Genomic DNA, 72,089 nt, shown 5'->3' with positions numbered 1-72,089 from the left:
ATCCCCTTTTGAATGAAGCTCCAAGAGTGCTTGCTCTAAGTTGGAGAAGGAAATAGAAAGAGGAAGAGGGAGAGAGAGAGAGCTCAAGAGAAACTCTAAGTCTTTAAGTGAGAATATACTAGAGTTTCTCCTAAGGACCTATCTTGCCCAAGAGGGAGGATATGGGGGGGTATTTATAGAGAATTTTGGAGCCAAAACCCAAAATTTGAATTTTTTGACCTAAAAAGACTAAATCACCCTCCAAAAGGAGATTTTTTTGGCCAAAGGAAGGGCAAATGAGTCGTGTCCATCCAAAAAGACTAAAATTACCATCTAAAAGGATGTTTTTTTGGTCAAAAGGAGGGGTAAATTGGTATTGTTTACCAAAAGACTAAAATCACCTTTTAAAAGGAGGTTTTTTGGTCAAAATGAGGGGCAAATCGGTCTTGTTTGAAAAAGACTAAAATTACCCTCTAAAAGGAGGTTTTTTGGTTAAAAGGAGGGACACATCGGTCTTGTTTAAAAAAACTAAAACCACCCTCTAAAAAGAGGTTTTTTTGTCAAAAGGAAGGGCAAATCGGTCTTGTTTAAAAAAGACTAAAATCACCAGGAGGTTTTTGGTCAAAAGGATGGGCAAATCGGTCTTGTTTGCCTAAAAGACTAAAATCACTCTCTAAAAGGAGGTTTTTGGTCAAAAGGATGGGCAAATCGGTCTTGTTTGCCCAAAAAGACTAAAATCACCCTCTAAAAGGAGGTTTTTGGTCAAAAGAAATGGTAAATAGTCTTAATGATTGATTTGGATCTGAACTTGGGTTTTGGATCTAAAAGTAGTATTTTGGATTTAATTTGGATCTGAAAGTTCTATTTTGGATTTAATTTGGATCTGAGAGTAGTATTTTGGATTTAATTTGGATCCGAAAGTACTATTTTGAATTTAATTTGGATCTAAGAGTAGTATTTTGGATTTAATTTGGATCTGAAGTTGTATTTTGGAAATCTTGTGCCTAAATTTGAATTTCGCACTTGGATAAAACATCATAGTCCTTTAGAAAATTTGGGGTGATTACAGATGCCCTCTTTGTTAATAAGCCGGTGTTAGCCGTGCTAGTGACAAAGATAAACGCCACAAATTTTCAAACAAGACATTTTCATAGAAATGTTTGCTTTACCCCTTACCTGAATGGGTTGTTTGAGCTTAAATTGCAGGTTTAACCCCTTACCTGCATGGGTTTGCCCAATTTCAAATTCAGGTTTAACCCCCTGAATGGGTTGCCTTGACTTGCATCACAAGTTGAACCCTTTAACTGTGTGGGTTGCTTTGGCTTGTAGCACATGTTTAACCCCTTTGCCTGCATGGGTTGATTTGGCTAGCATTGCAGGTTTAATCCCTTGCCTGCATGGGTTGCCATCATATTGCAGGTTTAACCCTTCACCTGCACAGGTTGCTCTCAAGCCCTGAGCGATAAAAAAAATAAAAAATAAAAATGCCCCAGTGTAATTGTCATGTTTTACAACTGGGAAGAATCTAGATTGAATAGTCGATGTGGAAACACAAATGTTTTGACATTGATTGAAAAATGAATACAAGAGAACTAGGCATAAAATTTCTTGAGGTGAAGGGCATTAACAGGATCGGCAAATTCCACCCCATCAGCATCAATTAGTCGGTATAAATTGTGGGGCAAAACTTCCTTAATGACATATGGGCCTTCCCAATTTGGTGCCCACCTGCCTCGTGGTCGTCCTCTCAGGTACACTGCAGATCGTAGGACTGAATCATTCACTTTGAACTGTCTCTCGATAACTGACTTGGCAAATTGTCTGGCTACCCTTTGGCGATAAGCTTCAGCATGTTCAGCCGCTTTTTGCCTCTTTTCATCTAGCAAATCGAGTTGCATTAGCATTTTTGTTGATATTGAGTAAGAGGGAGCTCTATGAGAGAAGCGAACTTCAAAGCAGGTTTCAACACATGTAATGGTAGAACCACTTCTGTTCCATAGACTAGCTCTGCTGGAGTGGCATTTGTTGGAGTTCTCATAGTGGTGCGATATACCCATAGAGCGTTGTGCATCTTTTCATGCCAATCTCTTCCAGTTTCTACTGTCCGTTCCAAGATGCGGATCAGGATCTTGTTGGTAGCCTTTGCTTGCCCATTGCCTTGGGGTAATAAGGAGCTGAAAATGGTGCGTGATGTGGTACTTGCTGCACAATTGCCTCATCTTTTCATTCTTGAAATGAGTTCCGTTGTCTGATACTATATCATGAGGGACTCCAAATCAGCAAAGAAGATTTTGTGAATGAAGGACACTACATGACGTCATTCCATTGTTCTGAGTGTAACGACTTCTACCCACTTGGTAAAATAATCTGTTGCAGCAAGAAAATACATATGACCGTTAGAAGCTGCAGGGGATATCGGTCCGACTACGTCAAAGGCCCACATTGAAAATGGCCAAAGAGATGTCACAGAATGCAAATGAGAGGCTGGGGCATGAATTACTGGAGCATGCAGTTGGCATTCTTTGCATCTTTTGACAAATTGGTGACAATCTTTTTGCATGGTAGGCCAATAATACCATGCTCGAATTATTTGTTTGGTGAGGGTTTGGTAACCAACATGGCCTCCACAATCTCCTCGATGTGATTCTTCGATTACTTTCTTTGCCTCATCTTCATCAAGGCACCGAGAGTATTCAGTGCTAAATCCACGTCTGTATAATACCCCTGCTAGGATAAAGTACCTCGCTGACATACGTTGTATTGCTTTTTGTTCATTTTTAGACATTTTAGTCGGGAATTCTCCGCTTTCAATGTACCTTTTGATGTCATGGTACCAAGGCGTATTCCCCCTTGGATATGATGAACATGCGTCATCGTTTCAAAAGCAGGGTGTTCTAATCTTCCAATCTCAAAAAAACGGATTGCTTCATTGGTTCGAAAAGTGATGGTCGATCCTAAGCTCGCGAGGCCATCCGCAATAGGGTTACCTTCTCTCTTTACGTGAGCCAATTGTACTTCTTCGAATTGACAGATTAAGGAGGTAGCAATTTCTTGATATGACATCAACTTTTCATCTTTGATTTGCCATTCTCCATTCACTTGATTTATAATAAGCTGAGAGTCGCCGAAGGCATTCACTCTTTTCACTTGAAAACTCAATAAAGAACGAAGTCCTTGTATGAGGGCTTCATATTCAGCCATGTTATGGGTACATGAAAAATCAAGTTTCAAAGAGTACGTGATCATTTCGCTTTCTGGAGTGATGAGTAAGATGCCTATGCCTGCTCCCATCACATTTCTGGACCCGTCAAAGTACATCTTCCAAGTCGGACGCGTTTTCAATCTTAGTACATGTTCATCTGAAAACTCATCATTTGTTCTGATTTCTTCGTACTGAGGGAAGTCTGCTAATTGATCCGCAATTGCTTGTCCTTTCATTGACTTTTGAGACACATATTCAAGATCATATTGCATCAACAGAACTTGCCATTTTGCGATACGCCCATTAAGGAATGGTTGTTCCAAGATGTACTTGAAAGGATTTAGTTTGGAGAGTATGTTGACCTCACAAGCTAATAAATAATGTCTCAACTTCTGACACATCCAAACCAATGCCAGACAAGTTTTCTCTATTGGAGAGTACTTCTTTTCGTACTGAACAAAAGTCTTGCTAATGTAATAGATTGCATGTTCGATGCGACTTCCTTCCTCATATTGTGCCAAAAAGCCGCCACATGCTGACTCATTCACTGTGATGTAAAGCAGTAATGGTCTGCCCAACGTTGGTGGTTTTAGAATTGGTGGATTTAGAAGGTATTTCTTGATCCTTTTGAATGACTGTTGGCATTCAAAACCCCATTCAAACTTGACACCTTTCCTCAGTAGCTGGTTGAATGGCTCGCATCTCATGGTCAGATTGGAAATGAATCGTCTGATGGATTGGATTCGTCCTTGCAAGCTTCGCAACTCCTTGATATTGGTAGGTGGTGGCATATCAATTATTGCCTTAGCTTTTGTAAGATCCATTTCAATTCCCTTCTTACTGACCATGAAACCCAACAGTTTGCCTGACTCAACCCCAAACACACATTTTGAGGATTCAGGCGAAGCTTGTACTGTAAAAGCCTCTCGAATACTTGGGCAAGAGTTTCAATGTGATCTTCTCTTGACTTGGATTTGATCAATATGTCATTGATATATGCATCCATGATTTTATGCATCTGGTCATGGAAGATGGCGGCCATGGCTCTTTGATAGGTTGCTCCAGCATTCTTCAACCCAAATGGCATTACTGTGTAACAAAAAGTACCCCAGGGTGTAGTAAAAGCGGTCTTAAGTTGATCTTTGACTGCTAATTTGATTTGATTATATCCCGAATATCCATCCATGAAAGAAAACATTGCATCGCCTGCAGTACTGTCTACCAATAGATCAATGTTTGGAAGAGGATAATCATCCTTCGGTGTGGCTTTGTTCAAGTCTCGAAAGTCGATGCACAACCTAACTTTGCCATTTTTCTTGGGGACCACCACGATGTTCGCCAACCATTCGGGGTAATCGATGGCACGATTGAATTTTGCCTTTAGCAAGTCCTTTAGTCCTTCTTTTACAGGGCCTTCTAGTCGAGGGTCAAGCTTACGCAATTTTTGCTTAATCGGCTTGCAATTAGGATTTAATGGCAAACGATGTTCGACCAATTGGGGGTCTAAGCCTGGCATATCTTCATAAGTCCAAGCAAAAGCTTCTTGGTTACTTATAAGAAAGTCCACCAATCTTTTCTTCTCATCCACTGACAAACTGGTGCCAATTTGAAGAATTTTAGGATCTTCACTGGTTCCAATATTAATTTCTTCAATTGGATCATTCACCAAAGATGAGGGATGTTCTTGTTTCTGAATCTAAGTGAATTCTGGTAATTCCGACTCGGGTATTGCCATAGGTTCCATTTCACCGACTGCTTGTTCGATAAATGCTTTCTGGGGGAACTTTCGTGGAAAAAGAATAAACTGAGACATATTGAGTTCCAACATCCTGTAAAGAGGATAAAGGAAAGAGTTGAACGAAATTGACAACAAAAAATTACTTACATTTGCATATATAAAAAAAAGGTTCTTAGTTCATAGAATGAGTTCTCTCATGAGACGAGACAAAAAGATGTTCAAAATTACAAAATTCATGCGAGGATTTTGAAACAAAAGTGAATACTATTAGCCCCCAAGATCTTCTTCAAATTCCTTCATGATATCCAGTCCTCTCATGTTCATCTGAAAAGAGATGCTAATCGGTTGCAAGATGCCATCTTCATTTTTCCCAAGGCCAGTGAATGGAGGGTAGCCACCTTTCAGAAGCAACTGAAAACCCTTCGGGTTTTTCATGAAATGAACATACAATAGGTGTTCTTGGTAACTTGCACGATTGCTTGAAATAGTATAAGCATTCCCAGATGATTCCCTTATCTCCATGTTCTTCCATTCTTCCAAAGGTCTGTCCTTTGTTGTTCTTATGCTCGGTACATCTATCGGATCAATTGGCCTAGGGAGCATAGGTTGCATCAACCTCTTGACCGGATCCTCAGCACGGACAGTGATGACTGATAGACTAAAATTCCATTTCAGGCATTGATGAAGAGTGGATGAGATCCCTCGTACTTGATAGATCCAAGGTCGTCCCAAAAGCAGGTTGTATGATGGTGGTACATCTACCACATGAAATACAATGCAATGGTTAGTATTTTCAATGATCACATTCATGTCGAGGGTACCTTTGCTGTTCATGCCTCGGCCATCGTATCTGTAGATCTTGGTATTATCAGAACGATATTTGTTTTCACGAAACCTCAATGTTTTAGCCGTGAGATCAGGACAAATATTCAAACCACTTCCTCCATCAATCAAAACATGTGGCACCGTCATCCCATTGACCTGAACAACGATGTAAAGAGCATCTTCATGGAAATATCCCCATTTTGAGAGGTCTTTTTCTGAGAAGGTAATTGACTGATTTTTAGAAGCTTGAATCGAGTCTCCCTCATCCATACGCTCTTCCAAGGGGAGAACGTCCAAATAGCATGGATCTTCATCTGAGGAGTCATTTGATGATTCATCGCCTTGTAAGATAAAAGTCTTTGGAATCATAAGAAGTTTCTTGGGCAAACTTTCTATCCTGCCATTCATCATAGCAATGAAATCTAGAGGTTCCTTACCTTGGTCTACCACCATGACTTTGTGTGAGCTGCTCCCAATATAAGGTCGAATGTGCTCTTGTGGATGGTACGGAAGTGGAGTGCCTGTAGTGATCATGGCTACTGCCGCCTTCCCGTGGTCAGGGAATGGATTCCTTAGTATCTTAGGGGTACTATCATCACAAATCTTGAGATCTTTGTTGATGAAGTCTTGAATAATATTTTTGAGGACAAAACAATCCTCAGTGTCATGACCAGAGGTACGATGAAACTTGCACAGTTTTTCTTTATTTCCTCCCATCATTTTCGGAGGCTCTGATATTTTTGGCGAGACGATAGTTCCTTTGGCGAGAAGGTATTCCAGGATCTTCTCCCGAGACTGGCTCAAAGGAGTGAATTTCCGGTCGTAGCTCCAACCTGGGTGTTTTTTTTCCTTTCATCGTCGCCTTTAAGAAACTGTGTGTTCTTCTTGAAACTAACTCCCTTGTCATGCTTGTAGTTATTATCATGGTCATTTCTAATGCCAGTATTGGCTATGAATTGTGCAGGCAGTTGTGTCCTTCCTTCTTTCTTTCCATCTTCTTTGTACTTAGGAACAATAATTCTATCAAAATCTCCTTCCTCAATTCCTTCTTCTATCGAGTTTGCTTGTTCAATTAACTCAGCAAAGGTTTTGATTGGGGCATTGCGGATGAGACTTTTCAAAGGTTGGACAAGATTTTTCCTAATGAGTGACAAGGCTTGTGTTTCAGAAATGGGCTCCTTCATCTTATTGCATTGAATTCTCCATTTTTGATGAATTCTCGAGCCTTTTCTCACTGTTTCTGACGAAGACTGCAAATGGTACTGAGGGTTGGAGCCATGGGAGCATTTTATTCAAATCTTTCAACAAACATGTTAATCAACTTGTCAAACTCATTCAGCTCGATCGGATTGATATTTTCTTTATACCATTGTGCGGCAATGCCTTCAAGGCTTCTTGGAAAATATCAGAACAAAGCTCTGTTATTTGTCAGAATTTTGTAGCAATCATTGAAAAATGTTTAAAGATGAATGTGTAGACAAGTGGTTCCATCATATCTGATGAATTCTCTGGGCAAGCCTTTCACGTCTTCGTCCCCTTCAATGCCAAGGTAGTAGTCATCACATGAGTATGAACGTTCCTCCTTCCCCCTAAGCTCAAGATTGTTCATTCTTTTCTCCATTTCATAGAATCTGCGCTTAATCGGACTTTCATCATCACTTGATTCGATCAATTCTGGCTTGGTCTTTTCTTGTTGCCCTTGATCTCCTTTTCTTTTTCTTCAGAACTCTCACTGTCTGAGCTGTTGCTAGTGATGTATTTCTTTGTCTTTTTGACTTTCTTGGTAGGTTTTGTCTTCCTTTTGGGCTTCTCTTCCGAACTTTCAGTGGTGATAGGACTGGGTGAGCTGTTTTCTATCATAACATCTTTTTCCTTTTTATTTTTCTTTGTTGTCTTTTTCTTTTTGAGAGAAAACAGTTCGGGTTTTTCTTCTTTACTAATTGCCGAATCTGAACCCAAATAGCTTTCATCCTGATTTTCAACAAAAGACTTGTTTTTCTTTTTTCTTTTTTGCTTGGCAGTCTTTTCATTATCCGGTTCTGGAGTAACCATCAAGGCCTTTTGCACTTCTTGATCTTTCATGAATCGCTCCATGAACAAACGGAACATATAGTAAGCTTCTGGCTCGATTGCTGGGAGGCCAAGTGTTTCTGGACGGAGTTCAGAGGATGAAGCCTCGTTTTGAGGAGTCTGCTTAGCTTGCGATCTAGTTTCAACCATCTTGTTGGCTTTCAAGTATTCACCTTATGACATAAGAAAATAGAGTTATTGGACGGAAATGATGACAAAATGAAGGTTCATATTGCATTACAAGTTTTTAAAAGTTACATCCAAAGGTACTAATAAAGATGACAACGACAGAAGGAATACAAAGTTGACAACATAAAACTTTTTAGGGAAGGATGGATGGTGGTCGGTTGGCATCCCACCACTCAGCATATTCCTTCTTCACCACTGGACCTATGAACCAAGTGTATGATATTTGTGTCTTCCATTCTTGTCGAGTTACTGCAAACAATGTTGTCCATTGAGGAGAACTAAGGTCAAATTCGGGAATAGCTCCAATTGGTGCATGCACAGAGACCATCTTCTGCCTTTGAGAGAACTGTCTCATACATCTATCAGCACAATAATCAACTATGAAGTAGGGGCCCAAGAGTGTGGTACGCCCATGATGATGGTGAGTGTATCGGGGTAGGCTCTGCCGACGATCACAATAATCCCAAATGATCTCTCCTTCATTCAATTGCTTGATCAAACGACGATATTGCTCCAACGTTGTCAATGATCCATCAGTGTTTCTGAATAGACTGGCTTGGGGTCCCGCATGCTTGAGGAACCACAATTGTAAAGCATATGTGCATCATTCTACGAAGTCGATATCTCCAATGGTAAAGCGGGTGAGTCCTCGGTAAAGGAAGGCTAAGGTTGTCATTGCTACTGACAAGTGTCGGGTCCCTCTATGCCCCCATACTCGAAAAAGTTGGGCAATACGGACATCTAAAATGTCACTTCCATCGGTAAAAAGGGTCACTCCTACTGTGCAGAGCATCATACAATGTTTAATTCTCCCTATGGCTTTTCGAGGTAGGGTAGAAGGTTCAACATAGGTTCCAAAATTCTTCATACAAATTTTTCATGTTGATGCTTTGATTTTCATGGTTTTCTACTAAAGGCCAAGTTTTCCGTCCAGTAAAGTGAGCAATGAGGTCATTTGCATTGACATTGGTTGGGTTCATAAGGAATTGTTTTTCCAATAGATCATTTGGGTCACAAGTTGGGGTTGGGAGGTCTAGTATTTCGGCAAATTCATCTAGTAATATTGTCATTTCTCCCCATGGAAACCAAAAAGAGGAGGTCCTTGGGTTCCAACGCTCGGCGATTGCATGTACCAAATTTCCATCAACTGACTGCATTCCTCCAGCTGCCACTATCTCTAGCCCACATTCTTCAAAGTAAGAAGGAAACATCCGAGAGAAGGTGGGATGCCAAGTCCGATACCATTCGGGAGCCAAAGGTTGAGACTCAAGAGAAATGTAGGTGGACCGTTCGGGACCTTCCCCAAAGAGGATGTGATCATAAGGGAATGTGACACCATGTTGGAAAGAATACATCTTGAATGATGACTCTAAAAGATAAAAATTGAATTAGTGGAAAACATTGACTAGGTTGACAAAGACAATATGAGGTAGATGTGTGGAATGAGGTTGCAAATCATCACATAAGGTTTCACGCACATCAACATCTATCATGAAATAATTTTCTTTTTTTTTAGAAAATTGGGTATAGGAACCTAATTGAGATAATTTTGTGTCGCGATAATCCGATATCAAGTTATGCTTATATACCTTAGCCAAATGGCTTAGTACAAGCATAGATTCTTCCTTAGGCAACTAAGGGTAGAGTTCATCAACTTCTTCTTGATCACTCGTCGATATACCATAAATTACTACTCATGGTACTAACGAGGGGGCGTTCCCGCCCAAGGTGTGGTCTAGTTGTAAGGCTTAGTCTTGTGCTACCGCCAAAGACCAAGCCCGGCAACATGATGACCGGGACAAATAGGTATGAGGAATTTTGAAATATGAGAAATCATATAAATTGACTTGTCTCTAATGCAATGTTGCATAAGTTTGAAGATTAAAATAGAAGAGCAAACATGGCTTTCAAACAACTCCTAAATTGAGAAGGGTGGTATGTGATCATAAATATGTGTGAACATGATTGATCCTTCTCAATTAGTCCTATGTGCAAGAAAACATTCACAATCATCAAACAATGCAATGAAATGCCAATGGGGTCGAGGCCAAAATAGGGGACATACTAACAAGAGCTCCTTACTAAAAATTAGATGGCATGCTTTATTTTGTTTGCTCGAAGGGAACTATTGAAGAATTCACAGCCCCATATTTTTGTTTGCTTTTTCTTATTAAAATAAATTAGAACATCTTGCAAAGTTTGATAAATGCCATGAGAAAAAATAATCCCAAAGTTCAATGTTAAGGTACTTCGATGATCGGGTGCCCTTCTTAAAGAAAAGAAGAGGAAAATCCTTTCACAGGTAGTGATAAGTTGCGCTGTGATGAAGAATATATAGCATGAAACCATGATCATTAGTACAAGTCAATGCAAGAGAGCTAGCGAGCCAAATATAATTGTCCATTCTCACACCTTCACTCAATATATATTCCCAAATGAGAGGACACAAATCATGTTTGCAATATTAATTTATAATCCTTTATTAGATCCTGAACAAAAACAACCATGTGTGTTCCCAGGTGAGAGAACATAAATCACATTTGCAATATTTTAAAATCTTTATTAGAGTCTGATTAGAAGAAATCATGTGTATGTGTGCGCTCACACATGCAACTATACATGTACCTTAAGCTTGTAAGTTCTACTGAAGCAAAAGCTAACCTCTATTTAACGTTGAAACCCTTTCTTTTATCACTAAAGTTCTTGAAAGAAAAATCTTAATATAATCGTAATATACATTTATTCAGCTTGTGTCTAATTACAAACAAGATCATCCTCAGCTTTCACTTTGAAGATTTGATTATGAACAACATTCGAGGAGCTGAACCATTAGCTATGTTCATCAATTAGTTCTACTGGCTTCAATAGTTTCTTCAGTTATGAAGCACTGTGAGGGTGTGCATAAATAGGTAGGTAGGTAGTTTCTTCGATTAAGAAACATTATGAAGGTGTGCATAAATAGACAGGTAGTTTCTTCGATTAGTTTGTAAAGAAAAACTACTTCTTCATAAATATAAAAGAGAGAGAGAGACAAAACTTGGCGTGTGTTGCAACCTATGAAGATAATAGAAAAACATTATCGTATAAAAAGATTAAACCTGTAATATAGAAAAAAGAACTACAAATTCATACCATGCCTAGAACACAGGCTGCTAGTTGATTTCCTGTCTCTACACAATCCAATACCAACGACCATGAGCTCGGTCGTTACAACCACCAGCCCAACCTTCGAGATCCATCCATAATGGTGGCTCGTCTGAGCACCCATCTATCCACTGCAGCTTCACGCAACATCTTGCACATGCCCATCCCATTTGAATGAAATCCTTTAGAGAATCCATGAAGAGTGCTTGAAAGTTGAATTTGTTGTAGAAGACAGAAAACTTACGTGAGCTTCATGTTGGCAAGATCAGGAACTGACAACATGGCCGACGATGAAGAAACAATGCATGCTATGATCTCTGCAACGACTTCTCCTGAAAGAACATGAAGAGTCATTGGTCCCTTCGTGGCAGTCTTCTTTTGCCCATGGTGCTCCTCATCTCCTATCCCACAAAATTCCTCAAATTCGTAAGAACCAGTTTCTCTCTCTACCTCTTCTATATTTATGAAGAGGTACTTTCTTCATAGTGCTTCCTAACCAAAGAAAGTATCTGCCCATCTATGCACACATTCACAATGTTTCATAACCGAAGAAATTACTGCCTATTTATGCACATCTTCACAATACTTCCTAACCAAAGAAACTAGTAAATATCATTTGAAAAACTTGTGAAAACATTTTGAAATCTCTTTAGTGTTCTCTTAAGACTTTAAGTAGGTTTGAGATTTTGCTCTAATTCGGTTACCACCTAGCTAGAGCTCCATCCCTTCTTACTTAAGTTCCTTTGGAGAGGTGCTTGTGATCATAAGTGAAATAAAGTGGGTGAGAATGCGTGAATGCATTTACCCTATATGATTGAAAAAATGTAAAACATTCCTACCACAACATTCATCTAATGTCATTCCTACCACAACATACATCTAAGATTTCGTTGTAATAATTATTGTATATAAGAAGAAAAGTTTTTGAAAATGGATAGAGATTGTAGACCATCAAGCATGATTCTAATATTGGGTCATTACTTGGTTTGTGGTCTTATTGAAGTTGGTATATAGAAAGTTCATGAGATGAGAGTGTTAAAAAGAATATAAAAGATAAAACACTCTTATGAAAGGAAAGAGAGAGATTTAGAGAAAGACATGCATACATGTGTACATACCATCACATATACACATATATGAAAGCTTAAGAGAAAAAGATGTATTGATTCGAAGAGAAAGAGAGATTTTAGAGGAAAAGAAAAATATCATACGCATATATGGGTATGAGAAATTTTATAAGAGAAGATATTTGTCTTGAAAAGAGGAATAAATATTTGAAAGAGAGGAAATGGAGCACATGTACATACGTATTCATGCACATATGAAAATTTATAAAATAGAAAATGAAAGCATAGAGAGAGAAAGATGAGGGTCATCATGTTGGCATAAATGTATATAACATGTGTATATATCCATACCTTCACAAGATTAGAAAAATCAAGGAACAACTTAAAATTACCAACTTCAAATTTAATGTGGGCCGGAGGGGAGCTTGGACTCATGCAAGAGTCTAAGCTAAGTCCCTAAGGAAATGTTAGAATGTTCTTTTTGAAAATGTTTTGGAAAATATGATTTATATAAGCATAGAATGATATTATTTGGTTTGTTGTAAGGGATATACTTCTTCCACCGTTGGGTATGGAAGAAAACAAGCAACATAACGAGGCACTCGTTAGGGTTCCTAATGTGATGATTAAGAAGGAAACTAGCGCAAAATGATGTGAAAATGCATATTAACATGTACATTTTCGTGAGGGTTTATCTCGGGTTGGACAAGTCCCAACCTCAAAGATTAATATAAAAATAAAGAGTCCCCAAACCACACTCTCATTCTCGACATGCATTCACATGTAAGTAAAGAACCAAGCAACTATGCATGCATAATATATAGATAACTTTCAAGGAAGGAAAGAAAGAAAGAGGATGATGAAAAAAGTAAAGTTCAATTAGGAGGGAAGACATGATGTAACTATGAATTGATATACCACCTCATCTTCTCATGTTCCCGGTGCACTTGAGTATAGCCTCTTGACTCTAAAATAGAGATTGAGAGCTATCTCTTTTGGCCATGGAGAAATGAGGAAGAGAGGAAAATAAGAGGAAACAAAAGAACAATAAGAATGTATTCATGAAAAGAAAAAACATGATTAAAATGAAAGATCATCTCATCTTTCCATGCTCCCGGTGCACTTTGAGTATAGCCTCTTGTCTCTAAAAAGAGATTCAGAGCTACCTTCTTTAGCCGTGGGGAGATGAAGATGAGGAGAAAATGTAGAAAGAGAAACAATGTTATATTTAATAAAAGAGAAAACATGATTCAATTATGAAATGAAAGATCCTCTCATCTTTTCACGCTCCCAATGTACTTGAGCATAGCCTCTTGTCTCTAAAAAGAGATTGAGGGCTATCTCCTTTGATCATGGGAAGATGAAGAAGAGAAAAAAAGAAAATAACAAGAACAAGACTATATTGAAGAAATGAAATAACAATAACAACAAAAATATATTCATTAAGGAAAAGAATAACAACAACAAGAATATATTGAAGAGAAGAAAGAGCAAGAAGATATTGATAAAGAGAAAGAACAAGAACAACAAGAATACTTGAAAGAACATGATTTAATCATAAAATAAAATATCATCTCATCTTCTCATACTCCCGGTGTATTTGAGCATAGCCTCTTGTCTCTAAAAAGAGGTTGAGTGCTATATCCTTTGTCCATGGGGAGATGAAGATGTGAAGAGAAAATGAAAACAACAACAAGACTATATTTAAGAAAAAGAAATAACATAATAATAAGAATATTAATGAAAAGAAAGAAGAGAGAAATGAGAGGGATGAAGATTACATACCTCTAATGGGAAATGACCTAAGAAAGATGAACACCTTCACTTGAAGATCCCCTTTTGAATGAAGCTCCAAGAGTGCTTGCTCTAAGTTGGAGAAGGAAATGGAAAGAGGAAGAGGGAGAGAGAGAGAGAGCTCAAGAGAAACTCTAAGTTTTCAAGTGAGAATACACTAGAGTTTCTCTCAAGGACCAATCTTGCCCAAGAGGGAGGATATGGGGGGGGTATCTATAGAGGATTTTGGAGCCAAAACTCAAAATTTGAATTTTTTGACCTAAAAAGACTAAAATCACACTCTAAAAGGAGATTTTTTTGGCCAAAAGGAAGAGCAAATGAGTCTTGTCTACCCAAAAAGACTAAAATTACACTCTAAAAGGATGTTTTTTGGTCAAAAGAGGAGTAAATTGGTCTTGTTTACCAAAAAGACTAAAATCACCCTCTAAAAGGAGGTTTTTTGATTAAAAGGAGGGGCAAATCGGTCTTGTTTAAAAAAGACTAAAATCACCCTCTAAAAGGAGGTTTTTTGGTCAAAAGGAGGGGCAAATCGGTCTTGTTTAAAAAAAACTAAAATCACCCTCTAAAAGGAGGTTTTTGGTCAAAAGGAGGGGCAAATCGGTATTGTTTACCCAAAAAGACTAAAATCACCATCTAAAAGGAGGTTTTGATCAAAAGGATGGGTAAATCGGTCTTGTCTTAAATGATTGATTTGAATCTGAACTTGGGTTTTGGATCTAAAAGTAGTATTTTGGATTTAATTTGGATCTGAAAGTTCTATTTTGGATTTAATTTGGATCTGAGAGTAGTATTTTGGATTTAATTTGGATCTGAAAGTAGTATTTTGGATTTAATTTGGATCTAAGAGTAGTTTTTTGGATTTAATTTGGATCTGAAAGTTGTATTTTGAAAATCTTGTGCCTAAATTTGAATTTCGCACTTGGATAAAACATCATAGTCCTTTAGAAAAATTTGGGGTGATTACAATATGTAAGTCAAAAGAAAGCTTCATAATATGCTGACGTATGTAAATTTAAAAGTAATATGAAATATATATTATGCATGCATTTTCCTATAATCCCAGTGACTTTGATGTGCTTTACCACCTAATCTTTTGCAAGGGAATGTGAGTTATTCTTGGGTTAAGACCAGATTTTGCTCCAGAATTGGAAAAAATGGCAAGGATGAAGTTGGTTTTAGAATTTTTTTTTTCAACATCTTGATAAAACATCAATTTGAACCATCCATCCTAGTGGGTTTTAGCTATAATTTTGATATTCTTTTTTCGTTGTTAATTTTGGTAGGAACCAATTGAGTATATATGACAATAAATGAACCATTATAAACAATTTGAAATCTAAACTGTTAAACATGTTCATGGAACAATGTAAAAGAAGGTGCCCCTCATAATGATATTTAGCCTGGTTGGTCATGTGCCCTTCACGTTGTCTTGTGAAGGGCATAATATGCAAGTCTTGCCTTCAAGTACACCTTATCAAAAATATAAACAGTCTCAAAGAGGCATAGTGTAGCTGGTCCAACTGACACACTTGTGAATGTCTAATCATTAGCTCAATTTTTGTGCAACATTCTAATTGATGGGTGTACTGCTCTCTACCCAGGTTTCTAAGCAGCCCTGGGCTTTAACTTCTTTTGGTATATCCCCCCACCCCACAAAAAAGATATGAATAAACCCTTATATTGAGAAGAGATAAAATAAACCACTCTTGGTTGAGGGCAACTTGTATGTTAAGGCATTGCACCTGCGGTAGTGAAATTCCCTAACAAATAACCTGCTTCACTCTTGATTTTGCAATATTTTGCCAACTTCATTTGGAAAAGGTGAATGAAGTGGGGTTTATACTATTATTTTCATTTCATATTTAAAATGCACACTATCTTTAGTCTGGCATAGTTCTTTAGTCACACCAAATTGGTCAAACCATACACAAACATGAAAGAAAACACAATTATTTATATATATTTTTCCTACCGCGAGGAAATCATGGCAATAATTGTGACCCTACTTTTTTCAATAAATTTCACCAATGTTTCTTCTCTTGACAAATCCTTAGTAGCTGCCTTGAAGAATTCTACGGCAAATCTCACCAATAAAGTCAAGAGTTCACAATATACAACAAATATGAGTGGTCTTTTTTTCTAGAATTTCGTAGTAAAAGGGCGAAATTGTTCCAAAAAGTTAGGCACAAATTTAAAATTTAATATGAGGTGAAGAAATTTGTTGTTCAAGCAAGGCCATAGGGACTTTGATCGATCATCTTCAAATTGGCATCTTTAACAATTTTCTTTTATTTTTCACCTGCGCTACAAACTTGTGATGGTATCATAGATAGGGCTGAACACGAGCCGAGTCGAGCCAGAGCTCGGTCAGCTCGAACTCGGCTCGACTAAGAATGACACGAGCTCGACTCGGCTCGAGCTCGAATAAAGCTCGACTATCCTGGCTCGAACTCGACTCGATAGTCAATTGTCGAGCTCGAGCTCAACTCGATTAAGCTCGATAAGTTCGTTTACAGTCATCCATACTTGTCGAGCTCGAGCTCAGCTCGATTAAGCTCGATAAGCTCGTTTACAGTCATCCATACTTGTTGAGCTCGACTAAGGCTCGAATACGTGAGCTTGACTAAGGCTCGAATAAGTGAGCTCGACTAATATTACTCATCCTTATCGAGCTCATTTAAAGCTCGATTAAAAGCATGATAAATAATGATTAACATAAGAAACAGAAGTAGCACAAATGAAATTCATTTATCTGATAATTACACTTATCAAATGTTAAAGCTAAAAAATTGAGGAAGTGTTCCAAATCTCCAATGGACGGTGGAATAGAGCCAATGATCTTGTTATCAGAAATATCCCTGAATGCAAACACCCTGAAGATTGTTTGATGATAAATTCCTACAGATGTAATACAGATACATAATTAATCACCAACTCAAGGACATGCTCGGGACCAAACATTCATGAATCAAAACACTAAACTCCTAAAACCCCATTGATAAATTTTTTTCCCAGATAATTACACGAAATAGTGACATTTAGAATCAAGAAAATCCAAGGATATAGATTGACCAGAGACAGGATAATTGAAAATCACAGGATAGATGAAATGAAAAGGGACTATGCAACGTACTCCTGTTAAATCAGGACAAAGGAATAATGGTAGCAAAAACATCAAGAATGCAAGAATCGGTATGCCAACATCTCAATCCACATAATGTGCAGAAAGCAACATCAACCCGCAAGAGAGGGCAATTTTACAAGTATGACATAGTTTCAAGCCGTTGAAATGCAGCTGGTATGGTTCCATTCAATCGGTTGTTATGCACATTGCTGCATTCAAACAAGACTTAGAAGGGGAAGAAAACAGAAAAAGCATTGTGGACAAATGGAAGTAACAGCAATAAACAACAGAAGTATACTTAATAACGTACAAGCTATTCAGGTTCACACAGAAACTAATATTACATGGAATGGGCCCTTCAAGATTGTTGTTAGCCAGGTTTCTGGAAACCCACACAGGATTAGATTGTGCAGAAACGAGAACCCATCAACTTGTTTCCATGCAAATACCTGTGTTCTCAACATGAACAGGGTAAGCTAGCTACATAAAGAGAAAAAGGAAATGAAAACAAATCAGGACATTGCTTTCAAAAAACACAGCAATATCAATAATCATCCAAAACTCCAAAGGGCTAAGTCAACCAATTTTGAACAAAATGAAAAAATGCTGTTTATCAACAAGGAAAAAGCACACGCTTCCAAAAATGCTGAAAAGTAAAGAAACAAAACTTCAGTTCATTTCTTGAAACTTTCAATTTTGATCACAATCAAACATCAAACATCACAACTTTCCTTCTATATAAACCTTTTTCCCAAGGGATCAACTAAGTGGACATGTTCTAGTCTTGAACATTTAAAATTGATAAGTTCTCCATTAAAATATCAACAAAAAATAGCATTGAAGAATGCAGAACGTGTCACAAAACAATGCAAGCAAAGCTCATGCTTAAAGCATTACAAACTTTGAACTGGTAGGTAACGAAGTAATTGATATAAAACTCCCAACTTTTAGACTTAATACATACTTACAGTTTCTCAGTGCAAGTCAAGTTTCCGAGTATTGGAGGAATAGGGCTAGTCAAAAGATTGCAGCTCAAGTCCCTGGTTCAATACCAAATTTGTTATCAGATGGATCTCGTCTATCACACAGGCACACAGCTTGATGCAGAAAGAAAGTAAATAAAATAAAAACTTTTGGCATGATAAATACACTTAAGGAATATTGCATCTCCATATTTGAGATGGCATTCCTAGCATGTCCAGAAGAATCTAATAATGTTGGTTACATTTAATAATGTATTACAATCTAATCTATGCTAAGAGGCTTTATCTTCTATATGATTTCAAAAAGTAAGTAAAAGAGGCTTGTGTTTGTTATTAAGATGCTCACAGAACAGCAAGAGCCTGCATCAAGCCAATTACTGATGGAATCTCCCCACTCAATCTGTTGCCCTGAAGTGACCTGGAACCAATGCAAAACTTCATTCCAATAAATAAGTCGTGGTATTTCCCCAATTAAGTTATTTTGTGCTAGATCCCTGACAGCACAAAAAGGAAAGTTCAGCAAACCAAAGAAAAATTTGATGAAATAAAATATAAAATGACAACTTACAATATTTTCAGATTAGGAATCTGTGACAGCGTTGAAGGTACAGATCCTGTAAGTAGATTGTTTTTGAGGATGAACAATAAAAATGGAACTGTAAACAATGAGTTGAATGCACCAAGAAGCAGATCACAATCTTTATCATTGTGCTCCCTTTTCTCAAGGACTTCAAGAGAACTTGTCCTAGCCCTAGATCTTGTCACTCTGTGCAAAAAAAGAGCTACAGATGATGCATCTTTCCAAAGCTAGGCAATTAGAAAGTTAGAACAAGAAAGAGAAACAAGATCGTAGACAAACATAGAACACAAACCGTAAACAAGCATGAACACGAGCATGGCTAACAAAAAAATGAAAGAATAAGGAAGAAAGGAGACTCCACCAAAAAAAACGTGAACATGATTCCAGACACTTTTTTCCAGAAGGCCATAAAACAAGTCGATCAAAAGTCTACAACATTTTCGTGCATTACCTTAGATGCATTTCTAGTACATATGAACTCATGAGATTCAGCCTAAATACCTTGGAAGAAAATCAAGAGGCAAGAATGAAATCACCTACAAAGTAATTTGGGTGATGCACGGCCTCTGGCGTCGATTCCTCAGGCACCGATGTTTCCACTGTCGATTTCTCCTCAACGATAGCTAGAATCTTGGACAGCCTCTTAATATTAATGACGGGAAACACAGTAAGGGAGTACTGAGAGTCTGCGAGCCGGAAGAAGCGGACTGCCGGGCTGAGGATGCGAAGATGGTGGGCGGAAGAGAGGGGCAAGAGGAAGATGACAACATAAGGAAACCACGAAATGACGGATTCAGGTAGAGGGAATGGCTTCTAGTTTAGGTTAGGAGCGCAGAGCACAGGCGCCAGGCGGAGGTATGTGAGCGAAGGAGAAGAGCACAAGCAAGGCGGGAGCCGGCAGGAGCGCAGAGCAGAGAACACAGGCGGAGAACGGGAGAAGAGAAGAAGAAGTCAGAGACGACGGAGAGACCGAGAGAGGGAGAGTCGGAGTCGGAGAGAGGGAGAATGAAAAAACAAAACCCTAAAAAGTGAAAAAACAAAACCCTAAAGTGAAAAAACTTTCCCGCCTGTGATAAGCTTCTGAACCGGTTTTTTTAATTGGTTCATTAACTAATCAAGCCGAGTCGAGTTTTAATGAGCCCACTTGAGTGAACACGAACTCGACTCGATTAGTTAAACGAGTCGACTCGTTAACTCGAGCTCGACTCGTTTAACGAAATAAGCAGCTCGTTTATTAAACGAGTCGAGCTCGAGTAGCTCGACTCGTTGTGCAGCCCTAATCATAGAGTTATTAGTTGTTTGTTTCACCAAGTTAACCTTTAGGTCAGCACATAACCAATTGTGTGAGGGATATTCGAAAGGGTGTTTTTACTGAGGTGAGAAAAACGTAAGTAAAATTAAGCTAAATGCCAGTAAAATCTTTACTGATATTTCCACATGAATGTCAGTAAAAGTGGGATCATTGATACTTTTACTGGTGTTTTCATCTTGTGTCAGTAAAACATGAACTTTTACTGACGTGAAAGATTACATGTCACTAAAAATCAGTTTTGAAGTTCCATGTTTGTTCCTTTTCCTAACGCCAATTGTGCCACTAAAATTTTGTGACTTTTATTGATGTGGTGTTTATGTCAATTTGGAATATCAACATGTTTTACTCAACAAGATTTTATTTTAAGAAGTTGTATTTGGGTTGCCCAAAGAGGCGTAGAGTTGGTGGCTGGGTTGGTAGGCTAGTGAAAACCTGATCGTCAGTTTGATTCTTGTGTACTCCTCTAGAGTATAAACGGTAGTAATGTGACACTCTAATTGACATGATCACTACAGGTCCACCCCAGTTTTGAAGAAGCCTGGACCCCAGCGGTGGGGAAGGGGGGAGGGTTTCAGCCCTTCTTTGGGTAGCTTAACCCAAATAAGTTGTACTTGGGACATGTGGCCATAGGTGGCCATTGGGAAGTGCCACATGCTAATACAATGTGCAATTGGTTCATGCTAAGACATTTATCTCTAGTTAGAGAAGGATTTTTCCCTCAAGATGCCCAATAACTCAATATCATCATTAAAAGAGCATTATAGACACAATGCATAGAATTTAATTAATAGATGTTCTCTATTTTATCTAAGTGATGTAGAGCCTTCAAAGAGCCTTTTAAGGGGTTTGACATAGCTACTCAGACTAGTGACTAGTAAAAGACAAGTTCTTGGTATGTTTTTTTGTGGGTGTTAAACCCCCTCCATAAGATTAGACAATTCAAGACCCTAGCAGGCCCTAGCTACTTGCTTCTTACTAGATTTAGTATATCCTTCAAAGTGAAAGATCAGTGAGTTAAAAAGGCTTCCTTGGTGCCCCAAAAGGCGTTGGGAGACCGGCTTGGGCCATGGGCTGGTAGGTGATTGGTTCCTGGTTCTGGTGGTATGGGTACCACACACCTCTTGTGCTAATGGCTGTAAAGTGATGCACTATGAACATAAGGTGCAGACTCCAACTTAAACACATATGCAGCCCTACATTCTCGAGGCAGGGAGGCTTCAACTCTCACTTGGGGAGCAGGTCTTTCTCTTGCTTATGCAAAGAAGGCCGACTTGGTGATTCAATGTGCATTTGTTATCGTTCTCCTTTATGGTGAGATTACCCTCAACATTGGCTAAGCATTTCATTAAAGGAACTTTATGTAGGTTACGAAAGTGGCTGGCATTGTTATATAATCTTTGAAGCATGCTAACAAGAGCTCCTTACTAAAAATTAGATGGCATGCTTTATTTTGTTTGCTCGAAGGGAACTATTGAAGAATTCACAGCCCCATATTTTTGTTTGCTTTTTCTTATTAAAATAAATTAGAACATCTTGCAAAGTTTGATAAATGCCATGAGAAAAAATAATCCCAAAGTTCAATGTTAAGGTACTTCGATGATCGGGTGCCCTTCTTAAAGAAAAGAAGAGGAAAATCCTTTCACAGGTAGTGATAAGTTGCGCTGTGATGAAGAATATATAGCATGAAACCATGATCATTAGTACAAGTCAATGCAAGAGAGCTAGCGAGCCAAATATAATTGTCCATTCTCACACCTTCACTCAATATATATTCCCAAATGAGAGGACACAAATCATGTTTGCAATATTAATTTATAATCCTTTATTAGATCCTGAACAAAAACAACCATGTGTGTTCCCAGGTGAGAGAACATAAATCACATTTGCAATATTTTAAAATCTTTATTAGAGTCTGATTAGAAGAAATCATGTGTATGTGTGCGCTCACACATGCAACTATACATGTACCTTAAGCTTGTAAGTTCTACTGAAGCAAAAGCTAACCTCTATTTAACGTTGAAACCCTTTCTTTTATCACTAAAGTTCTTGAAAGAAAAATCTTAATATAATCGTAATATACATTTATTCAGCTTGTGTCTAATTACAAACAAGATCATCCTCAGCTTTCACTTTGAAGATTTGATTATGAACAACATTCGAGGAGCTGAACCATTAGCTATGTTCATCAATTAGTTCTACTGGCTTCAATAGTTTCTTCAGTTATGAAGCACTGTGAGGGTGTGCATAAATAGGTAGGTAGGTAGTTTCTTCGATTAAGAAACATTATGAAGGTGTGCATAAATAGACAGGTAGTTTCTTCGATTAGTTTGTAAAGAAAAACTACTTCTTCATAAATATAAAAGAGAGAGAGAGACAAAACTTGGCGTGTGTTGCAACCTATGAAGATAATAGAAAAACATTATCGTATAAAAAGATTAAACCTGTAATATAGAAAAAAGAACTACAAATTCATACCATGCCTAGAACACAGGCTGCTAGTTGATTTCCTGTCTCTACACAATCCAATACCAACGACCATGAGCTCGGTCGTTACAACCACCAGCCCAACCTTCGAGATCCATCCATAATGGTGGCTCGTCTGAGCACCCATCTATCCACTGCAGCTTCACGCAACATCTTGCACATGCCCATCCCATTGAATGAAATCCTTTAGAGAATCCATGAAGAGTGCTTGAAAGTTGAATTTGTTGTAGAAGACAGAAAACTTACGTGAGCTTCATGTTGGCAAGATCAGGAACTGACAACATGGCCGACGATGAAGAAACAATGCATGCTATGATCTCTGCAACGACTTCTCCTGAAAGAACATGAAGAGTCATTGGTCCCTTCGTGGCAGTCTTCTTTTGCCCATGGTGCTCCTCATCTCCTATCCCACAAAATTCCTCAAATTCGTAAGAACCAGTTTCTCTCTCTACCTCTTCTATATTTATGAAGAGGTACTTTCTTCATAGTGCTTCCTAACCAAAGAAAGTATCTGCCCATCTATGCACACATTCACAATGTTTCATAACCGAAGAAATTACTGCCTATTTATGCACATCTTCACAATACTTCCTAACCAAAGAAACTACCTACATATTTACGCACACATTCAAAATGCTTCCTAACATAAGAAACTAACTCTTCATAAATATGGAAGAGCGAGAAAACCAGTTTCTTTGGTTAGGAATTTACATATAGTTTCTTCGGTTAAGAATTAACAAGTGTGCATAAATATGCAGATAGTTTTTTTGGTTAGGAAGCATTGAGAAGGTGTGCATAAATAGGCAGGTAGTTCCTTTGGTTAGGAAGCATTGTGAAGGAACTATCTCTTTATAAATGTAAAAGAAAGAGAGACAAAATTTGGCTTGTGTTGCAACCTATGAAGATGACAGAAGAACATTCTCGCAAGAAAAAATTAAACCTGTAATATGGAAAAAAGAACCACAAATTCAAACCATGCTAGAACACAGACTATTAGTTGATTTCCTGCCTCTACACAATCCAATACCAACGGTCATGAGCCCGGTCGGTACAACCACCAGCCCAGCCTTCGAGATACGTCCACAATGGTAGCTCGTCTGAGCACCCATCTATCCCTTGCAGCTTCACACAGCATCTTGCACCTGCTCACCCCATTTGAATGAAACCTTTTAGAAAATCCATGCAGAGTACTTGAAAGTTGAATCTGTTGAAGAAGACAGAAAACTTATGTGAGCATCATGTTGGCAAGATCATGAACCAACAACATTGTCGGTGATGAAGAAACAATGCATGCTACGATATTTGCATCGACTTCTCTTGGAAGAACATCAAGAGTCACTGGTCCCTTCGTGGTAGCCTTCTTCATGATCTTGCCCATGGTGCAACTCCTCCCATCTCCTACTAAATTTCTCAAACTCATTAGAACCATTTTTTGTCACTCTTTCTTCTATATTTATGAAGAGGTATTTTCTTCACAATACTTCATAATCGAAGAAACTACCTGCCTATTTATGCACACATTCATAATACTTTATAACCGAAGAAATTACTTGCTTATTTATGCATACTTTTACAATACTTCTTAACTGAAAAAACTACTTGTCTTTTTATTCAAACCTTCACAATGCTTCTTAACTTAAGAAACCATCTCCTCATAAATATAAATAGAGAAAAAACCAGTTTCTTCGGTTAGAAATTAACATGTAGTTTCTTCGGTTAGAAATTAACGAGTGTGAATAAATATATAAGTAGTTTCTTCAATTAAGAAGCATTGTGAAGAAACTACATCTTCATTAATATAAAATAAAGAGGTAGACAAAATTTGGTTTGTGTTGCAACAAAAAAAAAATAACATAACAATATTATTGCATAAAATGATTAAACCTGTAATATGAAAAAAAGAACCACAAATTCATACAATGCATAGAACACAGGCTGCTAACCGAATAAACTACGTGTCTATTTATGCATACCTTCACAATACTTTCTAACCGAAAAAATTTCTTACCTATTTATGCATACCTTTACAATTCTTTCTAACCAAAGAAACTATTTGCCTATTTATGCACACATTTACAAAGCTTCCTAACTTAATAAACTAATTTTTCATAAATATAGAAGAGGGAGAAAACCAGTTTCTTTGGTTAGGAATTAACATGTGTGCATAAATAGACAGGTAGTTTCTTTGGCTATGAAACATTATGAAGGTGTACATAAATAGGCAGGTAATTTCTTTGGTTAGGAAACATCGTGAAGAAACTACATTTTCATAGGTATATAAAATAGTGAAAGACAAAATTTGGCTTGTGTTGCAACCTACGAAGATAACAGAAGAACATTATCGCATGAAAAGATTAAATCTGCAATGAAAAAAGAAACACAAATTCATACAATGCCTAGAACACAGGCTGCTAGTTGATTTCCTGCAACTGCACAATCTAATACAAACGGCCATGAGCCCGCGGTACAACAACCAGCCCAGCCTTGGAGATCCATCTATAATGGTGATTCGTTTGAGCACTCATCTAACCCTTGCAGCTTTATGCAACATCTTGCACCTACGCACCCCATTTGAATGAAACTTTCTATAGAATCCATTCAGAGTGATTGAAAGTTGAATATGTTGGACAAGATAAAAAATTTACGTGAGCTTGATGCTGACAAGATAAAAAACCGTCAACATGGCCGGCAATGAAGAAACAATGCGTGCATACGATCTCTGCATCAACTTCTCCTGAAAGAACATCAAGAGCCACTGGTCCTTTTGTGGCAACCTTCTTCATGATCTTGCCCATGGTGTTCTTCCTCCCCTCCTACTAAATTCTTAAAATTCGTAACAAAACCAGTTTCTCTCTCTCTCTCTTCTATAATTATGAAGATGTAGTTTCTTCACAATGTTTTCTAACCAAAGAAACTACGTGTTTATTTATACACACCTTCACAATGTTTCATAATCGAACAAATTACCTGTCTATTTATGCATACCTTCATAATGCTTTCTAACCGAAAGAACTACATGCCTATTTACACACACCTTCAAAATGCTTCTTAACTGAAGAAACTACCTCTTCATAAATATAAAAGAGAGAAAAGACCAGTTTTTTTGGTTAAGAATGAAAATGTAGTTTCTTCAGTTAATAATTTACAGGTGTGAATAAATAGACATGTAGTTTCTTTGGTTATGAAGCATTGTAAAGAAACTAGCTCTTCATAAATATAAAAAAGAGAAAAAGACAAAATTTGGCTTGTGTTGTAACTTATGAAGATAACACAAGAACATTACCGTATGAAAAGATTAAACCTGTAATATAAAAAAAAGGAACACAAATTCATACCATGCTTAGAACACAGGATGCTAGTTGATTTCCTGCCTTTGCACAATCCAATACTAAAGACCATGAGCCCGACCATTACAACCACCAGCCCAACTTTCGAGATCCATCCACAATGGTGGCTTGACTGAGCACCCATTGTTCCCTTGCATCCTCACACAACATTTTGCACATGCACATTCTATTTGAATGAAACCCTTTATAGAATCCATGCAGATTGCTTGAAAGTTGAATATGTTGGACAAGACAAAAAACTTTTGTGAGCTAATGTTGGCAAAATCAAGAACAGACAACATGACCAGCGACAAAGAAACAATGCATGCTACGATCTCTGTAACGACTTTTCCTCAAAGAAGATCAAGAGTCATGGTCCTTTCGTGACAGCCTTCTTCATGATCATGGTGCTCCTCCTCCCCTCTCTTACTAAATTCCTCAAATTCGTAAGAACCAGTTTCTCTATATCTCTCTTCTATGGTTATGATGAGGCAGTTCATTCACAATGTTTTCCAATGGAAGAAACTATGTGCCTATTTATGCACACCTTTTACAATGCTTACTAACTGAATAAATTACCATACTATTTATACATACCTTCACAATACTTCCTAATCGAAAAAACTACCTACTTATTTATGCACACATTTACAATGCTTCTTAAATGAAAAAAACTACCTATTCATAAATATAAAAGAGAGAGAGAACTTTTTTTCTGATAGGAATTAACATGTAGTTTCATCCGTTAAAAATTAACAGGTGTGCATAAATAGAAAGGTATTTTTTTCGGTTAGGAAGTATTGTGAATGTGTGCATAAATAGGCAAACAGTTTCTTCGGTTAAAAAACATTATAAAGATGCTAACTCTTCATAAATGTCAAAGAGATAGAAAGAACATTTGGTTTGTGTTGCAACCTATGAAGATAATAGAAGAACATGCCTAGAACACAGACTACTAGTTGATTTTCTGCCTCTACACAATCCAGTACCAAGGCCATGAGTCCGGCCGGTACAACCACCAGCCCAGGCCTCAAGATCTGTCCACAATGGTGGCTCATCTGAGCACCCATCTATCCCTTGCAGCTTCACGCAGTATCTTGCACTTGCATACCCCATTCGAATGAAACCTTTTAGAAAGTCAATGCAGAGTGCTTGAAAGTTGAATATGTTGTAGAAGACAAAAAACTTACGTAAGCTTCATGTTTGCAAGTTCAAGAACCGACAACATGACCGGTGATGAAGAAGCAATGCGTGCTACGATCTCTACAATGACTTCTTCTACAAAAATACGAAGAGTCACTGGTCCCTTTGTGGTAGTTTTTTTTTTGATGATTTTGCCCAAGGTGCTCCTCCTCCCATTTCCTACTAAATTCCTCAAATTCGTAAGAACCAGTTTCTCGCTCTCTCTTATATATTTATGAATAGGTAGTTTCTTCGCAATGTTTTCTAACCAAAGAAACCACCTGCCTGTTTATGCACACCTTCGTAATGCTTTCTAATAGAAGAAATTACATACCTATTTATGCATACATTCACAATCCTTCCTAACCGAAGAAACTACCTATATATTTATGTACACCCTCACAATGTTTCTTAACTGAAGAAACTACTTCTTCATCAATATAGAATAGAGGGAGAACCAGTTCCTTTGGTTAGGAATTAACATATAGTTTCTTCGGTTCGAAATTAACAGGTCTGCATAAATAGACAGGTAGTCTCTTCGGTTATTAAGTATTGTGAAGATGTGCATAAATGAGCAGATAACAATTAGGAAGCATTGTGAATAAACTACCTCTTCATGAATATAGAAAAGAGAGAGAGAGAGATAAAATTTGGATTATGTTGCAACCTATGAAGATAATAGAATAAGATTATCACATGAAAAGATTAAACCTATAATATGGAAAAAGAACCACAAATTCATACCATTCCTAGAACACTGACCGCTAATTGATTTCTTGCCTCCGCACAATCCAGTACCAATGGCCATGAGCCCGGCCGGTACAGCCACCAGCCTAGCCTTCGAGATTCGTCCACAATGGTGGTTCATCTAAGCACCTAATTATCCCTTGCAGCTTCACGCAGTAACTTGCACATGCGTACCCTATTCAAATGAAACCCTTTAGAGAATCAATGCAGAGTGCTTGAAAGTTGAATATGTTGTATAAGACAGAAAACTTACGTGAGCTTCATGTTTGCAAGTTAAAGAACCGACAACATGATCGACAATGAAGAAACAATGCGTGCTACGATCTTTACAATGACTTCTTCTGCAAGAATAAGATGCAATGCATGCTAAGATTTGTACCTCCCTATTTATGCACACCTTTACAATCATTCCTAACCGAAAAAACTACCTGATATTTATGCATACCTTCACACTGCTTCTTAATTGAAAAAACTACCTCTTCATAAATATAGAAGAGATAGAATTAAAATGTAGTTTCTTTAGTTAGGAATTAACAAATGTGCATAAATAGACAAGTAGTTTTTCGGTTACGAAGCATTGTGAAAGTATGCATAAATAGGCAGATAGTTTATACGGTTAGGAAACATTGTAAAGAAACTACCTCTTCATAAATATAGAAGGGAGAGAGAGACAAAATTTAGCTTGTGTTGTGACATATGAAGATAACAAAATAACATTATCGAATGAAAAGATTAAATCTGTAATATGGAAAAAAGAACAACAAATTTATACCATGCCTGTAACACAGTTGCTAATTGATTTCCTGCCTCTGCACAATTTAATGCCAACGGCAATGAGCCCGGCCGATACAGCCACCAGCCTAGCCTTAAAGATCCATCCATAATGGTGGCTCGTTTGAGGACCCATCTATCACTTGCAGCTTCACGCATCATCTTGCACCTTCGCACCCCATTCAAATGAAACCCTTTAGAGAATCCATGCAGAGTGCTTGAATGTTGAATATGTTGAAGAAGATAGAAAAGTTACGTGAGCTTCATGTTGGTAAGATCAATCGACGACATGATTGGCGATGAAGAAACAACGCGTGCTACGATCTCTGCAACGACTTCTCTTGGAAGAACATCAAGAGTCACTGGTTCTTTCATGGCAGCCTTCTTCATGATCTTGTCCATGGTGCTCCTCCTCCTCTCTCCTAGTAAATTCCTCAAATTCGTAAGAACTAACTTTTTTTTCTCTCTTCTATATTTATGAAGTTTCTTCATAATGTTTCATAATCGAAGAAACTACCTGCCTATTTATGTACACTTTCACAATGCTTCCTAACCGAAGAAATTACCTACCTATTTATGCACACTTTCACAATACCTTCTAACTAAAGAAATTACTTACCTATTCATGTACACCTTCACAATGCTTCCTAACTGAAGAAACCACCTCTTCATAAATATATAAAAGGGAACCTTCACAATGCTTCCTAACTGAAGAAACTACCTCTTCATAAATATATAAAAGGGAAAGAATCAGTTTCTTCTGTCAAGAATTAACTTGTAGTTTCTTTGGTTAGGAATTAACGGGTGTGCATAAATAAACATGTTCTTCGATTAGGAAGCATTGTAAAGGTGTGCATAAATAGGTGGTTGTTTCTTTGGTTAAGAAGCATTGTGAAGGTGGACATAAACAGGCAGATAGTTTCTACGATTAGGAAGCATTGTGAAGAAACTACCTCATTATAAATATAGAAGAGAAAGAGAAAGACAAAATATGAAGCTTCGCTGGAACATCAAAGCAAAAAGGTGTCGGTATTGTCAGGTGATGTGTTGGGCATATCCCCACCACTTTGTGATTGTATTCATTGCAAGAAAATGTCATGAATATTGGAGATAAAATTTTCTTGAGGAGTTCAGTAGGTTACCACTAGTTACAAGAATAAGAAGAAGAATAATAATAGGTGACACGTTATTGTAAGCCCACCGTACCATGAGTCCCCATATTTCTCGACTTTTGGAGAAGAGAGATCAGGAAGGAGGAGAGCAAAAAGAAGAGAATTAATGGCAGAAAATTGCCTGGAAATTAACCACTCCAGGCAGTTAGTTTTAGGCCTGGGCGTCGGGCCGGGCCACCGCCGGGCCGGCCCGGTATGGGTCGGGTCTGGGTCACACATATTTCTTATCGGGCTTAAGTTTAGTATGCCCGACCCGGCCCGATATCTTAATGGGCCGGGCCTGGTTATTACTTTCTAAGCCCGGCCCGGCCCAACAGCCCGTTACTCGTTAGGTCAATCGATTGATGGCCTCATTTCCTTCCTCCCGCCGTCCCGCGCCCTCCCTCCCCGTCACATTTTCTTTTCCTTCGCCGCAGAGAGAGGTCTTCCACCGTCGCCACCGTCTGGTCCGTCTTCGCTCCACCACTGGGCCACCATCGCATTTTCAGGTTCGTCTCAACAACTGCATAAAATAATGTAAGGTTTTAAGCGCAAATGAAATCTTCTGTTCACAATATAACTAAGATAAATATTCAACATGAAATGGGGGTAATACTTCCGGCGCACCTGAGGTTCAGAAACCGAAAGGAACGCCGGCGATGGCACGGGTGGCGAACAACGACGGCGAAAGTGGCGAGGGCCGAGCCTGTCGATCAGTTTTGGAAGCTCCGATTGAGCAACACTCAAGAAAGCACAAATATGGGTGTTAAGGATATAGGGGGAGACAGGGGTGAGCGCCAGAGATCAGGCGATTGATGAAAATTGATAAAGGGGGAGGGATTGAGGAAGGGGGTAATGAGAGTTACCGATGCGAGGCAGGAATTTGTTCTCTTAGCCTGCCGGGAGAGTTTTCGTATACCGCCGAGAGGAAGCTGAGGACAGCCGTTGTCGGGATGGGATTCATTGGGTCAGCTGGGAGGGGGTGCCGCAAGACCCGGCCCGGCCCGCCAGTTAACAAAAATGGAAAACGGGCTGGACTGGGCCTCGGGCATGGTCGACCAGGCCTGGTACCCGGCCCGGCCTGATGCCCAGGCCTAGTTAGTTTAGATAGTTGTCATCCTTGACTTGACCTAGTCTATGTTCTTTTAGCTGTCATGGGCTTGACCAGCAAGAAAAGCCCCCTCTTAGCTTGCCTCCCAGAGTCAATGGTATGGATTGTGTCGTGGCGATCCTCTCGGTTGCCACTAGTTCTTCTAGTCCGTTAACCAGGATGGTCAGTGGATTGAACACATTTCATTTCAAAGAAATTTACTCGTTGCAATAAAATTTTTCATGTCCTTGGATAGATAATGTGAATCCATGGAAATCCAATCCCTGTCACATCAACTCCAACGGGACTTAACTTAATCTGCATCCTCTACTCGTCAAAATCAACTGGATGCCACCCATCTGGCCTTTTTGCTCGACAATGACCTTGTAATTAGACACAAGCTAAATAAACATATATTACGATTATTAATGTGCACTATGAGTTTTCATTGAAATTATTAACTCAAAAGGTAAAGGGTTAGCGCCTTCGTCTTTTTTAAAATATAAGTCTACAAGCTAAATAATATTAAATAATTTAGGTAATAGAAAATCCAAATTCTTACCTTTTAAAATTAGGTAATAGTTGACTACGACCAGCATGATCGTCTAGGTACATCTTTGCAGGCTAAAGGTGCAGCTCTAGGCCATCGCCCTTACTTCGGTCCACAAGTTGACGATCTATATCATTTCTTAAATTTAAATCAGATGCAATTTTTTAATAAGATGTTAACGTTTATTGACATTGGAATCAAATTGCATAAGTTAAATCCACCTCTAATTTCACTAATCAATTGTTGCTCTAATTGGACTTTTCCCGACTCTGAATTTATACATTGAATCCCAAAAAAAAAAAAAAAAAAAAATCTAGTCGTTAATTCATATTCTAAACAATTTTACAAGCAGATCCATTGTTTAAACACATATGAGTTTGATCTTGTTAGAATTATGCATTTACAATCTTATTTATTTTTCTGTTTGATAAAAATCTAATCAATTTTCACCCAATTCTAATATAATGTGCAATATTGCCAACTCCAAAATCAACATGGTGTAACTGCGTGTTAGCAAGTCCAAAAACTTATATAATAACAAAAAAGTCCAGGTTTCGATTAAGTCAGCCGTAATTAAATCTAACATCTGTTGCTTATTCTACTTTCTGTTCTGTATCTTTGATCTCTGAAATTTTTATCAAAATAAAGTACTAAAAAATTCATTCCACCAAAAAAAAAATATTTTATATATTTTGTTTTGACACATAGTGTCTTCTTTTTTGCTTAGTTCTTTAGATTTTCTAGGCTGGTTAGCAGTAAAGATTCCAATAGAGACCCCCTTTAGATGATTTTATGTAGTGTTGACAAGAAAGATTTTATTAAGTCAAATATGATAGGTGGTGGAGGTACATGCTCTTCGGGGATGGGGAAGGGTGGGGGTTTTGGCTTTCTTCATGGGTGGTAGGCGATATGATGAAATACTACTCCTTGTTTACCTCAAATAACTAAAAAAAATTTGTGTGCTGATCCCAAGTGTCAAATCTAGAACATGAATTACATGGAAAAGATCCATGTTTGCATCTCATGATCAGGTCAGTTGGGTGTCAAGGCATTGAATATAATCAAGTTTTGATGAGATCTGTAGGTAACTATTAGTAATATCCTTCCGGGTATGACTTTCGTAGTAATTCATACAAGATCTGGGCTCTGATCCAAATTTCTAATATTGATGGGCAAAATGAAAAGGACATCACTAATTTCTCATTTGTGCCGTATGGACCTGGTCCAGATCTGTTACACCCAGTCCCTTTTGAATTTAGATTTGAGTCTTGAGGCAGTAAGTCCAATCCAACCGGAATCTCCACTCCGAAGAACATGAGTCTCATTGATTCGGTACTCTGCCAATTTCCTAACAGGGTAAAAAAAAACAAACACTAAATTCAATGTGGGTCAAATAGATTCAGCTGAAAGAACCTACCTTTAATATGATTTTTCTCATCAGAATCATAATTTTCTTAAGCCGTCAAGTTTGTTTCTCGCTCCACATGCATTTAAATAGCGCCACTCAAATTAACTAATCTTTATTAAATACACTTTGCATATCGCATTTATTAATTTGTTTTGTCCACCGGGTGATTTTTGGGGCCGTGTGTATCAGTCCAACGTATTCATTGAAATCAATATATTTTAAATGCGATTTGACAGGATATGAGCCCAATCTTTAAGGTTTTCTTTGGATGAAGGGAAAGGGAGGGGGTGAAAAAGGAAAGGAAAGAAAAAGAAAAAATAAGAAAGGAAGAAAATGGAAAGGAAAGTAAAAGAAAGAGGTGAAGAAGATAAAATTTATAATAATTTACAATAATACTCTTAATATTCAAAATGTTTAAAATAAGTGAAAGCCAAATCATGTTAAGTAAAAAGATGGAGAGAGAAAGAGAGGGGGAGATGGGCTGGGCGGGTGATCATGCAATGGGTGGTCCAAGCCGAACTAAATACATAACAGCCTCAATTTTGGATCAGGAATTGGACTACGTATGGTATAGTCGACCTTGTCCTGAGTTCAAAGGCATGGTGCTAGGGCTACACAAGCGAGTCGAGGTAGCACAAATTCCACTTGAACTCACTTGTTGAAACACAACTCGAACTTGACTTGTTTATAAACGAGTCAAGCTTGAGTTATGAGTTCCAATATATGCTCTAAATGAGTCGAGTTCGAGTTGTAAGAACTCAACTTGTTTAAACTCGACTCAGCTTGACTACACAATGAATGTTGAATGGTAATAAAAAATAATTAAACAAGTAGCAACTATACGAGTTAAACGAGTTAAGTTAATCATATTACATAAGTTAAAAGAAATGAGACATGCTTAACATAAACAAGTTGAGTTCCACCTCAACGTTTTATGCTCAAGTTTTCTGAGTTGAGTCGAGCTCGTGCTGGCTCGATTTGGTTCTTGTGCAGCCTTATAAATTTTGGCTCAGCTTGACTACACAATGAATATTGAATCTTAATAAAAAAATATTTAAACAAGTAGCAACTACATGAGTTAAATGAATTAAGTTAATCAAATTAAATGAGGTAAAAGAAATGAGACATGCTTAACATGATTAGCATGAACAAGTTGAGTTCCAGCACAACATCCAGTCTAGCTCGAGCTTGACTCGAGTTCAAGCTCAAGTTTTCTTAGTTGAGTCGAGCTCCTGCTGGCCCAACTTGAGCTTGACTTGGCTCTTTTGCAGCCCTACATTGTGTGCCTTTTCCACCAAGAAGAAAAAGAAAAGAAAAAAAAAAAAAATTAAAGATGGACCATGAAAAGGAAGAAGATTTATGTTTTAGCTGTGTCTCCTTCACGTTCAAAATTCTCTTTACTCCTTAATCTATTTGAAATTTCTTCTCCCCTTTTCGCATCCATTCCTTTCCACGATTCACAATGGTATTACCACCCCCATGGTCACGATGCTCCATCTATTTCAGCAAAAACAATGAGAGAGAGAGAGAGAGGGAGAGGACTCACTTAGACCTAGGCATTGGGCCGGCGCCATGCCCAAAACCCGAGCTTGATACCACCCTGTTACAATAAAAATATTTTTAAATATAAAATAAAATTTATGTATTTTGATAATAATATAAATTTTCTTTTATTTGTTATCGTTCTCAATCGAGCCCCGTCAGGTCGGCCTGGGCCCGATCTGGTCGGGTACGGTAACCAGCCCGATGCCCAGGTATAAGCTCAATCCCTGTCGCTTGAGCCACTTAAAGGCAACTCGCCTTGTTGGGGAGGGGTGAAGAGATGAAAATATTTACAATTTATTGCTGGATCCATTGCACAAGATATGTAAGGACCATGAGATTGAACAAATTAAATGCGTCCTTCTGTTTTAGACGTTGTCCCTGCAATTGTTCCTTGTAAAATTTGTGATACAAATTAAAGAAAGTTAATTGAAAAAAAAGGAAAGAAAAAGAGAAAAGCGAAGAAGACCCAAAGTCTACGTGCTTCGGTTCTTCAAGAAACGTAGGCTCACGATTAGATATAATTTCCTCTTCCCATGATTTCATTCAACTGTAATAGCAAGATTAGATCTCCTCTGCTGGCCAGCTTGAGGAGTGTTGGAAGATGGTCTCCTGAAATTAGAATAGAATGCAGGGTGCATAGTAAAATCCAGCCAGTGTTAGGGTAGACCTATCCATGGATGGGCAGAGGTAAATTTTTTTCATGAGGAGTCCAAAAAAGTTTCTAAATTTCGACCTAAATTTTTATATAATGAGGAGTCCAAAAAAGTTTATAAATTTCGACCCAAATTTTTATATAGAACAAGTAAAATTTTTAAATTTCAAGAGATGGGGCCATAGCCTTTGCGGGCTCTACCCTGCCTCCGCCCCTGGACCTGCCCAACTGGGTGGCCGGCATTCCGGCAGGTTTTGGAGAGTATCCTCACCAGGTTTTGGACGGCATCCTCACCAGAATGACCAAGCTTGTGACTCTTGGCCATAGCAACCCTTACTAAGCTCCGGAAAGATGGTCATCCTTCCGTCTACAACAAGGACAGCCCCGACAGGTCTATTGTTCTCAGTTCTATCCCGTGCACCCGATGCCTGGAACCAGTTCCTCCTCTGTGCTTAGAGATGTCAACGGATCGCTTTTGGATCAGATATAAAAATAAAGAACCCATTTTTCAAAAGAAGCTCCAAATTATTTTTTTACGTTTTTTCTGCATTTTTTTCACATTTTTTGATGATTTGAACACCATTTTTGCTTCAAAATTTAAAACTTGAGTTAAATTATTTACGTTCATTTCCATCACTACTAAAACATCATTTATTGTCTCATTTTAACAAGTTGTTTTTATGTTTACTTGTTACTTATTCTTTTGTTTTACTTTCTCCGAATTTATGGGTTTTCTTTTTCCTTTTCTAAAAAAGAATATTACCGATTTTTTCTCAAAAGATTCAGCTTTATTGAAAAATACCCGAGGAAAACCTCATTTATTAATACCAATTAATAGACCAAGGCCTGGTCAGGGTTTTACCTCTTAATTAAGGGGTTCCTTTCATCCCAAAAACTGCTTCCACCATTTAATATCTTTTGCTTTTGCAGCAAACGTAAATCTTGAAACTGAAAATATAAGAAGGAGGAGACTAGGACTCTGAACCGTTGGGAAAAAGGGAGACAGAAAGTTAGAAACAACCGTCAAATAAGGCACGTCCTCCCCGACCTTGCCATAAATCAACCTCCATGCCCTCCTCTTTCTCTCTCTACATCTCTCGTCTGTGCCGTTATTGCAATAAAATAGCAATTGATTCAACATAAAGAGCAATAAAATAAATGCCATTAGGGCATAAAGAAGGAGCCAAATCCTCTGCATAATCCATTCTTTTCCCATCATCACTCCCTGCATTGGTGCTCCCAAAAAGATCACCAAAATCAGGATATCCCTCCGTTTTAAATACCTTCAGCAAGTATTTTGCAGAGAACATGCATGCCTGGTTTCCCTTCTCTCTGCTAGCTGCTTCTTGCTGAGTGCCAACCACCACCAACAGTCATGCATCCTTCCACCTTCCCTCCTTCACGAGCCATCTCTCTGGTGCTCTTGATATCCCTTCTAGCCATCTCTCGTTGTGCCGCCGCATCGACGACTCCGATCAGATGCCATTCGAGCTTCAACGTCGTTGACTATGGTGCTGTTGGCAACGGGAGGAACTTGGATACCACGGTAAGAAGGACTTAATATTGTGTGTGTGTAAGATAGTCAAAGATCCCTACATCTTCAAAATCATGCATGTTATAATTTAAATTGGCTAAAGTTGTTTTGAGATATGTCGAAATGCAGGAATTTCATGTACTTCACCTTGATTTATATCTTGTTACTGTGATTGTGAATATAGTCACATTTTTTTTTTGAAAAAATGCGATAAATTAACTAGCAGTTTAAAACTAAAAAAAAAAACAATTTTTTTTTTAGAAAAAACGTTTGTTTTTTTTCATTTTTTTTGCAGTTTTTTCATTTTTTTCCAATTTTTTAACGTCAAATAGTTTCCTTTTTCCTTTTTTATTTAATGCAAATCTACTTATCTTTTGATGTTTGTCTTATTACATTCTCACTTATTTTATTTTCCTTCCATTTTTAGTTTTTTAAATTTTTAAAAATTTACCATATTTTTTTCGTTTTTTAAAACTCATCATCCTATACCAAAAAAAAACTCACCCTTTGAAACATTATTTGCGACTATGATTGAAATAATGAAATAATCACAGTATTTCAGGAAAACACAGATAACAATGCAAGATTTCTTGTCTAACAAGAACCAATTAGTTTCCTAAGTTTAATTTATATAAACGCATTATATGAAAACATCTAACTTCTAAGTTTATGATATACAGGTAGAAAGCCTCTGAGGTTTTACAAATTAACATCAGAAATTCTTTGGTCTTATGAAAGCTACTGGCGGATTTAAGAAAGGGTCACCGTATAACATTTAGGTTTTTAGACATGTAAAATTCATCAATGAATTGGATTTATCAAAGACTGCATCTGATCAATAAGTATTGAAACGTACTGGGATGTGTCCGGATGCATACTTATACATGGTAGAATCAAACACATCAAACCCTTTCATATACTTGAGTAACATCTACGCAGTTAGATTCGCTGAAAAAAAATCTCATAAAGCATAGAACTTAGTTCCAGAAGTAGTCTTAGATATTGTTATTGGCTGACCAGAGAGAAAAATATGGAGCAGAGAGAGAATAAGTTAGTTTTTTAACCGCTAATTAACTTATGTCAAACTCACAATATTTTATATTTCTGGCCCTGTAGAATATAAGAAAATAAAAACTAAAGGAAAAGAGAGTTGGAGAGAAAACCGCATGTTCGATGGTGCAATTTATGTAACCAAAACGTAACCGGTGAAAATGTTTTATTGACGAAAAATAATTTCAATCGATCCCTTTGTACTTAGTTACCATTGTGCACCGGTACACGGTCGAACCGGTAATATGCGCCAGTTAATGATGAAAAAACCTTTAGTTTATTTTTTTTTAAAGACAAAAATGAACATGAAGAAAAGTAAAAAGATTGTAAAAGACATTCCTTTTTAACAAATCACCAAAATATCATTCCCTCATTTACTTCATAGTTCATACCGTAAGCCCGGTGCACACAACTTTCTCTCATACATAGTAACTCTAGCTTTATTACTACCCACTTATGTTTTTGGGAAAATCCTTTAAGCAACCAACTCATTAACCAAAGGCTTTGGATCAAAACCTGAATATGATCAAACGGGGAAGTGATTAAATCTAATAATATGGCAAATAGGATATTCACTCCTTGTTTGTCAAATTCCTTGTAATTAAAGAAGCAAGTGTCATTTCTTTGATCTTCATAGACGGGAAAACAACAAAGATATTATCAGATATTTTTTCCCATAGATTTCTTAATTCTCTTATCAATTTCATTGAGTTTGATATACTTCTGTCTCAAAGGGCGTAGTATAGCTGATCCAGTAAACGACATGCAGTTTGATATACTTCTGTCTCAAAGGGCATAGTATAGCTGATACAGTAAACGGCATGTGTGCTGTTAGAAATTTGAAAATGTTATATATATTCTAATGTTATATATATTGATTATTTGAATGTATTGACTGGTGCTAGGCGTTTCTGAGAGCATGGGAAGCAGCATGCCGGACACCAGGCGCAGTGGAATTAATCATCCCTAAATTGAGGACTTTCTTGGTTGGTCCAGTCTACTTCAAAGGCCGTTGCCGCTCAGATTTCATCCACGTCCAAGTAAATCTCTCTCTCTCTCTCTCTCTAAAGCAGGTATATATATATATATATACCTGCTTTCAGTGTTTCAACTTCGTCTTCCTTGCTCCGTTCTTGTTCAAGTATAAGTAGTGCTTCCGTTGTGGTGCAATTGCAGATTCTAGGGAATATAACCGCACCTGCCTCTCCCTCGCATTGGAAGGGCCATGACATGGGACACTGGCTCTCTTTCTACCAAGTACACAACTTGATCATCGATGGCACGGGCACGATCAATGGCATGGGATCCGCCTGGTGGGATTGCAAACGCCGACAAGACAAGGTATCTCATGTTCCACTACCTTATTATAAACATAGCACCCATACACACACATGTCTATGTAGGCAGTTCATCAAATATATGAATTAAGCTTTTAACCGAATCCTTTCCTATCCAAAATTTACGATTTTAGTTTTGTTCTTTACACCACTTACACTAAAAAAAAACAAATAGAGGTGCGTTTTCATAGTTTGTTCAATAGCACTGAAAACTAAATTCGTTTAACTAAAATTCATTGTAAAGCCTTTTGTTTTCCTAAAGATGAAGATTACTTATCAAGTTGATCAAACAGCTTCCAATCAGTTCATGTGTACATTGATGACTATTCGAAGCAGAGGGGACGTTTGCAGTCAACGTTGCACAACTGATTTCTTGCATTTGCGCTTGATTTACAGATTCATTCTTTGCTAACTCCATTTTTTTTTCTTTTTCTTCTCGACTGTTGCAGACTTGTAGCTGGGCACCATCGGTAAGTGGAGTTTTGACGAGGGCTACTAGTGTAATAATCAATCCAGGTGATCGAAGCAAAGCTCGAATCTGTCAAACTTGTCGCCCGTGTTTTTTATGATGAGCAATGGAATGTTCAATCTCATAAAGAAACTCGAGCTAAAAGACACAGAGTTCGAGCTGGATTGCTATGACACGAAACACACTTTTCCAAGACTGAAAGCAGTGAAAGATTTGAAGCCTAAGCTTAGTGAGCGAGGCTGATATTTGGATCGATTTACCTTAAGATAGAACATATAGCAGTTGTTTATTAGTTAAGGACATCGACTAACTGGATGGGTTTTCATTGAATGTACAGGCTCTTGAAATTATGCAATGCGAGCATGTTTCAGTGAGTGGTATAACCACCCTCAACAGCCAAGGTGTTCATGTGAAGATTGGGTTCAGCCAGGATGTTACCGTCTCCAACATCAAGATCATAGCACCAAAGGACAGCCCAAATACAGATGGTATCAATATGGGTGGCTCTCAGTATGTGCGTATCCAGGACTGCACCATAAGGACAGGTATATATATATATATATATTGTTATTCATTTGGGCATGTTGGTTTTCTTCTTCTTTTCACTGTTTTTCACTCAAAATTTGGAGAGAGATCAATACAAGGAAGAGGCTGAAGCCCCTCCCCCTTTCTTCTTGCCCTTGAGATTTAAGGCTGCTTCGGAACCTTGGTTGGGAGCAAAACACCTGCCAAATTAGAGTGCCATGTATCCAACGTTTGTAGTTTAGAAAAGTAGTGCCTATGAGAATTGAACTGACGGCCAAACTTTCACTAGCCTATCAGTCTAGTCAGCTTCGCTACTCCTCTTGGGAACTTTCACTAGCCTATCAGTCTAGTCAGCTTCGCTACTCCTCTTGGGACAATTAGATGCAGTGGGAGGCACAAAACTTGCAAACAAGCAATCCAATGGAAAGTGTTCTTAAGAAATACTTGTATCTTACTTGACATCTTTGCTGGCTTTTGCAGGGGATGACTGCATTGCCATGTTGGCTGGTTCAAGTCACATTAATATATCCCGTATCTCCTGCGGACCAGGTCACGGCGTCAGGTTTGTTTCCTCTGGTTTCCCATCCATTAACATTAAAAGAATCAGACCTTCTTAATCATCTCATTTTCCATTTGCAGCATTGGAAGCCTAGGCAGATACAGCCAAATGGACAAAGTGGATCATATTGGCGTCACAGATGTTAATTTCTTTGACACTATGAATGGTGCTCGGATCAAAACATGGCAGGTTAGTTCTATAACTTAGGTCCCCTTACATTAAGACCACCAATGTGAAGGAGCTTAAGAGTTGATCAACGTTCAAGATGCATCCGCCATCGTCACTGCCAATTTTGCCTCTACATGTGGATACCTCTACATCAATGGAGAGGACCAGCATCATTCATCAGCTCACTGTTTGATTTTCAGGGAGGCAGAGGATTGGTGACAAACGTCGTGTTCATGAATCTTCGTTTCTGGAGAGCCCAAAATCCAATAATCATTGATCAATACTACTGTCCTGGCCAAAAGAGTTGCCCAATTCATGTAAGTAGTTCTCTCGCATTTGATCAGCTCCAACGAGTGACTCTGCATCCCAAGGACGACAAATCTACATCTCTTTTGAACATATATATTTCTTAAGTTTGATAAGGTTGCGACTTTAGAAATCATTAGGTAAGCTTAATATGGATTTGTTGGTTGATTACATTATCATTAGATATGTTGCATAGAGAAGCAAAGGAGAAACCACAAATAGATTTATTCAATTGAGACGCCATTCTCATGAGCAGGCAATGTATACTGTCATAAGTAGAATTTTACTGTGTTAATTTTCAGAAAGAAGCTGTGAAAATACAGGGTGTGAGCTTCATTGGGGCAGTCGGGACGACGACGAGTGATGTGGCGATCAACTTGAAGTGCAGTAGCAGCGTCCCCTGCACCGAAATTCTGCTGAGGGACGTGAACTTGACAGCTGCAGTTCCCCACGAGAAGACGAGAGCCTACTGCTCCAACACTCGAGGGCAGTTTAGCAGCATCGTCTCCCCCCGTGTCCCTTGTCTCTAGAGGTTCGTAGCAGACATAGAAGCCAGTTTTCAAGAGATGTAGAAATCTTCTAAAATCTAAGCGGATCCAAATTGTCACAGTGATATAGCAAAATCAGTTGCAACCGTGATGACTAGTTTATCATTTCAAGTGTCTTTGTAAGCTTAAGCATGGCTCGTTATAAATGAGTCGAGCATGAGCGGAGTTTTTTAGAGCGAGTTTGAGTTTATCAAGAGCCGAGTTTTTTCAAGTGAGTTCGAGTCGAACCAGAGTTAGCTTGGCTCGTTATGCAGCCCTAGTTGCAACAATATGTGAGTGGGTGTAAGACCACAATCAATCGAAAGAGACACACATATATACAACTGTCTACATGGTTTGACATAAGGCCTAAATCCACGTGAAGGTAAAATCCCTATTTGATTTACTATTTCTGAGAGGTTGTGCTATAGGAATGATCCAGAGCGCGCTGTGCAACTAATTAGAAGAAAATGAAAAGGAAGATTATGTGTGATGAGATTGGAAAGAATAACATAACAATGATAGGTAGTTCATTCCCAATTAAGGGAGAGAATTTATGCAAATAAGGCGCACTCACGAATAGCAATAGCACAAACTTCTCAATGGCACAATAATTTGACCTTTTAATCCACTTCTTCTCAACAATTGGAGACTAATTTGAAGGGGTCAGGCTGTCCAACTTTAATGGCATCCCCAAATAAGATGGAGGCAGAAGTATGTGAATGCAACTAACAAGGTGAGGTGTTGTTACTGGCGTTTTTAGAGCTACACTAAACAATGTTAAACATTGTTTGCTAATTTGTTGATAATAAGACTTGAACTCATTGAAAAAGCATGCACGATTGGGGTGAATAAAACATATGTGAAATGGTGGCCTTGATAAATATATATACGTGACTGGCAAACTATGAGAGCTTAATGCAAATTTCGTGAAGCTCAACTGGACCAGTGAAGTTTGCATTTGCATCTGTTTTGAAGAGGGTGGCAAGGCCTTTCATAGCTATAATGAAGAGTAGCAGGAAAAGTGAACATCTCATGGAAGATGAAAGGAAAGTACAAACTTGTCATTGATAGAGATACATGCCTCTATGGAGGTGGGAAGTTCCTGATCATCTATTTTCTTCAACGGGTACCGATTAGAACACTGAGAAAATAAGGCAAGGAGAATCTTTGCAGTGCCTTTGGAAAATTAAAGAAAAGTTGTCTACCGTTGGCCATAGAACAAAGATGACCAACGGCCAACATAACATTCTTGAAGATCACATAACGGGACAAAAGTTCTTTCATAGTTCGAAACCAAGGACAATTATCAATCATTGCAACCTGTTAGCTAGTCCTTATACTCATGACTAAGACAGGGTGATAGTGCTCAACGTCATTGAAGTTGAATGCCTTTAAAACAAGAAAAAATGAGACAAACAGAATTCATGTGATAGATGATCATTCTGGTGGAATTCACCGAAAACCAGAAGAACATTTGAGAAGGAAGTGAAGCTTATGAACCATGAAGACTCTGTGGAAAATTTCTTGGTCATGGCATGGTATGTGAGTCGGCTGGAATCTAATATACTGCAGCAACCTGATTTAGAGAATTGGGGATGGTAAGAAGCCGAAATTTTGGGTTGACTGATGGCAGGGGTAGATTCTGATGTGATCTGTTAGTGGAGAGAACTGTTGCTAAGGAGGCCATGAATGAAACCCATAGCATGGGGACTAGTGGTGGCGGTGATTCCTTAGTGTGGGGGGCTGGAGAGGTCCCTTACCTTTGTAGTGGGCCAATTTGGTGAGCCACTAGGAAAAAGCTTTCGAGGGACGGGCAAAGAAAAAAGACTGGGTCTGGATCAGTCATGCTTCTCCATGAGCTTGCTGTTTTAGCGTGCAAAGCTCAAAACTCTGGAGAGATTCATGAGATGGCGTTTTCCATATGACTAACAGGTGGTTCTTGTGCAGGAAGGAAGAACAAAAACAGTAAACATCCCATCTTAACCTGTGGGGTTCCTAGAAACGTATGCAATGGGGTAGTAGTTAACAGGTTTGGTCGCAAGCCAATTTCATGGCTGGACATTCTGCAGGCCTTGCAAATATGGTTCAATTCTAGGCTCTCTCTAGAGTTACTGCAAATGGGCAGTATGTTTTCATATCATAGTGTGGAAAATCTGGTGCTGGAGGAACTATGTGTCCCATGACAACGTGTTGGAATTCAAGAAGGCTTCAATGATGAAAGTGGTTTCATCATGTATCCTTCCAAGTTTTTGTAGAACAAAAAGAACAGCAGAAGTAACTTAATTATCTCTTTCGAGGGCAGGGAATGGCGCCAGCGCCTGAACTGGAGTTTGATGTCCACAGGCTTGGCCCTTTTGAGCTAGCAACGAACCAACACAAGCTCAAGCTCATAACTCATAAAGAAAGGAGCAAAGGAGCGGAGTTTGAGCTTGCTTGTTATCATGTCAAGCACATGTACGTAATGCTTGAAGTTAAAAAGCGGAACTAAAACTAAAATTTGTCGAGAGTAGAACAGCAAGTTAAAACAGTTTAAGCACCGATTATGAACGCAGCTTGCCGTGCTTATTTTTATGACATTGAATGAGCACTCAAATGCTAAGGTAAGCTGAATCACAAAAAGCTCGGAATATCTTCAAAACCTATTCTTTTCTAAGAAGATCGGTCTAAGTTTTGCAACTAAAACTGCATAGTAAGCACACAGAGGCCCCACTCAAATTGCAGCCACAATCTGTGGATCTGATTTTGAACTGTTGTCATATATAAAGACAATGTGAAGCAAGTATAAAAATGTTATAAAAAGCACATAAATTTTACTTGATTCTCATTTCAAATGATCACATTGTAATTAAGTTTCACAGATAGTGCACTTTGTCTAACCGCAAAACTTGCAGGAAAAAGAACAAAAGCAAGTCAAAGGAAACTTCCAAAGTTTGATAATATGCACACTAGTTGGTCTAAGACCCTTTACTAGGAATCGTCAACTTTATTCTTTTTTATCATTCTTGACATGGAAACACTTCAGTGAGGAGGTTAGCTAGGAACAGGCTGTGGTGAAGGTGAAGTAGTTAGGTGTTAATTAGGGTAGTAGGTCTCGCAGTCGCTTCGAGAAATCCAGCACTGCTTGGTCGTTACACAGCACCAGCCGTAATCAAAGGGGGAGAAGCACCTTCCCCCGACTATGTTGTGTCCAGCCGCTCCATTTCCCTGTACAGTATGGACCTCTGCGCCTTGAACGGGGCCAATAGGCTCTTGTGCCGATCTTCCAGCAGAGACAGCTTTTTAACAGAACCAAGAGCACGATCGAAAGTCATTGATTTCATATGGTTGTAGAAAGTAAATGTTAATTTGAACATAACGTAGGAAGTAAATGCTAAAAAACCTTTTAGCTACGGCGAAAACCGTTGCTGAACTCACAACTAGTTAAGGTTAAGGTGAGATGCATTTCATCCAAACTCCGAAAAAAGATAAGAGCCGAAACTCCAATCTAATTCCATGGTTCGGAAAGAGACAGGACAGAAATTCCACCCCCCCCCGACAACCCCGAGCCCTCGACCTTTGCCCCCATCTCCTTCTCCTCCACCTCCGCCTCCATCTCCCCTGCCTTTCTCCTCTTCTCCTCTGCCCCCATTTTTTTGTCCCCTAACAGAGCAGGATCTCGGTGAGCGCATCGCCTGCAAGAACGTGGCTGCGTCGTTCTCCTCCACTCCGTCTTCTTCGTCGCAGTCCCAGCCCGACCTCGATCCCTTGGAGACGAGGTTCCGATCCGTTCTCCCGACCCTCCTTCCCTCCTACGTCTCCCCTTCTTCCCCAGGTTCTGGTCCCCCCCTTCCTCTTTTTTCTTGCTTTAGGTTCCTTTCTCGTCTTGCCTCACGTTCTTTCGCCATCGTTTTCTATTTCTATCGCTTTTCAGGGAAGGACAGAGAAATAATCGCCATACCGAAGCTATTGACGCTAGTTTACAAAATTGATGGCGAGATGTTGCGTAACTTCTATGTTTGTGCTGAACTCATCCACATGTACGGTGGTCTGGGCTGCATAGACTCTGCTCACCAAGTATTTGACAAAATGTCTGAAAGAAACGAGGTGGTTTGGTCTTTGATGATCTCCAAATACATCCATAATGGATATGATGGGGAGGCTATGAGTTTGTTTTCTCGGATGCGATATGAGGAATTCTCTTTTAATTCATTCATCATGGTCAGCCTGATTGGATCTTCAGCTCGCCTTATCGATTTGAGTCTTGGTTCTTGCATCCATGGTTGCGTTATAAAAAGTGGTTTGGCAGGTGATTCTTTCGTAAGGACCTCTTTGGTGGACATGTATGTGAAATGTGGATGTATTAATGGCTCTCATCGAGCTCTTGGGGAGGGGAAGTTCTTGAACCTAATATAGCTACATGGAATTCCATTATCTCTGGGTCAGTGAATCGTTGCTTGTTTGGTGATGTTGTGCCATTGTTTAAGAAAGTCCAATTGTTGGATTTGAGACCTAATTTAGTGACAATGTTGAGTCTGATCTCTGCTTGTGCTGGGCTGGGGTCAGAAAAACTGTGCAGATGCATTCATAGCTTTACTGTTAAACTCAGAATTGATGCACACCTTAAAGTAGGTAATGCACTCTTGGAAATGTATTCGAGCATTGGAGCCATTGATGATGCATCTAAGCTATTCAACATAATGCAGGTGAAAGATGTGATCAGTTGGACCACAATGATCAACATGTATGGTTCTGCTGGTTGTCCTGTTAATGCTCTGAAGTTCTTCTGGCAGATGAGAAGTGCAAATGTTGAACCCGACATGGTTTCAATGGTCGCTCTGCTTAGTGCATGTGCAGTGTTAGGTGATCTACAAAAACTTAAGATCGTCCATAATCAAATTATTCTTTGGGGTCTGGGGTTTGAACTTCATATTGGAAATTCTTTAATATCAGTATATTTTAAGTGTGGTGACATGCAATCTGCAGAGATGATATTTTCTTTGATGTCCCAAAGGAGTCAAGTTACTTGGAGTTCCATGATTTCAAGGTATATAATGAATGGCCAAGCAGAAAATGCTACGAAATTGATGATAAAGATGGTAACTGGGGATCAACCAACAAAATGGATGCAGCTCTGTCGGTTAATGGACTGTCAGCAATTGCCGACCTTGCTAACTTGGGATTGTGTAAGCAGGTTCATGCTTACATTGTAATTTGTGATATAATAATTGTTCATAATAGTGTATTTTTTATGTTTTTAATTGTTTATAATTTACAATATATAGTAAATTGCTATGAACTCATGCTTGCAATTATTTTTCATTTTACAATTATTTGTAATTAAATAGTGTTTATTCTCATGAAATTTGTGTATTTATTATCAGGATGGACCAGTTATCTTTATTCTTATTATGTGGTTGATGATGGAATGCTTGAAAGCTCAAAGTAGACCTACTAGAAATTTAGTACATACTAATCGACTAGCAGGAGCCCAATTTGTGCATGACTGTATGCACGAACACCCAAAAATTGTTTAGATCAATTGAGGGTAGATCAACGAATATATGCATTGTTATGCAATTTGCTAAAAAGTAGAGAGTTATTGTTTGATGCAAGAGAAATCACAATTGAAGAACAAGTAGCGATGTTTCTCCTTACTTTGGGACATGATCAACGAAATCGACGAACCTAATATGGTTTTCATAAAAGCTTTGTAAAAGCTTCGTCACAACTGTGGTTGTGACATTCTGTTGTATTTGATTAAATATATGCTTTTACTCCTTACAAGAAGAGTTCATTTGAAATACTTTCAAAACTAAGGTGAAGGGTACACGCTCTTCCAATGTGATGTGAATGTTTCCCCCTTTGTTCACTGGCGTTTTGTATTGCTTCCTGATAAAAGGCTTTTAAGTTTTTTGTTTTTTCTTATTTATTGCTAATGAAGTTGTACTTGTAAATAAAATATTCTCTGGAAATAAATACATGACATATTGAAATTGAAGGTTTCGTTCAGTACAAACGTCAGACATAATTAAACATAAGACAGAACAGATAGATCAAACAAGATAAAAACAAACGTCAAACAGGACAGACAAAACAAACACACACGAAACAAACGCCGGACAAGAAGAACATAGTGTTATGTTCTTAAAATCATCAAATGGTGGACAAGGAACACCATTATCCATGAGGACATGACAGTGGTGTAATGGACAGAACGTCCTGTCTGTCCTGTCTCAGTGGACAGCAATCAAACGACCTCTCAAGGTACATGGTAATGCTTCCAATTGTGACACATTTTTTGCAAATGCAAGTAATTGACAATAGGTGAATTTGAAACGGGAACGCCTACCAGCTCCTGTAACAACCATTGCACCAATCGGGAAGAAAGGAACGTCATTTTGGTGCCATATAGTTAGTTTGTGTGGAAGGACAAATTTATGAACTGCTGAATTTTGACATGTCCAAATGTAACTAACTGTAGCATTCACACGGGAAAGGAGGGCAGATACAAAAGACATGATTAATTATGTATGTGGTTAGGGGATATTTATTTGTTCATTCATTTTATTTGTTTATTTATTTATTTTTTTATCTTTTTTGGGGTGGCAAGGGTAAAGGGTTTCTTCCGCCGTTGTTTTTCAAACAATTGCTTTCCAACTCAAGTGCACCAACAAAGAATTTCTGTCATAAAATAATTGGTAATTTATGCAAGCAACTAAAACAAAGTGAAATATTACGAGTTAATGCAGTTAAAAGCCAACAAAGACGCCATGCAAAGCCAGGCCATTTAATTCCCAACCAAAATTCGGTTTACAGTTCCTCATGTTACCCTAGAAGTAAAGACTGTTAATTATGGGTGGATGCAGGTGTGGGGGCAATTGCCCACACAGACCAAAAAAATGATTCCTAAAAATATAAATTTTTTTGTTACTAGTGTCATTAATGAAAAAATTTTGGTTTCCCCGTTGCCACGAGTTTTTTCCAAGTTGTGGTTAGACTATAGTTATAAATAACGTCTTCACAACAAAAAAAGGAAAAAGACAGTAATTAAAAAAAATTTAAAAACTAAAAATGAGAAAAAATAAAATAAGTGAGAAAACAATAACACAAACATCAAAAAAGATAAGTAAATTTGTAACAAATAAAAAATAAAAAATAAAAAATAAAAAATAAAAAAAATGAATAAAATAAAAAGTAAAAAAACACGAAAAAAGGAAAAAAAAGTGTTATTGTTACTTTTTTTTTCAAAAAAAAAAAATAAGTTTTTTTTTTTTAAGTTTTATGCATTTCATTTTCTCGCATTTTTTCGTGTAACACAACGCGTTTTTTGTGATTATACCACTAAATAGTAAATATACACTTCGGACTCCTACCGACGTGAGCACTGCATTCCGCAGAACGGTGACCATTCCACCCACACCGTGTTTGTCGTACCAGGGTGAGGAAATACCACTTCCCAAATGTTTACTTCGGATGACTTTTCCCTGATCATCTACCGACGTGAGCACTACATTCCGCAGAACGGTGACCTTTTCACCTTCACCGTGTTTGTCTTACCAGGTTAGGAAACACCACTTCGCAAACGTTGACACCAGAGAAGCCTGGAACTTGTGTGAAACTTGCAGCCAAATTTCCCTTCCTCATGTCCCAAAGCACAAATCTGCAATGATGGTAGTGTAAGGCCTAAGGACATACAGGCTTACCTTGAAGGAGAAGAACACACATAGTTGCAAAGCATAGTAATGACATGAGAACAGATCGACAGATAGTAGCCATGTATCTGAGGAGGAGATTTTGATGCACAGAGATAGTGAAGGTTACTGCTAAGGTTTGAATAGATTTATATTATATATACACACTGGTTCATGCAACTCAGGTGTATATATATATGTGTGTGTGTGTGTGTTATATATATATATATATATATATATATATATACATGTGTGTGTGTATCATACTAGTTCATTTGAATCATACGTTTTACATATGTATTATAGTAGCCTGCGCCTGATCAGTAGATGCTGACCCTGGACCCGGATCCTGAGATTCTAGGCATGGTTGTCTCAATTCAACTTGTCAAAAGAAAAACCATGTTAGCATGCATTAATTTGGATCTAAAGACATACTCTCTCTCTCTCTACATATCTTTTAGCTCCTTTTCCCTCTTTCACTCTCTCACTTTTTATTTTCCTCATTCTTCTATTTTTTTGTTCTTTTTCACTCCCGTTAGGTAAGGATACCAACATATCCTATTTGGATCGAATATATATATATATATATATATATATATATATATATAAATATATATATATATATATATATATATATATATATATATATATATATATATAATATAAAATTAGTATCTGATTAAAAACTCGGAACTGATTCAAATTTAAGAAATAGCAACCGGTTGGATTTGGGTATGGATATACATAAAATATCATATATCTACTACTCTTCCATTTTAGAAATCGGCCAATTGTAAAACCGGATATTGGATTCACATTCAGATATGACTTTTCTTTGTTCGTATTCAAATACAAATATGTGAATATAAAAAAAAAAAAAGATATAGTTAAGGGTACATCCAATTTGAATCAGATCCGTTGACATCCCTACGGTTAAAGAAAGAAGGAGTTAGTATGTCTTGAATACCACTGCCCTATTCCCATGTGTCACTGCACAAAACTATCCATTTAATCAAGTAACCTAATTATGTAGGGTTAACAAAGAAATAAGAAATATATGCTATTGAATATGTTCAAATGTTCCCCTTTTCCTTTTGAAGTTGAAAGTATGCAGATAATTAGAATATGTCCAACATTGAGTTAGAGCACCCACCAGTTGGTGTTGCAAATAATTAGGAAGCGTACCGTTCTTGCAGCTGACAGATTTCATAAGTTGTCGTTTTTCATGAGAAGAAAGAATTCTGATTAAGTGCTCCATTTGAATTTACACAGTTTTTACCATAAACAAATGCAATGTAGGCGATTTAATCCATTGAAGAGAGAACTATTTTGGTTTCTGACTTTCATTTTGTAATATCTTTGTAATTTCCGTTTTATCAATTAGTCATATATATATATATATATATTGGAAGTGGAACTTAACATGGATGCCGCCAACCAGTAGCAGAGTCAGAAATTTTTGAGTAAGTTAAGTTTAAATTTCAAATTTTAAGGCGCTTTCATATGAAAATAATAAAAAAAATAAAGTTTTTTTTATATATAAAGAGCATGGCAAGTTAGTCAACACAAAGAGCATGACAAGTTAATTAATATTTTTTTAATGTGTTATAATATCACAAGTTAAAATGCCAAGTCTTGGACTATGGGCCAATAATCTGAGGTGGTAATGGGAGAAAGCGTTATCGGGATTTTATAAAAGAAATGTGTTTTTTGAACTTTTACATTTTTCACTATATTTTTTTGTGCTTATAAAAAGGCTACTCTTTTTTGCTGACCACGAGTATTCTGGTCATTATATTATACATTAGTGCATATAACCAGCTTTTGTGGGTTCGTGACCACACAGGAGAATGACCAATTTAAATACAGCAGAATTTCAGGGTGCATGACCAATTTAAACATACAACAGAATTCGTGGATGCATGATCAATTTTCCTATTTGTTCTTGGAGTTTCTTTCATGATGTTGACGAAATTATGCCATGTTCATGGGCAACTGTATTCTCACCAAGAAAGCATGGCCGAACTCTCTCTCTCTCTCTCTATAGGGAGAGAGCCAAGGTAGCCGGCAGGGTCTTTGCCCCTTCTCCGTCCCCTCCCTCAAAATTTCCAAAAAAAAAAAAAAATGGTTAAAAATTTTAATTTACCCTTACATAAAAATTTTGAAAAAATTATATTTTCACCCTCTTTTGAAACTATAGTTCGCCCCTCCTAGTAAAATCTATAGTTTGGAGAACACCAAAAATTTAACGATAAATAAAAATGTCACCTTATTGATGTAGTGAAAAGATAGGCATGACACATTGCCTGCTTTGGCGCGAGCTACAAAAATGCTAGTGGAGGTGTTCTTTTACTCACGCGAGTTCCATGCCCGTCAAAATAGTTTGAGCAACATCTTTAGTGACACTACTTTAGAGACGTTACCGCAGATTCAATATCACATTTTTCGCAACTGTGACTATTTTAGAAAATGTCACTGAAGGTCCCAACTTTATTGCATCTTCAACTATGTGGAGGGTTGAAGCCAGAAATTTTCTTCCATGGGGTACTAAATATAGAGTTGACAAACTTTCAATCAACTTTGGAGCAGTGGCCCGAGTCTCATGAGGCTGCCCCGTATAACTCGACCCATGTCCATTAAAGTCGAACATGCAAACTCAAAGTTTCAGATTGAGCTGCTTATCTCCACCCATACATTAAAGGGTTGTTTGACAACAGGAACACTTCGAGAGCTCCACATAATCATGTGCTTAAAGATTGAGGTAAATTCATAAACAATAGAACTATGGTTCGAAGAACGAGCTTCAAGTCCCAATCACTAGGGTAAATTCATGAGACACTATCTAAATGTCCTTCATGCCAAACAACTCCTAATGGGCTGCTTGCAGCAAGGACATTTAAAGAGTGTCTAATAAATCTGTCCCAAATACTATAGCAGATTCTTGAAACACTAGAACGAGTGTTACATGAATCTGCTATAATATTTGGGGCAGCTGAGTGTTTTTGCTACCAAACTACATGTAAAAATTCCAATAATATTAGTGCATCTTCAGTGATACTATTTTAGAAAACATCATTGAAGGTCCAAGCTGAGGCTGTACATGCAATATATGATAATTGAAATGCTTTAATGGATATTAGATGTTGTCGGATGACTAAAAACAAAAAAATTATCACTAGAAGGACCATAAACTATTATTCATTGAAAAACCCTAGACTATTGTTAATGTCCCTGTGTTAATTGTCTTTTTAGCACGCTTACTAAAATTTCCAGCCATTTGGCAGCCGGTAGAATTCAATTTCTAAAATATATGGCTGCAACCGAGAATCTGATCAATCCCGGAAGGAGGTGATGAACCTTAGCTAGGTTATGCATATGCAATCAATCACCTCTTAATCTACGATATAGGAAATCTATGATCAATATACCGAGCACATCGAAATCGCCTATCATTATGTTTGTGGAATCTCAAAGATCAGATTCATTGACGTCCACATATTTGTATGCTAATTCAAAACCTGATTTCACAATTTCAATGCAAACCAAATAATATTTGAATTCACGTCTAATCTGAATCTGAATCCAAATTTTAAATTGAATTTGCCTAATTTTCAAAATTTAAAGACATCACATATACATAGGATATTTAGTTAACGAGTGGTTAGGGATGTCAGCAGATAGGATTCACTGACGTTCACATATTTATATGCTAATTCAAATCCAGATTTCACAATCTGAATGTGATCTGAATCTGATATTAAATTCACGTCTGAATCTGAATCCAAATTTTAAATTGAATCTGCCTTTAACTTTCAAAATGGGCATCACATATTTATGTACAACCCAATATGAATCCAAATTAGTATGATAAGATATTTATGTACAACCAAATCCAAGTCTGAATTCAATTGGGTGTAATTCCTTTTATCCGAATCTGGTTCGATTTCTTAATCCAATATTAAATTATTTTTCACATGCGAGTTTTCTGAAACGGTTCCATTGGATATCTGATCCAGATTCGATATATTGACATACCTATGAGAGGTAGACAGATTTGTTAAGGGAGCTACAATATTTCATCTCAAGTTCCTTATCAGAGATAGAGCTGTTTTCTCAAGGCGGACTCAAGGTGGACTCCGCATCTGATTGAGAATACAAGTGTTGTTAAAGATTCTCTTTGGTGGGGTTCATCGGATGCCACCTCTTTAAAGTTGGAGAAATTTATGATTGTATTAGATAGATGAGGAAGTTGAAAGGTCAAGTAAGGAAATTTGGCTTTGCAAAGCTATTCCCCGTGCCAAGTGGTGTGCAGTTTTAACTATGGAAGTTACACTCCTAACTGATGATCATATCCAAAGGATTGGAATTCCACTAGGTAGCAGATGTTATACATGTAAGGGAAGTGTAGAATCAGACCACCATCTATTGTTTGACTGTAGCTTTGCACAACACATGCGGAATTTCATTGCAGATAAATTCAATGCATCCATTGTACCTGCTCAGTCACTCAAGGACGATTTTCTTTCTTGAAAGAATATGAAGTTTAGGCTCCCTTGGATTAAGCAGTGTTGGGTCCTTTGTTTCTCCATGATGGTTTGGAAGAACAGGAATTATTATAGGCATGAAGGAAGGAGGACTGCTAAAAGTGCTTTAAATAAGGGACTTTGGGAGGATATTTGTCATGTCTTTAGTAATGCTGACTGGTTGTCTAAGCACCAAGCTGAGATAAACCTGTGGGTGAAGACAGGTATTCGACTAAACCCTTGGCCTTCCTTTAGGCAACCTATGATTATTGTTCAAACAATATGCAGGTTGACGGCAAAACCCAAAAAACTTGCCTTCAATAAGGCAAGAAATGATGATAAGAATATTTAGTTGGTGTCTGGTTTGTGGAAATAGAAAATAAAATGAAATGCAAATTTCTTTCCTGCAATATTGTTTGTCAGGTTGCTGAATCTATGGACACTATATGCTTGATTGCAGCTTCGTATCATTAATCAATCTTTGATCAGATCTCATTTCAAAGGAAGCGGAGTCAGATGTAGTATATGGTGTGGAAAAGAACATATTATTTTTGGGACAATAATCCTGCAAGGGAAACTATAGCTCTTATTCAAGAAGATATCCCATTAAATTCGATTAGGAACTAGAGAATCTAGTCTTTTGGCTTCTTTCTTTTGTTTCTCTTCTTTGTTTCTTTGGATCCTAATTTGCCTTTCATGTTCTTGATTTGATGGGTTTCCATGACTTAATTGTTTCTTTGTTTAGATTTTTGCACTCTCTTAGCAATAACATGGGAAGGGACCCTAGACTCCATTAAGATTGCATTCGAAGTGCGCACGTTGTGGTTACACACAGCTTTCGAGAGAGTTTTGAAAAGAGAAAGCATATTAAGTTGCAATGTGAAGATTTTTCTTCTCTTCTCAATGCGAGAATATCTTCTTCCCATGTACCAACTGTTGGGATAAAATGCGGATAAACACGAATCTACTAAAAAAGATTCAACAACGAAGTATAGCCCAAACCGATCATACAAGAAGCAACAAACCAATGACCAAGCAATCACAAATGCACGAGAAGATTTTTACGTGGAAAACCCCTCTAAACAATGAGGGTAAAAACCACGGGGTACTACGACCAAAAACTCAATCCACTATAATCAATGATATAAGTTGTCCTACGAGGGGCTACACAAAGCCAACCCTCCAACAATAATATCTCACCAAAGCTATATGAAAAAACAAGGGAAAAATATCACCGATTGAATGCCCAAAACGTGGATTGGGAGGAAATGAGTTCTGCCTCCTCGTTGGAATCGAATCTTGCTCTAGCCAAATGCTCGCAACCTTTTCTTCCTCTTCTCCTTCTCTCCTTTCTTCTTCTCCTTCTCTCCTCTCTTCTTCTCCTTCTCTCCTCTTGCTATGCAGCCACCAAGAGAGAGCACGAGAGACCACACCTCTCCTTTCTCTTTTCCCAAAAACGGAACCCTAGAGGGAGAGAGAGAGAGAGACGTAAGAGGGATTGAGAGAGAGAGGGGGCACATCGCGTGCCCTCCTTTTCTTCCGCCCGTCACTTAATTTACGGGCTGGATCAGGTCCACTTGAGGCTGGACCCGACCCAACAAGCTCCCCCTCCAGCCTCAAGTGAGGGAACATACCTGCAGAATGAGCAAAATTAATATACTGCCTTAAAGGCAGTCATCCCAACTAAGTCTCTACACATATCATGTTTCTCTTTAGGTAGAGACTTCGTCATCATATCTGCAGGATTATCATCTGTATGGATCTTATCAAGAACAAGCTGCTTCTACTCTAGAACATCACGTATCCAATGATACCTCACGTCTATATGCTTTGACCTTGCATGAAATGTAGAATTCTTTCCAAGGTGAATAGCACTCTGACTGTCACAGTAAAGCACGTACTCGTTTTGACTGAACTGAAGTTCCTGCATGAACCTCTTCATCCATAGGAGCTCCTTGCTCGCCTCTGTAGCTGCAATAAACTCTGCTTCAGTAGTAGATAATGCTACACATTTCTGAAGTCTGGATTGCCAAGAAATTGCACCACCTGCATATGTCAATAAAAAACCAGATGTAGATCTTCTCCCATCAATGTCTCCTGCCATGTCTGAATCTGTATAGCCAACAAGAATAGGTTTTTCTGCCCCAAAACAAAGTGAAAAACTGCTAGTCCCACGAAGGTATCTCAAAATCCATTTAACTGCTTCCCAGTGTTTCTTTCCTGGATTTGAGACAAACCGACTAACAACCCCAACTGAATGAGCAATATCAGGTCTAGTACATACCATAGCATACATCAGACTACCTGTGACTGAGGCATAGGGAATCTTCTCCATATCTTCCTTTTCTGAATCTGTCCTTGGACTCTGCTTGGTGCTCAACTTGAAATGCGTTGCAAGAGGGGTGCTAACAGGCTTTGCCTTGTCCATATGAAATCTTTGAAGTACTTTCTCAATTTACTTCTCCTGAGATAGCCATAGCTTCTTCGACTTCCTATCTCGTGTGATCTTCATACCCAAAATCTGACTAGCAGGTCCCAAGTCTTTCATAACAAAAGACTTGCTCAACTCCTTTTTCAAGCTTGAAATTCTCGAGATATTATTGCCAACAATAAGCATGTCATCAACATAAATCAACAAAATGACAAAATCATTACCTGAGAATTTCTTCACAAAGACGCAGTGATCAGAAGTAGTCTTGGTGTAGCCATACTCCCCCATAAATGACTCGAACTTCTTGTACCACTGCCTAGGTGCCTGCTTCAGACCATACAAGCTTTTCTTTAATCTGCAAACATGGTTTTCTTTACCTTTCACAAGAAAACCTTCAGGCTGCATCATGTAAATTTCCTCATCAAGATCACCATGAAGAAAAGCTGTCTTCACATCCATTTGCTCGATCTCCAAATCAAGACTGGCTGCCAAACTAAGAACAACTCTGATAGATGACATCTTGACCACCGGTGAGAATATCTCGTCAAAGTCAACTCATTTCCTCTGATTGAACCCCTTCGCAACCAACCTAGCTTTGTATCTTGGGTTTAGAGAGTTTTCATCATGTTTCACTCTAAAAACCCATTTGTTTCTCAATGCCCTCTTGCCTTGGGGCAACTCCACAAGCTCGAAGGTGTGGTTGTCGTAAAGTGACTGCATCTCATCTTTCATGGCTTCCATCCACTTTTCCTTGTGCACATCATGCATAGCTTCTTCATAGCATTCAGGCTCACCACTGTCAGTCAACAAAATATAGTCATGTGCGAGATATCTAGTTGAGGGACGCCGCTCCCTCGTGGATTTTCGCTGTCGATCTACATCTGAGGAAGAACCCTCCAAATTATGATCGTCACCTTCGTCATCTGAATTAGGAATATATGGCACATCTATTTGTCCTTCTATATCATGTATCTGCCCAACATCATCATCTGGCACTGCTCTTGAAGTATTCTGCAAGGGAATATGATCCACATCAACTGGCAAATAGCTGCTATGAGAAGAATTCTTTACTGCTTTCTGAATATCCTCAATATTCTGATCTTCAGCAAATACAACATCCCTGCTTCTGACAAGCTTCTTCTCAATTGGATCATACAATCTGTAACCAAATTTATCATGGCCATAACCCAAAAACACGCACTGCCTACTTTTTGATTCCAACTTCGATCTCTCATCCTTTGGTATATGCACAAATGCCCTGCATCCAAATACACGTAAGTGCTCATAGGATACATCCTTTCCATACCAAACTCTGTTAGGAACATCACCATCCAAAGGAACATGTGGAGACAAGTTAATCACATAAGCAGCAGTATGTAAAGCTTCACACAAAAAAAAATCAGATAACTTAGCTTCAGATAGGAGACATCTAACTCTCTCCATAAGTGTCCTGTTCATCCTTTCTGCCACGCCATTCAATGGAGGAGTCTTAGGTGGAGTCTTCTGGTGCCTGATGCCATGAGATCTGCAATACTCATCAAATGGACCAATGTACTCTCCTCCATTATCGCTGCGAACACACTTCAGCTTCTTTTCAGACTGCCTTTCAACCAGTGCATGAAAGTCCTTGAAAACACCAAGGAATTGGTCTTTCCTCTTCAAAGAATAGACCCAAACTTTCCTGAAAAAATCATCAATAAACGTGACAAAATAAAGTGCACCACCATGTGAACTTACTTTCAAAGGACCGCATACATCTGTATGAACCAGCTCAAGTGCTTCTGACTTTTTGGAAGGTAGATGACTCTTGAAAGAGACCCGCGTCTGCTTCCCTGCAAAACAATGACTGCATTTATCTAGTTTATCCTTCTTTACATCTTGTAGAAGATTCTTCTTGATCAAGAATTGCAGTCCCTTGTCACTCATATGTCCCACCCTCTTGTGCCACAACTCTATAGATTTTCCATCCTGTGTCACATGTACCATGTCTCTGGAAATCGATGTCTGCATAGTATAAAGATTACTGCTGCATCTCTTGCCTCGAGCAATAATCAAAGAACCTCTGGTAAGCTTCCACTGGCCGTCACCAAACGTGTTGTGATACCCTTCTTCATCGAGCCTTCCTGCAGAGATAAGGTTCAGATGCATGTCAGGTGCATGCCTCACATCTGTCAGCTTCAATAGAGCTCCATTCGCATTCTTTAGAATGACGTCGCCTTTGCCTACAACGTGAGACAAAGAACCATTACCCATTCTCAAAGTGCCAAAATCACCAGAAATATATGAAGAGAAAAAATCCTTATGGGAAGTAACATGAAGAGCTGAACCACTATCAACAAGCCAACAAGTATCGTCTCTAGCAACATTAACCATGTTAGCATCACAAACAACAAACATTTCATGTTGTGCAGCAGCTGCGACATTGTCATCTCGGTCATTTTTCTTCTCCTGTTTCTCCCCAATTTTGTTCTCCTTCTTCAGCTGGAAGCAGTACTTCTTTATGTGTCCTTTCTTTCCACAATGATGGCATTCCAAATTCTTATATCTCGATTTGGACTTGCTTCTGCTTTTATCTCTGCCCCTGTCACTCTTGAATTTACTCCTCCCCCTGTTCTCTGTGAAAAGAACCTCTGTCTGAGAAGAGCAAGCCTGAGATTTTCTTCTCATCTCCTCATTGAGAATACCTGACTTAACAGTTTCTAAAGAAACAACCCCATTAGCTGCAGAGTTAGTAAGCGAGACTCTAAATGTCTCCCACGAATCAGGCAAAGTAGCAAGCAATAACAATCCCAAAATCTCATCTTCAAATTTAACGCCCATACTGGATAACTGACTAATGACCCCCTGAAAATCATTTAGAAAATCTGACACTGAACTGCCCTCCCTGAATCTTAAATTCATCAATCTTTTCAGAAGAAATAATTTACTACTTCCTGTCTTGGCGGCATAAAGATTTTCTAATTTTGCCCACAAACTACATGCATGATTTTCATCTTGAATATGGTTATAAACATTTTCATCCACAAATTGTCGAATGAAACCACAAACTTGTTCGTGTTCAAATTCCCATTCTTCGTCAGACTTAGAATCGGCTTTTTCTTTGGCAAAAACTGGGAGGTGCATAGCCTTCACATATAAGAGATCTTTCATCTTATTTTTCCATAGACTATAATTAGTCCTATTTAGACTAATCATACGGCTAGTACCAAAATCAATTTTGTTATCCACCATGTTGGCTCTGATGCCACTTTGTTGGGATAAAATGCAGATAAACACGAATCTACTAAAAAAGATTCAACAATGAAGTATAGCCCAAACCGATCATGCAAGAAGCAACAAACCAACGACCAAGCAATCACAAATGCACGAGAAGATTTTTACGTGGGAAACCCCTCTAAACAATGAGGGTAAAAACCACGGGGTACTACGACCCAAAACTCAATCCACTATAATCAATGATATAAGTTGTCCTACGAGGGGCTACACAAAGCCAACCCTCCAACAATAATATCTCACCAAAGCTATATGAGAAAACAAGGAAAAAATATCACCGATTGAATGCCCAAAACGTGGATTGGGAGGAAATGCGTTCCGCCTCCTCGTTGGAATCGAATCTTGCTCTAGCCAAATGCTCGCAACCTTTTCTTCTTCTTCTCCTTCTCTCTTTCTTCTTCTCCTTCTCTCCTCTCTTCTTCTCCTTCTCTCCTCTTGCTATGCAGCCACCAAGAGAGAGCACGAGAGACCACACCTCTCCTTTCTCTTTTCCCAAAAACGGAACCCTAGAAGGGGAGAGAGAGAGAGACGTAAGAGGGATTGAGAGAGAGAGGGGGCACATCGCGTGCCCTCCTTTTCTTCCGCCCGTCACTTAAGTGACGGGCTGGATCGGGTCCACTTGAGGCTGGACCCGACCCAACACCAACATAATGTTCCGGCAAGCTGATTCGACTCTTTGCTCGTTGTGTCTCTCTAGCTGTTGTGAGACTATTGTTATTAAAGATCCCTTATATTGATTAACGATGTAATCGCTGTGTGTGATGCAGAACGAATCACCATGTGATGCAGAACGAATCACCATGATTCGAACAGCCTTTCATGGCTGAAGCACGTTAAATGTGTGCGTTCGCTTTACTATCTCTTCTATATTTATTCAGTATGTTCATACTCGGATCTTGTACGTTTTTTCGTATTGTTTGAGTTGCCGTTGAAGATCAATTTATATCTATTCGAAGTCAGATTTGATTTTTGTCAAAACGCTTTGGACTAATCAGATGAATCGGGACTCATTTATAGCCCGTATGCAAATCAAATCTGACTCCACATTGAATAATTCCCAAAAAATAGCCAAACTTGCAGAAAGACAATTGAAGCAACATAATGAAAATGGAGACTTTAACATGTAATAACTGCTATTTTTTAATAAGAACCAGATACAACCATATCCACTAGCAGCTGCTCATCAGCCACCTTTATTATATAAAAATAAAATCCTAAGCCACAGCAATACCGAAAATGCTGCTGTGGTTTCCTATAAAGCCACCATGAGATAACATTGTTGGTGATGCAGAGAGCTCAGATGTTCTTGCAAGCATCATTGCAGACGTTAGCTACGTCGAAGCACTTGTGAATGCGGGAGCAGCACCAGCGGCCATACTGCTGAAAGCATGAATCACCTGCACCGGCAATCCAGTAAAATAGACGTTAATCCAGTCTTTCTTCTACTTTATTAATGAAATTTTCTTTGTTTTATTTTTGGTTTGAATGAGTAAATGATGCAACAAAACTAGAGAGAGAGTGAGAGAGAGAGAGAGAGAGATATTACCTTGAACAAGAACAGCAAAAAGAAGAGCAATGCAGAGGAAGAGGAGGAGAAAGCGAAGCAAAGGAGCCATGGCTGTGTGGATGCTCGTGCAATGTTTGTCTTGAGCAGGAAGCCTAGAGCTAGCGGCCATTTATACAAGTCGGTAGCCATCACTGCAAGGTACAGTTTAAAGAAAGTTTGTGCAAATGAGCAGGGTAGAAAAGTATACATGGAAGTTAAAGATTGCCAGAGTCGAGAGACATGCAAAGGACTCAAATGTGTGATCATCTTTTTAGTTCGGGAGATGGCGACGGGTTCATTAGACAGACTGAAAATGGATAAGATGGAATTTTGGCATAACATCTTAATTTTCTTTTTGTAGGTGCACTTTAGCAGCTTACCTATCCATGAATGGAAACCAATTTGTAGGTGCACTTTAGCAGCTTACCTATCCATGAATGGAAACCAAAGAAAAAGGAAAAGGAAACTCTGTTGGAGTCCGCAGATCGGATGAATACAAATTTGTAAGTTTATAGTTGGGGAAAGAACTGATATGTAAATAAATACATCTATATAAGAGATTTCGGCGAGTTAAGGACATGGCAAACAATACAAAAAAGGAAAAAATGTGAAATCTTTTGAAATGGAATACATTATTAGGAATTTAGGATATATGTACATAGGTAGTGCAATTTGGGTATGGCATTGAAGCGGGAAACAAATGATGTGGGTATAGCAGTTTTTTTTTTTTTTTTTTTTTTTTTTTTTTTTTTTTTTTAAAGAAAGCGTGGGTTCAGTGGTTTTTTTTTAAAGAGCAGCTATTTTTCATCATCTTCATCCATATATCAGACATAAAACAACCAAATATTTGTCACTGTCTTGTATCTAGTTGATGTCACACTGTTTTCCTAGTGAAGAAAACCGTAACAAAAAGTGTTGAAGAAAAGAGATTCAAGCCCATACTAGCGAAATGGCTTTTATGCACTCAATACTCACAGCACGAGGATGACATGTATATAATTTTGTGTGCCATTTTCAGTATGACAAACAAAGCCCATGAATAATACAAAAATGAATTTTTTGTAGGAATAAAAATAAAAACAAAAAAAAGATTTGAGGATTGATAAAGGTTAAATTTGTCAACTGTCATTATTGAAACTTTACATATACCTATAAAGACAATCATTTAAATATGTTTTCATTCACTACGGTCAATATTGATACTTTATATATACATAGTAGGGGTCCACCCCCCAGTTTGCATACACCAGGGTGGCGAATGTAACTCGGTCTCCTCGAATCAGGGAATCATATTTTCATAAGTTGATTCAATCTGATAAAATGGTATAAGTACTGCAAAATTCTTTTTTCCCAAATGACAAAATTACATTTGAGAAGATGAAAAATTCCATAAACAAAAGCGATGCCCCATGGTACCAAATTCAATCCAATTTGAACATTTGATCGACGTTGCAGAAGTATTTTCAAATAACTTAAGCCGGTGTTCCTGCTAAAATAACTTATGCGAGTTACCCTCCAAAGATGGATTGGTTATGAAATTGCTTTTAATTATTCAGGATAAATTTGTACAATACACACAATAAGACAACGCTGTGTTGGTGTTTGGTAGCACTAAAAAAGGCCAAACAATCTGATGAATCCCAACTACAAAAAACTATAATTATAATCTATGTAGAGTTTCAGAACAAATGGAGAATAAGGGAGCTTGAAACCATGATACGATGTATGGAGAGAAGCGTGTATATATATATATATATATATGGTGACTCTTGCTTTTTGAAATTACTTGGCCACATGGATAAGAGAAAAAGAATGAGAAAAAATGATGGTCATTTAGTATTAGCGAAGTGATCAGATAAGTACATTTTGGTGATAGTTCTAGTTCCATGAACTATGTGTCCCATGACAACGTGTTGGAATTCTTGAAGCCTTCAATGATGAAAGTGGTTTCCAAATTAAGCTTGATGGGAAGCTTTTCTTAGCCTTAACGGAATGAGGTAGGGATGTGTCCAATGAATATTTGGCGGACGTTTTCTCAGTTGATGGATTATAAGCGCAGTGAGGAGACAATGACAGTGTGGAATAACAATTTGTGGGGAGATCGGGGAGAAGCAACTTGACTAAATGCCATCTATTGGAGAAAGAACACCTGTATTTCAGAACAGGATATTTTGTATCCGAAACTGAATATGACACATGCAAATCACTAGCTGCCCCTCAGACAAGATGCATCAATAACTAGTGGCCTGTTAAGGGCTGCTAGCTAAATGATAGTCATTGACGTTTTCAGGAAGCTGCAATTCAGATTTGAATTAGAACACACTGTTGATTTGAAACAGATCAGGGCAATACATGATCATCATGTATCCTTCCAAGTTTTTGTAGAACAAAAAGAACAGCAGAAGTAACTTAATTATCTCTTTCGAGGGCAGGGAATGGCGCCAGCGCCTGAACTGGAGTTTGATGTCCACAGGCTTGGCCCTTTTGAGCTAGCAACGAACCAACACAAGCTATGAAAGGAAAGAACGTATAAAAATTCATCCAAAAAATCAATGATTCAACAATGAACACAGACACTGATACCAATTGATAAGAGATTTCCCCATGCATATACAAAAGCGAATATGCCCTAAACAGGATCATGTTCATGCTAAATCACTAAATCAAAACTTTAAACTGTAGCGGAAGCGTACCCGAATCCATCAGAACGACATGGATGGTAGATCGCAGTAGGATCTTCCAGGGTCTATGCGGCGTATGTGCGGTCACTCTTAGATGGAGAAGAGACAACCCTAGAAACAATGTTTCAAGCAATCGTTGCACGACCCAGAGACCACTACCCTTTTATATTATGAGCAATTACGGATTCAACCAATCAAAGAATCCATAATTGCTTACAGGTATCTATGCATTATAAAATTGCCCCATACAATATAAAATGACGTAATATCCCAAATTACAATAACTTAAGTGGATATTTATATTAAGACAACCATAATGTTTGAAATTCCTCATTGACATATGCTGGCCCACCAAATGATCCTTACAATCTCTCACTTGGGCCAAATATGTCTTTATTCGTTCAGACATTACATAAAACCTTAGGAGCTCATAACTGTTATCTTATTAAACGTCATTTTCACCAATCTCATCCATGATCATATCAACACAGAACCAAAGCGGCTTTCGCTATATTAACATTAGCTAAACCTTCAATGATCACAAATATTGATACAATCAATGATTTAGATCAGGTATGAATGTATAACATGAGAATTATATGTAATGTGATTACAACATGTCTATTCTCAACTGGTCCTACTTTAAAAATTTTATGGAGATAAAGAAACACAAACACAAAATGAAACCAAAGAACTTTAAACTATATTATGCAGAAACCTGAATATGTGTCTATACATATAAGCAAACAAAATACAAACTCCCACTAAACCAGCACATCATCCAAAGAAAAAATCCCCATACGAACAACATGTTCGTGAAAGACCTTAGGAGTTAAACCTTTAGTAAGCGGATCCGAATCATAGAGTTTGTCCCAATATGCTCTAAAGACACCTGTTATCACCCCAAATTTTTCCAAGCCCAAAGTTTAATTCGTAAATCCAATTATCAAATTCAAATTAGATCCAAAATCCAACTTTCAGATCCAAATTAGAGCAAAACTCATTTGTCTCTCTTTTTGACAAAAAACATCCTTCTAGAGGGCGATTTTGGTCTTGGTGGGCAAGATTCATTTGCCACTCCTTTTAGAAGGCAATTTTATTTTTTGGTGCGCAAGACCAATTTGCCCATTCTTTTGACAAAAAACCTCATTTTAGAGGGCGATTTTGGTCTTTTTGGTGGGCAAGACCTATTTACCCTTCCTTTTGACAAAGAACCTCCTTTTAGAAGGTATTTTTATCTTTTTGGTGGGCAAGACCCATTTGCCCATTCTTTTGACAAAAAACATCATTTTAGAGGGCAATTTTAGACTTTTTCGATGGACAAAGGACCAACTCATTTTGAAAAAAAAAAAAATTTATAAGCCTAATGGCCAATCATACCCATTTTCAAACCATTTCTTTTTCAAAATAATTCAAAATGATGTGAAATTCAGATGAAAATGAGGTGAAATTAAAAAAAATTCAAATTTAAGGTTTTGCCACCAAAATCTTCTATAAATAGCCCTCACTCCCCCCTCTTAGGTAAGAGTGGCTATTGAGAAAAACCCTAGTGTATTCTCACTTGAAGACTTAGGGTTTCTCTTGAGCTCTCTCTCTCTCTCTCTTTCTCTTTTCATTTCTCTCCAACTTGGAGCTAGCTACAACTCTTCAAGGGAGCACCAAAGGTCCCTTGGAGGACTCATCTTCATCATCTTGGAGCTTCATTCAAGGTGAGTTCAAGTGTATTTCAAGCATGATTATTCATTTTCCCTAATTTATTTTCTCATTTAGAGGTATGTAATGATCATCCCTCTCATTTCTCTCATATTTTCTTTCTTCTCTTCTTCCTCTCTCCATGACCAAAAGAGATAGCTTTCAACTCTATTTTAGAGCTAAGAGGCTATGCTCAAGTGCACCGGGAGTATGAGAAGATGAGATGATCTTTTATTTTCATGTTTGAGTCATGTTATCTCATTTATTGAATACATTCTTGTTGTTATTTTTGTTTCTTTTTATTTTCATCTCTTTTTCATTTTCCTATGATCATAAGAGATAGCTCTCAACTCTATTTTAGAGCCAAGAGGCTATGCTCAAGTGCACTGGGAACATGAGAACATGAGAACATGAGATAATATTTCATTGCATTGTTGAATCATATTTTATTTCTTTCCTTGAATATTGCTTATATATTATCCATGCGTAGTTGCTTGATTTTTCATTTATATTTTGTTTCTTTCGTTTTCTCTCTTCCTCACTTCTTCATGACTATAAGAGATAGCTGTCACTCTCTAGAGTCAAGAGGCAATGCTCGAGTACACCGAGAACATGAGAAGATGAGATTTTATTCCATAGTTGAATCATGCTCTCTTTCTTTTCTTAAATATTTTTTTTTTAATTTTTCATTTATATGTGAATGAACGGTGAGAATGAGAGTATGGTTTGGGATTCTTTTGTTTTATTCATGTAATTTTGAAGTTATAGCTTGTCCAACCCAGAGAAACCATCACGAAAATATACATATTAAAATGTATTTGCATGTCCTTTTACGCTAGTTTCTTTCCTAATCACCCCATTAGGAACCTTAAAGAGTGTCTCGATGTGTTGCTAGAATTTTTTCCATACCCAACGGTGGAAGAAACATATTCCTTTGTAACCAAACCATAAATATTATATGTTTTTATATAAATCATATTTTTCAAAACTTTTTCAAAAAAATCTCTCTAATGCGGCCTTGGGGACTTAGCTTCGGCTCTTGCATGAGTCCAAGCTCTCCGGCCTATATCAAAATTTGAAGTCAGCTATTTTCAAATCATTCCTGATTTTCATATTCATGAAAACGTTATATATATTCTAATGTTATATTATATTGATTATTTGAATGTATTGACTGGTGCTAGGCGTTTCTGAGAGCATGGGAAGCAGCATGCCGAACACCAGGCGCAGTGGAATTAATCATCCCTACCTAAATTGAGGACTTTCTTGGTTGGTCCAGTCTACTTCAAAGGCCCTTGCCGCTCAGATTTCATCCACGTCCAAGTAAATCTCTCTCTCTCTCTATATATATATATATAAATATATAAATATATAAATATATCCTGCTTAGTGTTTCAACTTTGTCTTCCTTGCTCCGTTCTTCTTCAAGTCTAAGTAGTGCTTCCGTTGTGGTGCAATTACAGATTCTAGGGAATATAACCGCACCTGCCTCTCCCTCGCATTGGAAAGGCCATGACATGGGACACTGGCTCTCTTTCTACCGAGTACACAACTTGATCATCAATGGCACGGGCACGATCAATGGCATGGGATCCGCCTGGTGGGATTGCAAACGCCGACAAGACAAGGTATCTCATGTTCCACTACCTTATTATAAACATAGCACCCATACACACACATGTCTATGTAGGCAGTTCATCAAATATATGAATTAAGCTTTGTCACATGGGTACTGTTATAGAATATTTGTATGAGTCAAGTATCACACTGGTACTGGTATTGGTAATGGTATTGTTCCGGATACTTCTTAGGTACTGGTCAAGCAGTACTGGATACGATCGGTCAATGTACTTAAGACCGTATCCATCTGATATATGACTCAGTCAAAGTTAACCGAATAATTTTCTATCCAAAATTTATGATTTCAGTTTTGTTCTTGACACCATTTACACTAAAAAAAACAAACAGAGCTGCGTTTTCATATTTTGTTCAATTGCACTGAAAACTAAATTCGTTTAATTAAAATTCATTGTAAAGCCTTTTGTTTTTCTAAAGATGTAAGATTACTAATCAAGTTGATCAAACAGCTTCCAATCAGTTCATGTGTACATTGATGAATATTCGAAGCAAAGGGGACGTTTGCAGTCAATGTTGCACAACTGATTTCTTGCATTTGCGTTTGATTTACAGATTCATTCTTTGCTAACTCCATTTTTTTTCTTTTTCTTCTCCACTGTTGCAGACTGGTAGCTGGGCATCATCGGTAAGTGGAGTTTTGACGAGGGCTACTAGTGTAATAATCAGTCCAGGTGATCGAAGCAAAGCTCGAATCTGTCAACCTTGTCGCTCGTGTTTTTTATGATGAGCAATGGAAAGTTCAATCTCATAAAGAAACTCGAGCTAAAAGACACAGAGTTCGAGCTGGATTGCTATGACACGAAACACACTTTTCCAAGACTGAAAGCAGTGAAAGATTTGAAGCCTAAGCTTAGTGAGCGAGGCTGATATTTGAATCGATTTATCTTACGATAGAACATATAGCAGTTGTTTATTAGTTAAGGACATCGACTAACTGGATGGGTTTTCATTGAATGTACAGGCTCTTGAAATTATGCAATGCGAACATGTTTCAGTGAGTGGTATAACCACCCTCAACAGCCAAGGTGTTCATGTGAAGATTGGGTTCAGCCAGGATGTTACCGTCTCCAACATCAAGATCATAGCACCAAAGGACAGCCCAAATACAGATGGTATCAATATGGGTGGCTCTCAGTATGTACGTATCCAGGACTTTACCAAAAGGACAATTATAAATGTATATATTGTTATTCATTTGGGCATGTTGGTTTTCTTCTTTTCACTGCTTTTCACTAAACATTTGGAGAGAGATCAATACAATGAAGAGGCTGAAGCCCCTCCCCCTTTCTTCTTGCCCTTGAGATTTAAGGCTGCTTCGGGACCTTGGTTGGGAGAATGACACCTGCCAATTAGAGTGCCATGTATCCAAAGTTTGTAGTTTAGAAATGTAGTGCCTATGAAAATTGAACTAACGGCTAAACTTTCATTAGCCTATCAGTCTGGACGGCTAAACTTTCACTAGCCTATAAGTCTAGTCCGCTTCGCTACTCCTCTTGGGACAATTAGATGCATTGGGAGGCATAGAACTTGTAAACAAGCAATCCAATGAAAAGTGTTCTTAAGAAGATACTTGTATCTTACTTGACATCTTTGCTGGCTTTTGCAGGGGATGACTGCATTGCCATGTTGGCTGGTTCAAGTCACATTAATATATCCCGTATTTCCTGCGGACCAGGTCACGGCATCAGGTTTGTTTCCTCTGGTTTCCCATCCATTAACATTAAAAGAATCAGACCTTCTCATTCATCTCATTTTCCATTTGCAGCATTGGAAGCCTAGGCAGATACAGCAAAATGGACAAAGTGGATCATATTCGCGTCACAGATGTTAATTTCTTTGACACTATGAATGGTGCTCGGATCAAAACATGGCAGGTTAGTTCTATAACTTAGGCTCCCTTACATTAAGACCACCAAGGTGAAGGAGCTTAAGAGTTGATCAACGTTCAAGATGCATCCGCCATCGTCACTGCCAATTTTGCCTCTACATGTAGATACCTCTACATCAATGGAGAGGACCAGCTTCATTCATCAGCTCACTGTTTGATTTTCAGGGAGGCAGAGGATTGGTGACAAACGTCGTGTTCATGAATCTTCGTTTTTGGAGAGCCCAAAATCCAATAATCATTGATCAATACTACTGTCCTGGCCAAAAGAGCTGCCCAATTCATGTAAGCAGTTCTCTCGCATTTGATCAGCTCCAACGAGTGACTCTGCATCCCAAGGTCGACAAATCTGCATTTCTTTTGAACATATATATTTCTTAAGTTTGATAAGGTTGCGACTTTAGAACTCATTAGCTCAGCTTAATATGGATTTGTTGGTTGATTACATTAGCATTAGATATTTTGCATAGAGAAACAAAGGACAACCCACAAATAGATTTATTCAACTGAGACGCCATCCTCATGAGCAGGCTTGAAGTGCAGTAGCAGCGTCCCCGGCACCGTTACTGTGTTAATTTTCAGAAAGAAGTTGTGAAAATACAGGGTGTGAGCTTCATTGGGGCAGTCGGGACGACGACGAGTGATGTGGCGATCAACTTGAAGTGCAGTAGCAGCGTCCCCGGCACCGAAATTCTGCTGAGGGACGTGAACTTGACAGCTGCAGTTCCCCACGAGAAGACAAGTGCCTACTGCTCCAACACTCGAGGGCAGTCCAGCAGCATCGTTTTCCCCCGTGTCCCTTGTCTCTAGAGGTTCGTAGCTGACATGGAAGCCAGTTTTCAAGAGATGTAGAAATCTTCTAAAATCTAAGCGGATCCAAATTGTCACAGTGATATAGCAACATCAGTTGCAACCGTGATGACTAGTTTATCATTTCAAGTATCTTTGTAAGCTCTAGCATGGCTTGTTATAAACGAGTCAAGCATGAGCCGAGTTTTTTCGAGTGAGTTTGAGTTTATCAAGAGCCGAGTTTTTTCAAGTGAGTTCGAGTCAAACCAGAGTTAGCTTGGCTCGTTATGCAGCCCTATGTGCAACAATATGTGAGTGGGTGTAAGACCACAATCAATCGAAAGAGACACAAGGCAAAATCCCTATTTGATTTACTATTTCTGAGACGGTGTGCTATAGGAATGATCGAGAGCGCACTGTGCAACTAATTAGAAGAAAATGAAAAGGAAGATTATGTGTGATGAGATTGGAAAGAATAACATAACAATGATAGGTACTTCATTCCCAATTAAGGGGGAGAATTTATGCAAATAAGGTGCACACACGAATAGAAATAGCACAAACTTCTCAACGGCACAATAATTTGACTTTTAATCCACTTCTTCTCAACAATTGGAGACCAATTTGAAGGGGTCAGGCTGCCCAACTTTAATGGCATCCCCAAATAAGATGGAGACATAAGTATGTGAATGCAACTAACAATGTGAGGTGTTGTTACTGGCGTTTTTAGAGCTACACTAAACAATGTTAAACATTGTTTGCTAATTTGTTGATAATAAGACTTGAAACCATTGAAAAAGCATGCACGATTGGGGTGAATAAAACATATGTGAAATGGTGGCCTTGATAAATATATATACGTGACTGGCACACTATGAGAGCTTAATGCAATTTCGTGAAGCTCAACTGGACCAGTGAAGTTTGCATTTGCATCTGTTTTGAAGAGGGTGGCAAGGCCTTTCATAGCTATAATGAAGAGTAGCAGGAAAAATGAACATCTCATGGAAGATGAAAGGAAAGTACAAACTTGTCATTGATAGAGATACATGCCTCTATGGAGGTGGGAAGTTCCTGATCATCTATTTTCTTCAACGGGTACCAAATCTCATGTGTCTTACAACACAGAGAAAATGAGGCAAGAAGAATCTTTGTAGTGTCTTTCGAAAGTTAAAGAAAAGTTGTCTACCGTTGGCCATAGAACAGAGAAGATCAATGGCCAACATAACATTCTTGAAGATCACATAACGGGACAAAAGTTCTTTCACAGTTCGAAACCAAGGACAATTATCAATCATTGCAACCTATTAGCTAGTCCTTATACTCATGACTAAGACAGGGTGATAGTGCTCAACGTCATTGAAGTTGAATGCCATTAAAACAAGAAAAAATGAGACAAACAGAATTCATGTGATAGATGATCATTCTGGTGGAATTCACCGAAAACCAGAAGAACATTTGAGAAGGAAGTGAAGCTTATGAACCATGAAGACTCTGTGGAAAATTTCTTGGTCATGGCATGGTATGGGATCGGCTGGAATCTAATATACTACAGTAACCTGATTTAGAGAATTGGGGATGGTAAGAAGCCAAAATTTTGGGTTGACTAATGGCAGGGGTAGATTCTGATGTGATCTGTTAGTGGAGAGTGTTTGGTCGGGTCCAGCCTCAAGACCCGACCCGACCCGTCACTTAAGTGACGGGCGGGAGGAAGGGAGGGCACCCGATGGTGCCACTCCCTCTTACGTTTTCTCTCTCTTGTTTTTCTTTTGGGAAAAAAGAAAAACGGGAGGTTCTTGTGGCTGCTCATAGAGGAGAAGGAGAAGAAGAAGGCAAGGAAGAAAAGATGAGAAATCACAGCAAGGCGCGTGGGTCAATCGACACGCCAAGAAGAGAGATGAAAGACAAAGAAGAAAGAGAAAATGAAGGGAGTCTTCATTGGGTGATTTCTTTCTTGAATCTATAGGGCTCTTTCTTTCAATTGCATAAGAGAGTTATTGTTCTCTTGAGTTCACTGTTTTTCTTAAAACAGTAGGAATATTGCTGGTGTACTTGGTTCCCTTTCTTGATATATAGAAAGTCTCTCTTGCCCGTGGTTTTTTACCCCATTATTGGAGGTTTTTCCACGTAAATTGGTGTCTCTTATTTTTCTGCATCTCTAGCATATATTTTGATATATATTGCTGCAACATTGGTGTTGGAAATTCAATCTTATGCTCGCTGCCCTGTGATTCCGTTTTTAGCAGTTTTGTGGTGGTTTGCCCTTTTTTTTATTGTTGTTGAGCATTCTTTTGGGGGACATGACTATAACAAAGTGGTATCAGAACCAGGTTAGTGCCAGGTTGGTTGTGTGCATTCTTATTAAAGGATGGAGTCGACCCCCACTAGGATGGTCTCTTTAAATGGGAACAATTGAACTATATGGAAAATGAAAATGGAAGATTTGCTGTATTGTAAAGACTTATATGCACCCATTGAGAACCAGAAGCCAGTATGACAGATGAAAAATGGAAGTTATTGGATAGGAAAACCATTGGCACCATCAGACAATGGTTAGATGACTGTGTTTTTCA

At 38.2% G+C, this 72,089-nt stretch overlaps 4 protein-coding genes across 4 annotated transcripts; all 4 read left to right on the top strand.

Moving 5' to 3' along the window:
• The first annotated feature begins 30,483 nt into the window (after positions 1–30,483).
• LOC116258854 (probable polygalacturonase At3g15720) lies at positions 30,484–41,391 on the top strand. Its single transcript, XM_050079160.1, has 8 exons — positions 30,484–30,635; positions 30,818–30,941; positions 38,403–38,537; positions 38,674–38,838; positions 39,641–39,848; positions 40,309–40,390; positions 40,468–40,576; positions 41,164–41,391. Exons 1-8 carry the CDS (start codon positions 30,484–30,486, stop codon positions 41,389–41,391), a joined length of 1,203 nt encoding a protein of 400 aa, XP_049935117.1.
• Positions 41,392–44,383: 2,992 nt separating this feature from the next.
• LOC116258523 (pentatricopeptide repeat-containing protein At2g13600-like) lies at positions 44,384–46,750 on the top strand. Its single transcript, XM_031635698.2, has 2 exons — positions 44,384–45,202; positions 45,302–46,750. The coding sequence occupies exons 1-2, from the start codon at positions 44,884–44,886 to the stop codon at positions 45,781–45,783; spliced, it is 801 nt and encodes a 266-aa protein (XP_031491558.1). The 5' UTR covers positions 44,384–44,883; the 3' UTR covers positions 45,784–46,750.
• LOC116258853 (pentatricopeptide repeat-containing protein At3g26630, chloroplastic-like) lies at positions 45,894–46,816 on the top strand. The gene is made up of 3 exons (XM_031636267.1): positions 45,894–46,285; positions 46,354–46,607; positions 46,752–46,816. Exons 1-3 carry the CDS (start codon positions 45,894–45,896, stop codon positions 46,814–46,816), a joined length of 711 nt encoding a protein of 236 aa, XP_031492127.1.
• Positions 46,817–66,724: 19,908 nt separating this feature from the next.
• LOC116258851 (probable polygalacturonase At3g15720) lies at positions 66,725–69,540 on the top strand. Its single transcript, XM_031636266.1, has 6 exons — positions 66,725–66,835; positions 67,450–67,470; positions 67,807–67,987; positions 68,452–68,533; positions 68,611–68,719; positions 69,334–69,540. Exons 1-6 carry the CDS (start codon positions 66,725–66,727, stop codon positions 69,538–69,540), a joined length of 711 nt encoding a protein of 236 aa, XP_031492126.1.
• The last annotated feature ends 2,549 nt before the right edge of the window (positions 69,541–72,089 follow it).

The sequence above is a fragment of the Nymphaea colorata genome, chromosome 8 (genome assembly GCF_008831285.2).
Source record: "Nymphaea colorata isolate Beijing-Zhang1983 chromosome 8, ASM883128v2, whole genome shotgun sequence".
Lineage (NCBI taxonomy): Eukaryota > Viridiplantae > Streptophyta > Magnoliopsida > Nymphaeales > Nymphaeaceae > Nymphaea > Nymphaea colorata.
This window is presented reverse-complemented; position numbering and strand designations above follow the sequence as displayed.

Bases quoted from the DNA above. Each gene is read 5' to 3' on its own strand.
- LOC116258853 (XM_031636267.1), top strand. From the start codon at position 45,894: ATGTTGAGTCTGATCTCTGCTTGTGCTGGGCTGGGGTCAGAAAAACTG. The intron at 46,286-46,353 runs GTTTGAACTTCA...TGCAATCTGCAG, and splicing joins ATTATTCTTTGGGGTCTGGG to AGATGATATTTTCTTTGATG. The intron at 46,608-46,751 runs GTGTATTTTTTA...ATTTATTATCAG, and splicing joins TATAATAATTGTTCATAATA to GATGGACCAGTTATCTTTAT.
- LOC116258851 (XM_031636266.1), top strand. From the start codon at position 66,725: ATGGGACACTGGCTCTCTTTCTACCGAGTACACAACTTGATCATCAAT. The intron at 67,988-68,451 runs GTATCCAGGACT...TGGCTTTTGCAG, and splicing joins GGGTGGCTCTCAGTATGTAC to GGGATGACTGCATTGCCATG. The intron at 68,534-68,610 runs GTTTGTTTCCTC...TTCCATTTGCAG, and splicing joins GGACCAGGTCACGGCATCAG to CATTGGAAGCCTAGGCAGAT.
- LOC116258854 (XM_050079160.1), top strand. From the start codon at position 30,484: ATGAAAATTGATAAAGGGGGAGGGATTGAGGAAGGGGGTAATGAGAGT. The intron at 39,849-40,308 runs GTATATATATAT...TGGCTTTTGCAG, and splicing joins GGACTGCACCATAAGGACAG to GGGATGACTGCATTGCCATG. The intron at 40,577-41,163 runs GTTAGTTCTATA...GTTAATTTTCAG, and splicing joins CTCGGATCAAAACATGGCAG to AAAGAAGCTGTGAAAATACA.
- LOC116258523 (XM_031635698.2), top strand. From the start codon at position 44,884: ATGGTTCGGAAAGAGACAGGACAGAAATTCCACCCCCCCCCGACAACC. The intron at 45,203-45,301 runs GTTCTGGTCCCC...ATCGCTTTTCAG, and splicing joins CGTCTCCCCTTCTTCCCCAG to GGAAGGACAGAGAAATAATC.